This window comes from Homarus americanus, unplaced genomic scaffold, assembly GCF_018991925.1.
Source record: "Homarus americanus isolate GMGI-L3 unplaced genomic scaffold, GMGI_Hamer_2.0 scaffold23617, whole genome shotgun sequence".
NCBI classification, from domain to species: domain Eukaryota; kingdom Metazoa; phylum Arthropoda; class Malacostraca; order Decapoda; family Nephropidae; genus Homarus; species Homarus americanus.
The window spans coordinates 3,289,292-3,346,606 of NW_024720711.1; the positions used below are offsets into that span (position 1 = coordinate 3,289,292).

General features: G+C 39.1%; 1 protein-coding gene across 2 annotated transcripts; it reads left to right on the forward strand.

The window, feature by feature from the left end:
* Positions 1-654: 654 nt before the first annotated feature.
* Positions 655-27,909, forward strand: LOC121860740 (sodium/potassium-transporting ATPase subunit beta-like). Of its 2 annotated transcripts, none has more exons than XM_042358073.1 (7): positions 655-812; positions 20,958-21,104; positions 21,619-21,738; positions 21,847-22,028; positions 24,679-24,798; positions 25,525-25,687; positions 26,834-27,909. In XM_042358073.1, exons 1-7 carry the CDS (start codon positions 698-700, stop codon positions 26,935-26,937), a joined length of 951 nt encoding a protein of 316 aa, XP_042214007.1. In that variant the 5' UTR covers positions 655-697; the 3' UTR covers positions 26,938-27,909. The 2 variants fall into 2 exon arrangements, with proteins under 2 accessions (XP_042214007.1, XP_042214006.1); XM_042358072.1 differs by lacking the exon at positions 655-812 and adding an exon at positions 1,083-1,223.
* The last annotated feature ends 29,406 nt before the right edge of the window (positions 27,910-57,315 follow it).

Genomic DNA, 57,315 nt, shown 5'->3' on the forward strand with positions numbered 1-57,315 from the left:
ATAATGGCCACCGTTGCAGAGTTCATGTAAACTGCAGCGACTTCATTATTCATGAATCATCCTCATCGAGAACGAGAATTGACATAAAAAACTGCCGTGTCAACTGCATAAGCCTCGCCTGCAAAGACGTTCACCTACGATAATTATGCTATGCAGCTATAGCTGAGGGGCACACGACTAGACTTTCATTGACTACCTAGTCAGATTTTAATACGATTTATCCTTTAATTTCGTAAATACAAAATAAGATAATTTTTATGCTGAATAAATCTTCTTATAATCCAAAATAAATTTATTTGATATCTTAAATGAAATAAATGAGAGAGTATGTAAAAATTTATACTAAATAGATGTATAGATAACTCATTTATATTGACTCACTTTCTTATCATTGTGTCGGTCGTTGATATAATACAAAGAGACTTTTCAAAGTTTATTAAATTCGACAGTAAATACAAATTATCGATCATATAATTTAAAATTTACTACCTTTTGATATATTAATTAAATCAATTACATATGCGGATATTTTATATTTGAACGGTGAAAGAAAAACAAAACGAAAGTAAAATGAAATCCGGCCGATAATTATAGTGTGTTGAGCGGGTGCTGGCGTGTGAGCCTGGCGGAGGGCGAGCGAGGCGACCCGGTATTGATCGCCACTGTCGCCGCCACAGTCGAGCAGCAGCCAGCCACGATGGGGGACAACAACGGTCTCTACAAAAACATTGCGGATCGCGATAACAGTTTTAAGAAGTTCTTATGGAATTCCGATACCAAACAATTCCTGGGCCGTACCGGAGCATCATGGTGTAAGTATCAAACCAGAGTTATGGGTTAAGGTATACCTGGAAATCGATATCATGGGGAAAATTTGTATGAGGGAAGACTTCCATTGATGGCAGGTAGACCTTAGTGTGTGGTGGCCAGGTGCGAACTAAGGTGTGTGATGGATACTGCGGATATATGCACCTGTGGTGGCCGGGTCAGGCATGCGCTGTGGTAGGGTCAGAGTAATGTTGGGGGGTGCCGCATTGACCGGGGGTGTGGCCCTAACAGTCTCGCACACAGTCGCCCCCAGACCATCACCCACCACACAGTCAAAATGGTAGACGAAGACAAGGAAAGGCTCAGGCTCTACACGGGCCAAGACAAGACTTTAAAGAAGTTTTTGTGGAATTCTGAAACTAGACAGTTTCTTGGTCGTACAGGAGGGTCATGGTGTGAGTATTAAAGGGTTTTTCATGCTGGTCATTGCACTCTACGTTGTTATATTCTCCAGAAATGTTATGTTTATATCGTTAGCTATCAAACGACTATCTTGTCGTTAACTTCTCAGGTGGGTATACTGGTGTAAAATCGTGTCGCAGCATCCGTAACACAGGTGACCAGTTATTTTTTGTTTGAGATATTCGTGTTTCCCCAGTTCAAGGATATTTAGCTTGTCTCATTAGATCGGGTCAAGTCGTTTCTGAGTTTCTGCCACAGAAATACATTGACTACGGTTTGAGATTTAATCGAACTAATAAAACATTTTAACCTGGGATTATGAATCTCCACCTGGCAATTACATAATTTTTCAACCAATCATGTGAAGTAGTGGTGTTGGCCAGTTGGGGCATTTTTCTGACCAATATGTAATCAGTCTGATAAACTTGAGGAGTACAGTAAGTGACTCGATGTACAGGTATATATATATACAGTACATACTGCGATTCTATTTACTTTGATCTGAAGAATTGATAAGTACTGTACTTTTGGAAGTTAATACAGTATGTATTGTTGGCCTAAAGTTAACATGAACCGTAGACAAAAGTAAATACGTATGTCGAGCAAAATTTGGTATGTGCAGTACTTTGGGCTAAAAGTTAATTACGGTCAATAGCTACTCGGGAATGGGGGCACGGGTTAACCAATAACTTAAGAAATTTGTTATATAGATTATAACTGCAGGTATCCCTCATACGGATGGGTTAGGTTCCTTGAAAACAATTCGTTAAGTGAATAGTCATGTCTAATAATATAACTTATTTGAAAAAATTGGTTCAGTTCCCAATGACAAGAAAATCCCAATATTGTACAGTACCAACAATTACTGTACAAAATCGGTTCACAGAAAACAAAATTCTTACCAAACTACTGTACTGTACTATAATTTAGCACTGTACCTAACACATTAGAAAATTAATAAAATAGAAATTGTACTATACCTAAAGGCACCATATTTGTGAGAAAAGCTTTTGTTTAGTGAGAAAGTTTGAATAGAATATTCGTTTGAGCTTTGTAGAATTAACTGTATAGCGAGGGATACTTGTACTGTACTACAGTATTTTCTTACCTCAAGACCATTCCCAAGAATTATAAGAATTTAGCTAAATATCTTTCTCGTAAAAAATGGTCATGCCAACGATTATGAATAAACTCATTTAGAAATACATCATTACTTCAGGACAAAATCGAACAGATTTGCAACAGCCAATCAGCTGTAACTCTTGAGGAGGGGGCGGGGCATCTTTTCTCAGCTGAGAAAAAAAGCACTATAGTGAACAGTACTGTACCCATGTTAAATGGAAATAAGGATTATATCTTTAATAACCTTTTGAATGGAGCATTCCAACTACTGTAGTGTCTTGGTTGACAATCTGTTTTTCTTTTTTAGATTATCTAATTTATTTAGCATTTTCACCACTTATCAGCTTACTAACCATTCAGGCAGTTGGTCTATCCAGTATTATTATAAGAGGAAACGAGAGTCCTGGGAACCTGTGGTGTCTGGTAAGGGCTCACTGGATAACACCCTTATCACATGTATCCAGACTCAGGCTTGAACCCTTGATATATTGGTATGAGATATGCCCATTACTGCTGTACCACCAACAGTTAGTAAACCTTTTATGTTGTGCATGGGAGAGAACCTTTGACTCCCCAGCCTCCACCATCCAGCTCCTACTCTAAAAAAATTGTCAATCCCAACTCTTCTCCCAATAGTCAGGATTTGAACTTGAGTTCTGTACTCAGGGTTGGCATCAAAGTCTTGACCACTGGTCAGGAATACTGTATTAAAAGTGGGTGTCATGTGCCTGACAAGGGTGTTAGTTTGGCATCTAAGGTAATGTTAAGTACAGTACTGTAACGCATGAGATTGGAATAAGGGCCGTGTGTTCTTCAGTGACTTAAACCTACTGCATACAGGTACAGAGAGATTGTCTTAATTATGGATTGAGTTTCATATTTAGCTTCACAAGGGTAGTTCACATGTCTTTTAACTAAATGTTATTGAAATAAGTGTTATACAGTAATGAATATTATCATAAACAATAAAATTTCTCTTTGGTTTTGAACTTCGTCAGCTTTAAATGTTGAAAGAGTAGCCTGTAGACCATCGTCTTAGTTTTTGTGTGTCTTGTTGTTGTAGGATTAATTAAAGTACTGTACAGTGAAAATTACCCTGCAGTGGTCATCAAGTGCAGATTAGGAGCTCCCAATGTAATGCTGGACTGGGGGTTGCCATTTATCCACTTGAACAAAGGTGCTCATTATTGGTCAGGATAAACAGGATGTCCTTCATGACTGTTCTTGTTACCTCCTGTTTCTTTAGGTTTAAGGTTGTCTTTCAGGATGTAAGAAAGGGAGTTTGTATCAAATGTTTCTGTACTAAGCTTTCTGCAAGTGGCTCTGACTTGGGGTTTGTTCTTTGTGATGGTGGGCTATGGTTTATCTAAACCCTGAACTAGGGGTCATCTCCCCTCGCCTTGACTTGGGGAAGACAATGTATGAAACAGTTTCCCACCACTGTTTTGGAATTTGAACGCTTCCTCAGTTGTGCATCACATGTGACCTGTAGACGTGAATAGTTTTTAGTGGAACATTACAGTACTGTACTGTACTTAAGACTACAGTATTTTCAGTTATAAAAATTTTTAAAATAAATTTTTCATAATCTCTTTAGTGTTTAATTGGAAATGGAGTATGTTAGATCAATACACAGTATACAGGTACTGTACAGTGCTGGTTGATTCTATTTGTTAAGTGATGTTAATTTTTGTTATTGGTTTACAAGGTTTATAGTAATTTAAGTACAGTACAGTACAGTACTGTATTGTGTGTTTCGGGAGAGATTTGTACAGTATTGTAGTTCGATAATAATATTTAACTCTGGCATTTAAGGATTTTGGACTTTCAGAATTCCTGTTAAACTGTGGTTTGATTTTGTATGAATAAACTTGATTTCATTGCATTTGTACTTAGGCATATATATACAGTACAGTAGTTTTATACCTTCCTGTTAAGGTTTAAAAATCCTCGAGCTGTTATACATATTATTGGAGTGCCCCGTTGGAGGCTGAATATGCCGTAAGTACATTTGGGAGCTTCCAGACTGAATGTACTATACTGTATTGAGTAGTAATGCGGAGATAAGCGAGATAAGATATATTGTTATTACATAATCTGGTCTTGGGTTATGTATTGCTACTGGGGGCTACAAAAATTTCTGCACCAGGATTAACTTAAGAGATTTGTTGTGGATAATGTAAATTCAGACTGTTTTACAAGACATTGGGTGAAGGGGTTAGGAGATGGTTTTCTCTTTTAAAATTTCCTTGGCATCAGTGTCCTGGTTTCAAAAGGATCAGTGTGTCAGAAGTTATAACAAGTAGTTACTTTGCAATACTGTATTAGGAGGTAACATATCTTGCTTTATACTGAAAAGTTACGTATCTCATTCCCTTCCTTCCATTCCACATGTTCTAAATCTCCCTCATTATTTTAACCTCTCCTACCTTACCCACACATATTCATCATTCTCTTTGTTTCCTCTACACACTATTTCTCACTCATGCCATTTACATAACTCTTACTCGTGTCCATCTTTCCCCTCACACTCCTTACTTCAGTCTCTACACTCCCATCACTCACCACTCCCATCATTTAATCCATAATCAAACACATCATCCACAAAACCACAAATGAGATAAAAAAAGGAGACCAGCAGTCTACCCCACCTAGTTGCCGGCTTGGGTCACCATATCGATAAATTGACCCGTGGCTCCCTTCCCCACCCACCCTCCCACAGGCACAAACCAGTCTGGTTTGACACGCAACCAGCCCAGTTCGCATACAGATTTTCCTCCAATAATTTTATAAAAACATGAGTTATACAGCGGTAGTATAATTTACCTTAGCACTGTATCCTATTTGTAGTTTCTGAGATTTCCGTAATGCTCTTCTCAATAGAGTATCGTCATTGAATGTTACTTTGTATTACTATATCTGAGAAAACAAATCGTGTAGGCTATGATAGTTTACACTATTGCTTTCACATATCCTTTAGTATAATACAATTGAATAAAGTTTAGCATGACAACGCTAACAGACTGACTTGTTGGAGAGTAGAAAGTTGCCTCATGACCAAAGAACTGAGCCATAGTTGAAAGAATTCCTATGATTCATATTCGTAACTAAAAGTGCAAAAATAGACCAGGGATTTACTTTAGTTGAAGCACATAAAATAGTCTTGAATTTGTACTCGACTTATGTTAAGTTCACTTGGTGTTTTTTAAGTGGCGAAATGAACATAGATTTTTTGAAATATACTGTACTGTATGTTATTTATTTGCTTAAGTAAACTCAGCCTGTTAGGTGCATTCTTGCATTGTCCTTTACAAGGAATATTCATCGTATGAATCTTTGGTAATCGGAGCCCTGCTCTAGAAGTCAAGACTTTCAGAATTGCTCAAGGATCTTAGTAATGTCTTGCATCATGGTTGACTGCTGTTCAAGGATATACCTAGGTACAAGTCATAAAGACGGAAATTACTGCCTGTGTGGTTTTAGGTGAGTTTGGCTGACGCTGGTACAGTACAGTATTACCGTCGACTGCTAGGCTCTAAAATTTTTAGTTTCAGTACTTTATTTGAAACTATTTTGTTGATTGTATGTTTTAGGTTCCATTGTCTTAAGTATTATGCATGTGACGTATTTTAATGAAAATGTGCAGGTTTTGTCAAGTGAATCTAATATGGTACACGTGAGACGATGTTATGCCTGTGATAAGTAACAGTAATAGAGGACAGTATATCTGACATAAATGGTCTGTTTTTAATTGTCGTATTGTAGTGCAGTTGGCGGTAATTCAGTACGTTATGGTGTATTTGCGAGTACAGTGTGTAGTGCGGTTGTGTGCTAGTCTTGTGAAGGCCACGTAGGTCTTTGGCTTTGCATTTTATGCTCCGTTGGTTAGACATTTTTATATAAAGTAAACGTATGTGTAACTTGTATAGTCAACATTTTTCTTGATTTCAGAATATAGATATTTCTGGTTTCAGATGTTCATACAGTAGTTAGGCAGCTGTTGTTAAGGGCGGTAGTGATGGATGGGCCGGAGAGAGAGGACTCACTTTCACTAGCGCAAGACCTACCACTAAAGAAGGTCACTGGCCTGGACAACTTTTTCGTTGCCTCCCCGGCTCCTACTCTCTTGGCCCGGCTTAATAGTGTTTCTAGGATGAACAAGATCGTGAGTCCAAACAAAAGAGTGGATTACTCCTTTTCCGTAAGACTGATATTTTCAGTCGTCACCAGCTGGGTGAATTAATTTTTAGTTTCCACTTGGATAAACAGGAGCTGCATCTCTCACGCGCGAATAATCTTGTTATGACTCGAGAGCTGGAGTGTGTGGGTCGCCATTTTTACTTCCTGTCCTTTTATATACAATAATGATGTAAGAACTTATGAATAAATAGATACAGTAAAATATAAAGATCAGTGCCAAATATCTATAGCAGGGATCGCTTCCTAATGTACATTTTATTTACTTAACAAATTTAATAGAATAGCCCCCCCCCCCCATCGACTAGATAGGCGTGCAGCATCGTTTGACATTTGGCTTAAAGCTGACGGTCGGCTTCCAGAAATATGAGAATTATACTGATTTCTCATTGGGTACTAATTAATGAACATATCTCATTTAGGCACAGTAGTCTAAGTGTAATACTGATGTTATTTTTAGACCTTATTTTGTTATATCTTAAACAGCCAGTTAAATAAAGTCGGCTATGAAGGCTCAATAAATACCTTTGAAGTATAAGCAGTTGAAAGCTATTAGTTGTGTAGGGACAGTCGCTAATCTCCAGTGCTAGGGGGATGGGTGGCAGAACATATCTGGAAAAGTCGGGCAAAAAACAGAGAAATTGATCAAACCCGGTAGAAGTGGTCGCCGGGCCGGCAGGTCTCCGGGCGTGGCGTTGTTATTGGTAGTCATGGAGAATTGTCGCGGGACAGCCGGCTTGTTCCCTTCTACTCTCCTCCGCACCACTAACCGCCTCACACCGACCTTCCTTCCCATTGTCTCCTGCTACGGCTGGCCGGTACTGGTGTGGCGGGATTTTAATGTGTTTTTCGTCGATCACCTGTGTTTGATACCCTTCAGCAGAGTAGGAGAGGGGTGGGTGAGCTATCCTTGGTCGAATTGACTTGCCCTTTACCAATGCTTGTGTACCTGCACAGTCTGTACATTGTTACCTGTGATGCCCATGTGCAGTGTATACATGCACTGTCCATTTGTACAGTCAGGTGCCTAAGAGAGCTCAGGTTCTCAACTGGCTCGGCCATGTTAATATTGTTATCCACCCTGTATCTGTTTTTTCTGGCTAAATAAATGTTTCAATTCAGTATCTGCACTGTCTATATACATGTTGCATCAATATGACCTGCTTAGGGTATGCTATTATTTGTGGTGTACTCTCGAGATGGCACTGAAAGGCAATGGGGAGGATAGTGCCTACGAACATTTTACGGGAATAAGAATATAATTTTGGGATGGTGAACTTATGTAGTCGAGAATAAAAGTGGAATAAGTACTATAGCCAGGCAGGTGAATAAAGTCACTTTATTACTGGAGTTGTTAAAGAGACAAAAACTGAGGGTTATGATGCGTGTAGTCAGTCTTTTGGTTATGACGAGTTGTATGAGGTGATGTTGGCCATTTTATACAGCTAGGTAATGTTATTCTAGGGTGTACCTTACTACCGTGACCAGACTCCTGGGTAGCATTAAATGATTGGGTTAGGGGAAGGTTGATGTTGATGTATTGTGTGGTTAACGATTGACCCTGGATGATGTTTTATAAAAAAATGAGGGTGGTGGTTAAAGAGAGTGCCAGCTGTCGTGTGGAGGGTGATGGTGGATGGTTAAGAGTTGATCTTCAGGGTAGCTGCTATGAAAGTCCTGTATAGGATCAGAAGTCATATTTGCGTCAACCTCGACTTTATGGTCCACGTGATTTCTAACTTGTCTCGTCTTGTATAGAAAATGACTACATATGATTAACGCTCACAACTAAAGAAAATCGTGCCTAGAGTCTCAACGGCAAAATATACGAGACTGAGAGAGAGGTCCCTAGCCTCGCTCTAGGGGTCCCAGAGGTCGAGCGAGTGCCGCATCGTGTTACGTTGCTGTGCTGCCAAGCTTGACTAGTGAAGATGTAGTGGTGGTTACTAGGGTGGATGGTGAGGCCTGTTGTACGAGGTGAATTGATAGTGGGGACAGTCTTGAAATTTTCTTATTGGACAAGATCCCACCAGACAGTTTTCCACGTGATTATTAACCCGTTGGATGAAGTCGTATCCGGACGGGTTTTCACAGGACAAAATCCCAGTGGTATAAAGTTGTTTTAGTTAGACTGGAATTTTGTCTGGGGGTAGTGACACAGGAAGCACCGCCACTCGCTGAAATACTAAATCCATAAATAGCCCCGGGTCCTCAGTTTATTCCAGACGTTCCCCCCTCCCTTAACACTCCCTCGCCTCTCTAGCGAAGGGGTGGGCTGGCGTGTACACCTGTCTCCATATCTCCCCTCCCGTTTCCCTATTGTTAGCCAGACTACAGTTAGCTTGTCCTCCCTCTGGTGTAGGGATGCGCAGGTGGACTGGCGTGTACTCCCCTCCCACCTTACAGAGCTCTTCGTTGTTCATTGTTTTGACGTGTATACTGTGTGTGTGTAGACGGCGAGGATGTACACTGTTCGCACTCCGCTACTGTACTAGGTGGCGCGTGTTGTGTTAGTGAGATAGGTTAAGTCCCGCTTCTTGAGTTGCAGTGGTGTTATGTATCGGGTAAAGGTGGATGGATGTAGAGGTACACTTGCAGAGAACGGAAATTAAAACAAATGCGAGTATTACACATTTATTGTCACACTTCACATCACAACTGTACGGTGAAGCCAGACAAAGAACGAGCTTGATCCCTCGTACCTCCCTCACGAAGTCAATATTTGGTAACACTGACTCACCCCTCGCACAGATGGCTGTCAATATTGACTTTCCCCCAATTAGTAAAATGGTGGTTATAAGGAGATAAGCCATTAGCTGTTTTAAGCCACATAGAAAAAGCCCATCCCTTACTAACAAGAACATCCTTTGGTTAGATACGGAAAATTGGGCCGCTGGTTGACTGAACGTTGCCAAGTCTACTGTACATGCTGGTGTTTCAGTACCAAAGAGAATCTACATTCTCAAGATTCATAAATATAAGTTTTTCCCCATTGGCGGGATTTAGGAAAATGCAGTTGAACATGATAGTCTCAGAGCAACTTCGACGCCATGTTTGTCCCTTTATTAACTTTCTTGTACAGGTTCTCATATCTATTGAGTTTGGTCGGACGTTTCTGCATTATTCTTTGATGTCTGAGGATCGATGATCAGTAATTCGTAGATTTTCCTGACGAGTAGAACGACATCTGATGTAGGGTGTTAGAGAACTGCATCCATTTAGTGATGTTGGCCCTCGCACATAACATACAAGTATAGTGTGTGAGGGGAGGTCGGGGGGGTTTACTTGCATAATTATATCCGCTTACAGGAAGGGATGGAGGAGGGGAGGTTTGTGGGACACGGGGAGAGATTGAAAGTGATGGGGAGGGTTAAAGGGGGGAGGGAGGAAGACATCTTCCTTGTTTTAGCTGCAGGTTGTTCGGGCCACACAGGATATGGTGTTTTAGTCTGCCTTAGTCATCCCGGTGCCCGCCATTCCTGACTTGACTGATTGTTTTTTCATATGCGAGATGTTTCTTCAAGTTCAGCTTCTCTCAGCCAGTGACCTGTTCTTCGTCACTTGTGTCGCCTTGATGCGAAAGTATTATGTGAGGATCCTATATTAAGAAGGAAGTGCTGTGTTGATGGGTACCTTACTGTAATTGGTGGAAGTAATTTGTTGTAACATTGTGGGGGGGATGTGTTGTGCTCATGCCCTGGTGAACCGCTAAATTACTTGGCGTCACTGGACCGGTGTGTGGATATACTGTATATAATGGTTTTATAGACTTTCGTCCTCTTGAGAAGATGGATTGTGGGATGTTTTTCGTGAGAAATTGTTTTGATTTTGTATTACCGGGATTTTTTTTTCTTTGGGAGGGTGGGGGTGATTTTCATGACTATCTTCAGAGGGGTAACTAGTGCGATGTTAATAACGAATTGGGTTTACAGTGGATTCCCGGTGGTCCTCAGGCGACAATCGTCGGAGACGTTTATAGTTGCCAGCTAGGCATTATTTATTCCACCACGGTGGGAATTAGCCCAGCGTCGCCTTGTGACTGAGCTTTCGATTTAGTTGGAATAGTTTCTTTAAGCTTGGATATTTCTTATTAAGATGTATCAATAAATCGAACTGGTTTACTAAAGCTGATGCCCCACAAAATATCTTGTAGTTTCACAATTACATAGTTTACTGTAGGGAGAAATAGGGTGAGGTTAGATTGGGTTAGTAGCCTGCAGGATTAGGTTAGGATAGTTTAGGTGAAGTATGGTTTGATTAGACGAGGCAAAAGATTGGGTTTGAGTTAGAATAGATTGGGAACAACCAATTCCAGTGTATCTTGGAACATTGGTTATCAGGGCGGCACATTGCTATCTAGTACCTCTCTTACTCTTATCAGTAGTTGTGAAAGGACTTGAAGACCGCGGCTCATCCACCCTCTGTTATCACTTCACCTCTGGCTGAGACGCTGTCCCTTATCATCACTGTGTGATCTTTGGGGGGAAAGAAACTTGTGTTTAGGAGAGAATGTGAGAGTGATAAGAGAGGGAGAGAATGTGTGAGTGAGAGAGAGATGGGGAGAGGGGGTTGGGGTTTACTGTAATTACATCTCCAGGCTATAACATGGCTCTGGGGTTATATAATGTTAAATTCCTGGTCGTGGTTTGTGTTATAATCACACGCATTACTTGGCGTGTTTGTCTGTAACTTTCAAAACTGACTAGACCTCCGTGTTGGGTTTGTTAATGTTGTATCAGTATTAACTACAATATACACCAGTATAGTTAACTCAAGATCAGTGTGGTGTTTCCTTGTTAACATGCGAATGGTGAGGTACCTCTGAACAGTTATAGGCAGCGTACTGATGGTGGTAGGGATTATTGTAGTTATGTGGGAGTAAAATAATGCATTGTAACCGGCTTCCAGAAGACCGTTCCAGGTACACTCAATCTTGTTTCTCTTAGACAAATAAGCAAACTTGGTGTCTGGAAAGACGAAACTGAAATATATACGGTGCCATTTTCTGTCTTTCAGAGTAATTTAAACCCTTGGCTGTGGAGTGCCTGGTCCGGTTACTATCATTCATGGCTCGTCTAATGAAAGCCTAATTAATGTCGTCATCGCGTTGTTTAACTATTGTTGGTTGTTTGTACGGTATTATGTTGAGTCACTCACTAGCCGGTGTGTGTGTGGCGCCTGACCTAACATCTTTTCCTACTCCCCACCCTCCCCACACCTCGGTCTTGCCTCACACATCCCTCTCTATCTTTCTCTCCACTATCCGTTCCCGGGCCACGTAGTTCGGGATGGAGATAGTGAACTACCGTCCCTCCCCTCCGCCTCATTTTAAACACTGGCCACGCACCTCACTGGGCTACCTGGCCGGTGTTGTCCTCCCAGATCTGACCGCTGATATTCTTCACAACTACTCTCCCTTATTCTACCAGTGTGGGGATGGATCATGAGTCATGTTGTTCACCTGCACCGTCCACGTTGTCTGTCACCCTCCTGTCGCCTGTCACATGATTACTTCTGCACCGCTTACAGATCGTGAACGTTTTCAGGGGTATGTTGTCAACATCGATAAGAAAACTTGGTGATGGTCTCGGACATAGTGGATTCACTACACGGCAAAATATGATGCACTCTCCATATTTTTAGATAGCCACGTTTTGTGATTTTGTTTGTGTTGACAAGATTTTTGTCGACACTTAAGTTTGCTACACGCCCAGCTGGTATATTTAGAACGCCCCCAGTGACGTACATATGACGCCACACCCATGGTGTAGCTGCTGGTCTGCTTAATCAGGGGGTTGCTTTACATTCTTCTCTAGATGTCTTGCGTCAGGAAACTGCTAATTGGTTCGGGTTGAGTGCACAGGACCAGAGAAATTAGTGATGTTAATGTAGGGGGTGTGAGGGTTGTCCCTAGACCCAGTAATGATGGCAAGGAATTTTTATTACGATTTAGGAAGATCATTGCCGACTGTCCTCTCCTTCGTTCTCATGACCTCTTATTTTGTCTCCTTCGTCTTTCTTCTTCACCTTCTTATTCTATTTGTTCTTCACCTTGATCATCTTACTTTTTTGCTCTATATTCATTGACTATCTTTTCTCCTGTTCATATTATGGTTACGGTGTACTTACCGGTGGTGTTGGTTCGAAAATAAACAACCTCTTGATATTATTGGTTACCTTGTTTGTTTATCCTCACAGAAGGTTTGGGTGAGAGAGTGTGTGTTTAAGGCTTAGTCCCTGGCTGAGTGTGTTTGTTGGTGTCAGTGAGAATGTACGTGAGGCTGAAATAGATGAGCTAGTGGGAATGTTCATACGTAGTAGTGTATGCCAAGCGTGTCAGTGTTGCCAAATGACTACTGTCACAAGAGGCTCAGAGACCCTCCACTCCATTATTAATAACAGTAGCCCGTCCTCTCATGTTCGCACGAGTACAAGAGTAGCGGCCATGTCCTCTCTGATGCAGGTATCGTAACCACCCGTGTGTGTGTTTGAGCGAGACAAGGTAGGTGTGTGGTCATGGTTGGTGGCGTCATTGTAGACATGTCTGTCTGGCATCTTAATAACCTTTACAGATTTTGGCCTTGGTTAGTGGAGCATACAAAGGTTGACCCACTCTTCCTTCACTCATATTGGCCTTTATATTGATTTCTACCTACTGTACTCGGTTAGGTTTAGTGTCTTTTAAAAGAGGCTCCTTGAAGGGGTGGGTTGTTGTCTTCCAGGTGGGGAAATATTAGGGTGGCGCGAGACACTTGCTCTTTACTTAATGTCAACTACTTACTGGCAATTGGTGGTGACCCTCGCTGGAGTACAATTGGCATTTTGGAGACCATTTGAGGAGGGAGAGAGACTTGTTAAGTTTTGGAACCTTTAACGCGTGTTTTATATTTATGACGAAACGATTAATCTTAAGTTTCTCTTCTGGCTAACATGCAGGCTGGCTAGTTCAGTGAGGTCTTCACTTAGGTGGCTCCAACCTGGACTGATTTAACCATTGGGCTTGAGGCTCGGTCCTAATCGGGTCTAACTTGAGCTAATCTCAACCGTTAAACCTACTAGGTTCCAACTTGACCTGTTATAAATATTAGGATTGGGTTGAGTCGTGTGTACGGCCGATGGTAGTGAATGAAGACTGATTGTGGGTGGAGAGCTGGTAGTGAGTGTATCATGGTTGAGTGAGACTGGACGGGGTGAGGTTAAAACAGGTGGTGAATGGCGGCTAGCACTACTGGTGGCTTACGGCTTTATCAGACAAGCTCTTTGCTTATCACTTCATTAAGGGGTCGGTAGAAGCCCCCCCCCCACATGGTGATCAACACGCCACGAGGTGATGCTCACAGTAAACACCGTAAGTGTCTTAACCATGGTAGTTGAGTCGGTGTTCAGGTGACCCCGTTTTAACCTCTGATTTGTAGCGCCATTGAGAGGTTGTGACTGCAAGTGTCATTAGTTAGGATGAATATTTTGCTGTGAGAACTTTGGAAAATATGGACGTTGAAGTCATGGGATTTAGGTTTGGTTATGCATAGCCTCACCCCCACACACACACTGCCATAAACAGTACATGTTATAGCTGTTAGGAGGTGGTACAAATAAATTAATGTAAAATAGGATAATGGATAAGGAGAGAGGGAGAAGAGGGGTAGAGAAAGGAAGCACTATGGGACACACAGATGTACAGTATAGTTAGTAGAGAGAGTGAGTAGTGTGAAGGAGGCGGTGTGTTGCGTGGGTGTGTGGGGTCCAGTGCGGTTACTTTTTTGTTCCTTGTGACACACCCCAGCTCTCTCTCTCTCTCTCTCCATTCCCTTTAATGTTCTTGATTACTGAAGCAGTTTATGTATCTGGCAGCTCCCACCCCCCTATTATCTCTCTCCATCCAAATTTAGTTTTATTGTTAGAGCAGTGTTCCTTGGAGCAGCAGGAAGACAAGTTTAATGGGAATATAAGCAATATCCTGTGTGTGTACTGTTGCTCTGCATCGGTGTATGTCCTTCCATTACTCGAGTTTTGTCGTGTTTCATTGGCGAACAGTTATTTAAAGCAGCGTAAGTGTAGTGGTGTAATGGGTTAGGCAAGTCGCCTTAAAATAGTCTCTGCCAAACTATAAAAAAACTTAGGGAAGTCGACGCTGCTCCAAGACATTTAAAGCGTATACATCATGCCGGTGTACGATAAGTATCTTAACGGCTGCAGTTTTTAGACAGTTTACACTTCCGATGTGACACCTATGGCGGTATCTCCTTTAGGGAGTGTTATTTATCCTTCAGTTTTCCATATTTTGTTGAATTGTTTGGGTTTCGTCCCGAGGTCACGGATAAAATCGTTTTCGGGATTTGCAGCAAACATGGCCACCTGCTCGACGGTGATTGGTGGACAGCTTCTGTACCTTTTAAAATTTACCATGACATCACATGTGGCCACAACTGTGGTTGGCTGGAGCCTCATGACGTCACACTTTAAGGCTGCACTGGTTGGATCAAGTGGTAGACGTCACTACTGCTGGTTTGGAGTTAGCTCATGTTATTGTGCAATCCATTTATAGGAACTGGAAAATTTCGCCTTAAGGTGTTATTTAGTATTTAGTATGTTCAGATATTTTAAGAAAAGAACTGTCACGTTTTTTGTAAGTTTAAAACATTCTCTAATGTAGTAAAAAAAAGTTGATGTATTTGAAAGTAAACTTCCTTAAATCCCAGAAGGCAATAGTACGAACACAGTGGTGATGCCATGTATCGAGTCTGATAATATTATTCGAAGATTACTGCCTTCCGTTGTTTATAGAATATAAAAATGTATTCTTGGTTTTGTCTTTTGATGCCTTTAATACCATTCATCAGTGTCACTAGTTAATATTAGTGATGGGTGATGTCTGATTAGCCTGTACCCCAGCAGATGTCTGAGAAAGTTGTTAGGTACTTTGATTTTTTTTCGTAAATATTCTAATCTGATCATATTGTGAACGAAGGTTTTCTATACTGTGAGTGATAATTTTGTAACCGTTCTTTGTTGAAGAAGTTACAAGGAGTACAAACCGGAATGATCTGGATAGTGTCACAACTACAATTATGGGCTAGGGGGGGGGTTACAACTTGAGCGAGGAAAGCATTTAGTACATGGTATATATACGGTATAAGACTACAATACAATATGCAAGGTTGTACTGTAAATTTTTTTTTGTTTGGTAATGTGTTGTACCGACTCGACTCTCTCCTTGCCTCCTAGCCATTACCACAACCGCATTTGTGTACACAGACCTTAGCTTGTGTGAGACCTCTGTTACTTCATGTGAAACCTCGCTCGTTTGTCCCCTCCTCCCCTATCTCGTGAAGGAGTGTTACGAGTGTAGCAGAATGAGCTCGTAGTGATGTGGGCCTGTCAGCACGAGAGAGAACAGTGCAGTGGTGTGGTAGAGCACATGAGAGTGAGACTAATAATGGTGTGGCGGAGCATGAGAGAGAAGTTGTGGCGGGACAGAATGAGAGAGTGGGAGCATAAGCATTGGTAGAGGCAGGCAAGCATTGTGTGCACTTTCCTAGAACTGATGAGTCAGGATTCTACAGTGGTGGACCGTGGTGGTGTGAGCCGGTTACTGTGAAGGTGGTGCCGGTGAGGTGGGGGGTGGGAGGGGGAAGGAGTGTGGGATGTGGTGTGGAGGGGTGGGAGGGTGTGGTGTGGAGGGGTGTAGAGGGGGTTGGTGGATGGTACGGTGTGGAAGGAGGTTGGGGGGGTGGGGGACTGGAGGCAGGGTGTGGTGGTGAGGTCAAGGCGGAGAAGGGGGAGGGAGGGTGGGCGAGTGAGGGATCAATGTTGCGACAACTCAGCTGACTGGCGAGTGTGTTGTGTGGCTACAGCTGATCCATGTCTTCACTGTATATTGTATTGTAAGTCATGTGCTTAACATTTCCAGTATGAGGCTTCAGATTTCTGTATCATTATCGAAGGGAGACTTTAATGTGCATATCTGTTGGCTTTATACGTACAGTCATGAAAAAAAAAGTCCTGAGTCGTCCTGCGTGAGACTCCTGAACAGGTTCATGTAAGGGACGAAGGACTGACACACATTTTTTCCATGACTACATTTGGTGTAAACATTATTATTTTGATATTTCTTTGTGTACGTACCCTCGTCCGTTTGCGTTAATCATCCCTCTATATCACCAAATCCATTTTTCTTGTCTTCTGGGTACAAGTTAAGGGACCACTGAAGCTCAAGATGCAGTATTTTTCCAGCATGAAACGAGATGAGTGTCCTTTGATAGTAGTTGGCAATACTGTAGTTTGTTTTGGGTGTAACTGAACTGGTGCCTGTCTGGCCACTGATATTATTACCTTTAAACTAGCACACCTTTTTTATGACACTAAATAATACCCGAGAAAGTTTCAGCACAGTCCCCCCATTTTTTTATAGTTACGGACGATCTTGTAGATAATCATAATACGAACTACAATTTAATACACCATTACTAATTTATCTAAGTTTACTATAATTTGGTTATTTGATAATTAACGACATTGTAAATCCATTAGCAAATTTTATACATGAATTATTTTTCATCAAAGTTTACCGTACCGTATATGATGTTACAGTATAGTAATTACATTTTAAGGCTCAATATGACTTAGAAACCTTCCATATCAAGATAGGTTGAAGAAACTAAATTTGCATTCCCTAGAAAGACGAAGAGTGCGGGGAGATATGAAAGAAGTATTTCAGTGGGTGAAATGAATCAATAAAGGAGATATAGATAAAGTTCTTATAATATCCGAGCAGGATAGGACTCCTAGCAACGGATTTAAGTTGGATAAGTTTATGTTTAGGAGGGAGATAAGAAGGAACTGGTTCACAAATAGGGTGGTGGACGAGTGGAACAAGCAACTTTGTAGTAAGTGCTGGAATGCAGGAAAGCTTTAAAAGGAGGCTAGATAAATTCATGAACGATAGAGTGGTAGTAACTCTCGACAGGAGCTGTCATGCACAGGCCAACCGGCCTATTGCAGGCTCCTTATGGTCTTATGACTAGCGTACCGAGACACACACACACACACACACACACAGTAGTAACAATACAATAGTAAAGTATTGATTATAAATTTTCGGTAACATCGTTTCCTAACTTGGATAAGATTTTTCGAGTTAAATATTTCTTGTTAATCGTAAAACCACCCCACTTTTTTTTTACGGGAATTAGCCCACCCGGAAACAGGTTGAACGACCCACAACGGGACCTAGGGGGCGAAAAAAAATAGAAAAGAAAATGGTTATATTAATATACACCACGAAGCTGCCGGAAAACCAGCTTTTTTAAGCGAGACAGATTGTATGAGTATGGAAACAGAACAAGGCAGAGCATTCCTCAGTTTGTGTGAGCAAAAAAGGATGCACTATAACGGGTTATTCTAGTGTGTCCGACATCCACAGAGAAACGGTGGGCACCGCGGGCAAGACGTGTGTTACGAGTCCACTGCCTTGCCGGCGGTACACAGGATGCCAAATCCAGCGAACATTGCCCGTTAATGTACCTGTAGAAGAGAGTAAGTGAAGCAACATTTGGTGAAGAGAAAGGGAAGAATGATTATCAACTAAAGGAGATGAGTTAATACGACGAAAGTGACCAATTAGTAGGTACAGGTAATATGTTCTGGAGTATACGGAGGAACTCTCTACCTAGGTGACAGAAGTTGAATCGGAAGACATAGATGCCCATCTTGGTAAGAACGAGATGGTAAATTTTGTTGCGAGAGAAGGCGGGTTCAAGTTGGACGGGAGCCAACCTCAACGTAGCGTCACCGGCGACCCGCAGCACACTGACGCTACCCTATTTCACGCCACAACCTACATTATATTTCTTCCTTTGCTGCAGAAATATTACAGCTATAGCCTTTTTTTGTCTTTGTAACCCACCACCTCCTACAGTCTTGTTTCAACCATTGTGGGAACTGTATAGTATTTCAGGACAGTGCTTCTGCCGTATCAACAAAGCTCTTAAAGTCGTCAGTGGCAGATGTGACACACACACACACACACAGACACACACACGTGTGCGTACGTACGTTCGTTCGTTTTAAAAACAAAATGTTACCAACTTTTACATAGTTATTGAATCCAAAAAGAAGTCTTCCTTGAGTGTATAGCAAGTCTTTCTTTCTCTGTCAATTTTTTTCTGTCTCTGGGGTGTCTGTCTGTCTGTTTCTCTTTAATATAATTGCCACACACTTTTTGTAGTCACATGAAATCCTCTCTTTAGATAGACACCATCCCTTCTGTGTCACTCAGGTCCTAATGCAGAAAGAGCAGTCCTATGAGGTTTGGAAAGATCTGGTGATTGGACGGTGAAATAACAGTTAATTTTGGGTGAGCATTCTCAGAAAAACTGAGTTGGAGTGCAATCTGGGTGTGTGTAAGGTGAGGAATTAAAAAGCCGTGAGGTAGCAGCAGTGTAGGTTGACAAGGGCAGTCCATAAGTGTTAATCCTGGTAATTGTACGAGTGAGGCTGTCCTTTCATGGTACTGTAATAGCTAACTGTGGGGACATGACATACCTGTAGACTCAACTATTGGCCTGTGTCTTAATAAAATAAGAATAAGTTAACTTCCCCTGACCTATATATAGTAAGTTAATAACTTACTGGAGTTCCACCACAAATGCTGGACAAGTAACAATTTTGTTCTCTTATCCCTCAAGACAGAACAATTAATGAGGATGTTAACATTGTTCATTAAAGAATTGATGATACACTTCATTCACTAATATAAGTAAGATAAGTAGGGAATTAATTGTAACTCGTACCGTTACAATAGTTAAGTCAATTATAAAAGCTTACCCCTGTTACAAATACTGTATATCATCTGTGAAGATCTTATGGTACAAGCTAATCACAGACTGTGGACCTCATTTGATGGAAAAGCTTGATCATTTAAGTCACACGCACCCAAGAAAAAAAAATCTGGCATTGGTGTGATGGTAGTACTGCCAAGAGCTATTTAAAGTACAGGTGAGGTGGTTGGTAGTAAAGGAGTACTGTACTATCTGGTCTGTCCAGAGATGAACTTGGTTACTATGACCATGACACACCTTGATACACTCCACATGCTTTATCTGTCATGTTAGGGGGCACTGTGAGTCATCTCCCTAGCTTTCCTGCTTTTTGGAATGGCAATATTTTGTGCCATACAGTACTTTGTTTATTATAAAAATAGTAATCAAATGCTTTATATATGTAGAGACAATCCTATGTTCTTCATCAAATAAACCCTTTTTGTGTGTTTATTATTAAGGGTTCAAGGGGAAATACCATAGTCTTCTTAGCAAAAATAAAATTGACAGTATTGCAATCATAATGTCAACTTTATTTAGCACTGATCATATCTGGAAAAGTTAAATGTGTGCAAATTAAAAAGGTGAAGTCTATTACCCCCATGCTTCAATCCCCATGATATCTAGGCTGTAGTCCAGGTTGGGTTCCTTTCCATACATTCTGCAGTATATTCTGCATGGTACAGTACATCTCCATGCCATACCCCCATGCAAAGCCTACTTCATAACTATCCTCCCATGCAAAGTTCTTACAAAGCCGTCTCCATTACTCTTCCCTGCAAAGATCTCCACCGTATTACTTACCATACTGCTCATTGTACAGCCTAGATACAGTACTGTGCCCTGAATTCTCTTGTCTTGTTACATTAGTTTTTACGTTCTGTATTGTACACCTTCAGTGCTGTGGTAGATAGGCTTCAGGAATAGGTCGTGGTGGTATATATTCTTGTGTAAAGCTAAGTAAATGTGATATGGTATTGGAAGATTGGAAACCCTGGTCAGAGCTAAGAGAGCAGTTAGATACTGAGAGTAGATTTTATGTAGAACTAGGCTCGGGTAATTTGGGCACATAGAGAATCGAAGAGGCCAACCGAGTCTAGTTGTACGAGTTTGAATGTGGAGGCGATTGAGAGCCAGGGGTAGGCCAGTAATGACATGGGGAAAGAAGTTGTAAGAAATTACCCCTGGGAAAAGAAACTGAGGAGAGGCTGCAACAGATCATGAAGAAATGACATCAGGTGGAAAGTGGATAAATTGGTGATCAAGTTTTACTGTAGTAACTTTGTTGTGTACAGGTACTATATTAAGAATAAATTACTCGGGATTGATTTGGATTTGGTATACTGTAGGTAGGTATTGATCTCAGAAAATGAAACTGGGCCTCTGTAGTGTTATCCTATACATTCTGTAACTTCTCTGATATACAGTATAGTACAGTGTATATATCTATCAGTGCAGTACCTCTTATCTCTGTAAGGCATATGTATTTGTAGCCTTTTGATTTTGTGCAAGTTATACTTTTGACTTAATGATGTTGCATTATTAATGTAAGCTTTATTCTGTGTCTTAAAATTTTTTTTTCTCTTACAGTTAAGATTGGAGTGTTCTACATTATCTTCTATGCATGCCTGGCTGGCTTCTTTGCCATCATGATGGCTGTCTTCTACCAAACACTAGACACCAACCATCTCCCCAAGTACACCCCTGGTGATGGTGGATCCCTCCTTCGGAACCCAGGTGAGAATTTATTTCAGGACCTTTTGTGTTCACGACTCCCCTTCAACTTTTATTACTCGAGGCCTGTCGGCTCCCTTCATGTGGAGAGGAGCTACACCAACAAGGCAATTTTTTACAAGTCCTCTATGAAAAGATGCCAACAACCAAAGTTGTTTTATGCAATTATATACATGACTGACAGCATCAAATGGGATATGATTCTTCACCTCTTGGCTCTTGATATGTAGATTCTTGGCTGTGCCAGGAAACCTGAATGATGACTTTGATTTGATCAAATGAAGACCCAAACATAATAAGAGCATTATAGTGATAAGTCATATAGTGGAGAGTGCAAAAGTGTGCTCATTCATACTTTCTGCTCATTAATTTTTAAAAATTTCTCACTGTTGTTAGTTGTAGTGTTGCTTGGGTCTAGCATATTAGTATTCATAATTCTAGTTATCACATACTTAACTTTACAAATATTTAATATTTTTATCCTTAAGTAAATTGTTGATTGTTTTTTGTTTTTCAGCCATGGGTTTCAGACCTCTGCCACGGCAAAAGAATGTAGAATCGACATTAATTTGGTACAAAAATGGTGACAATGATGACATCAAGCATTGGGTTGAATCCCTTAATGATTTCATCAAACGTAAGTTGCATAATGTTCATTATTGTAGAAAAGTTTAATAATGGTCATTTGTCTGGCTATAGATTTTCCACATTAAGCCTTGCAGTGATATGTTTGACTGTTCCTCAGCTTACGAGGGCAACAGTGACCAGATCTCAGGCCAGCATGTGACAGACTGCACCAGTGGTAAAGTGCCAGAAGAAGGAACTGTGTGCCCCTTCCAGGATAAATGGCTGACTGACAAGTGCAAGAAGTCTGAGAGTTGGGGCTACAATCGCGAGTCTCCTTGCATCCTCCTCAAGCTTAATAAGGTGACCTGAAAAATCTTTTCTCTACAAATTCCGGCACATTTATTTACAGGGAGAAAAAATAATAAACAATTAATTGATAATTACCTGAATATCAGAAAATTGATTGTAGGAATTATTTCTAAATAATTACTAAGATGTAAGAGATATTGCTGAAAGAATATTTCTTAAGAAGTTAAGAAATATAGGTTCATAGGGTCAATTCTAATACAGTAATGGAATAGTTTGCCAGAAGAAGTTGCAGCTGGCAATTCTTTGCAACAAAATTATTTTAATTGTAGTTTACTGATGTCCTTTGATGGTTTCTAAAACTTGCATTAAAATGTTCCCTTCTGATCAGTTTCTTCTGTATAGACAATGAAATGTCTATTGTGTAATGTGGTACAATTCCAGACCCTACTTTTACTTTCTTTTATCCTCTTCACTACTGATTGGCTCGTTATCCACTTGGGCGGTCGGTCATGTCTCTGGTACGCACTGTTGCTAGATACTGGGCATGTACTGACTCCTGAATATATCGGAACCTGCTTCGGTGTTGGTCAAGTCTGGTCTTGAATGAGCTCACAATTTTCACTCCTCAAAAATTTGCCCTCACAATTTTCTGGACTTGTGGCTTCTTCAGCCTTGAGCTGTGACCTTCGCCCAGCAGCTCCAGGTATGTACATTCAACCGAGTAGCCCCCCCCCCCTCCCCGAGATGTTTATACGCTTCGGTTAGGTCGCCCCTCTCACGTCTGTAGTATAAGCTAGGTAGTTGCAGGTGCTCCAATCTCTAGGTAACTGAGGTTCTGTAGACCAGGCACCTATCTGGTGTCCTTCCTTTGGATATTTTCAATCAATTGACAGTCTCTACCATACCTCGGGGACCAGACGGGATGACAACACTCCAGATGGGGAAGCACTTCACTCTTGAAGATCGTGACGAGTGACGGGCCATCCATATATCTAAACGACCTTCTTTTAAGACCTACTAGTTTTGTTGCCCGATTCACCTTCTCATAATGGCCCGAGAACTTCAGTTCACTGTCAACATACACACCCAGATTCTTTTTAAATTCGGTCTCGAATAATGCAGTCTCTTCGTCCATTTGGGACATGTGATACACCTCCTTACTATTGGTGCAGCCCGGGTGCATCCTTTTGCACTTTGATACAGTGCATCTTAGCAGCCATTTCCTCAACCATTCTTGAAGATTGGAGAGATCTTTTTGCAGCTCTTCACAGTCTGTGGTTCTTAATTTCCTTAAATAACTTGGCATCATCCTCAAACATTTGTGTAGAGGAGTGTATAGCTTCTGGCATGTCATTAATAAAACAGACGAACAACAAAAGGGTCTAATACGCTGCCCTGTGGTACTTCGTAGTCACACGTACACGTGATGATTTTGTTCCATTCATCACCACACACTGTTTGCCATCATGCAGAAAGTCTCTGATCCATGCTAGGAGACTTCCTCGAATCCCGTACCCTTCCATTTTAATTCTCAGCCTTTCATGGGGTACACTGTCGAAAGCCTTTGCAAAATCTAGGTATATATGTCGATATTTCTGCGTTGTTCTAGAATTTGAGTCCAAACATCTAGTACCTTGAGTAATTGTTTTCAACAGGATCTTCCTGGCATAAAACCATGTTGGCATTCCATCATGTCATCTCTTATGATGCTCTCTAATACTTTGCACACAATGCTGGTCAGGCTCACTGGTCAAAAGTTATTCGTGGAGTGTCGATCGCCCTTCTTGAATATAGGACTCGCATAAGCCATCTTCCAGTCATTGGGGACCTTTTGCTCCTCCAGGCATTTGCAGGACAGGATCTTCAGGGGCTCTGCAAGCTCGTTACACAGTTCTCTTAACACTCTGGGGTGTACCATATCTGGGCCAGGACTCTTGTGAATCTTTAACTTTAACAGTTTATTTCGTATAACCTCGTCCGAGAACACAATGTGGGTCAGCTCCGTGTCAAACCGTCTGTCCTCAAATGCAAGATGACTGTTTGCATCCTTTCTTGTGAACACCGATGAAAAAAATTGTTCTACACCTTTGTTTTATCCCGGTCAGAATCTGCATAACTACCATCTTCAAGCCTCAGGTCCGATATGCTTACTCGCGTTTTTAATTTCGACTTTGCGTAGCGGTAAAAAGCCTTTGGGTTTGACTTGACGTCGCTAGCAATCTGCCTCTGGAACTCTTTTTCAGCTCTTCTACACTCTGACTTTGCTTGGTTCCTGGATCTGGCATACATCCTCCAGTAGTTCCTTTGTACCGTAACTCCAGAGGTCACTCCCTGCAATTGACACTTGTCAGTGGTCTGGTACTGAATGTTAATTCAATGATAATTCTGTTCTGTCATCAGTGAACTGAATTCTTGGATGATTATTATTTGACTGCCCTTACCTAAATTGGTGTGAATTTGTTTCACAGTAATGTTGATTTTTTTTTCTTCCATGTTTACATTTTACCAAACTTTCATCTAAACCAATTATTTTGAGTTTAAGGCAAGCCCCAGATTTTCAGACCCAAATTGGCATTTTATGTGAGTACAGCATATGTGATAAAGGTGTGTAAATGTCATTTATTTGCAAAATTGCCCAGAATTATGTGTGTGGCGCCCTTCAAATGTAAACGGTGGATCTTTTATTTGAAATATATTACAGATGATTAAGTGGGTGCCAGATGTGTACGAGACCATGGAGGAACTGCCAGAGGGGATGCCCAAGTCACTGAAGGATCACATTCGAGAGAAAATGGATAGTAACCAGGGTAAAATCCCAAAGGTACAGCTTCAATATCACAGCTCAGTTCATATCAAGTGTCTTACAGTTAGAATGTTTGGGTGACAATAATTTTTCACTTTTCAGAATCAAGATACATTATTGTACAGTACAGGTACTTTGTTTTCAGTAAAAGAACCAATATAAAATTATCAACAGACTTGTTATATCTGCTTTAGTTTATAATAGTAAGTAAAATAATATATAAAACCAGCTTTCACTAAAATTAATGAACTGTGTAAATTATTTTATATTCTGCAAGAAAATAGTATTTCATTATCTTCAAAATTTTTTTTAATCCAGCAGTGTTTATGAATATATTCACCATTTTGAGGGCATTGTAAAGTGAGTTGAAGAGAACTTAATTTTTACATTTTAATGTAGGCTGCTTAAATTCAAGAAATAGACTCATTACTGGCTTTCTTTAATCTCTCACACTGTAGTAAATGATGTAGTGCCTTTTAATTACAAGACTCCACATATTGTACAAGCATTGTGTGTGTGAAGCAACTGGGTTAATTCATTTGGATTCTGGGGCTTTATTATGTAAGGATAGTACCATTACTGAACATATCTACAGTATTGCAACAGTTAGGGGGACTGTATGACAACAACTTAAGTCAGGAGTCGAGTATGGCAACAGGCGTGTGTACTGCAGTACTCTTTATATTTATTTGCTGAATGTGTTTAAAAGTCAATCTCATTAATTCATTCTTTCAATTGTAACAGATGATCTGGGTGTCATGTCAGGGAGAGAACCCAGCTGACCAGGAATACATTGGCCCCATCCGCTACTCCCCATGGCAAGGGTTCCCAGCATACTTTTTCCCATACTTGCACACTCCTGGTTATCTTCCTCCTATTGTAGCAGTTCAGTTTGACCAGCCTATGTGTAAGTCACCTCAGTTTTTTACTGTTAACATCAACCGTTTAAAATATGCACTAGTTTGCCAGGTCGAGTTTTAATTTTTTGTAAAATAGCTAAAAGACTGTTCAGTTATACTCTGATATATTTCATTACTGTGTATAATTTAACTGGAAAAATTAGTAAGTTTGAGTGGTATGCTTATGCATGTTACCTCCAGATACATAACTTGTTCCCAGTAAATGTACCTTTTGTCAAGTTTAGTTTCTGAACCAGCAGATTATACACTTGACATGGCTACCGTTCTTTTATCATCATATTATAGCACTCGCTCTTTACCCTTTTAATTGTCATAGCTTCATTTTGCATTATGTCTTAAAGAGCCACCCAATAGATTTTCAGAATCGGTTCCTGTCCACACTTGAACTCAAATGTTATTTGTAACCCTTAATACTGTAGTATGAAACCCCTAGCCCAGATTTGTAAGGGATTATGAACATTCCCAGTACCATGCTTATGATTTGCTCACTTATGCAATTCTTTGCTTTACCCCCACACTTAAGCCAGGGTGCTAGATCACCCTTACATCACCATCTTTTCACATTTAACCACAAAAAATAAACCAAGTACAGTAATACAACTACACCCATAATGTATCTCTCTTCAGATCTAGAGCCATGATGAGAGCCATCATTGGACTCAATTTTTTCACCCTTAAGTTTGTGTGTTCAGCTATTTTGAAAATGTGAACTTAGCTATGTATCACTCCCAGTTTTTCTTTCTTCCTTCCTTTCTCCAACACCGCTATGACTTAAGAATTTGCCCTTGTCATGTTTGGTAAAAATTCATGAACCCAACACATTAAAATATCTTGCTTCCAGTTTATCTTACTTATCTTATAGCTGCTGTGTTATGTAACTTCACTGATTTACAGCGGTTTCTTGTCTCCCATCACATAACACTCTTCCACATGCATAAAATCTACTAGATATAAGTGTCATAAGTCCTGTATGCCTTTCTCTCGTGTATTCATTTTATTCTGCAGTCGATTTTCTCGTCGTCAATATAAGAGCGATTCCCATATCTTGATTTTTTGTATTTTATAACCAAAATTTATACTGTTAACATTGACTGCCTTTCCTTTATCTAAAATACGTAATTTGAACTTTACAGCTAATGTTCTCATTAACATTGAATGCCGTGCTTGGGCCAAGAACATCAAGCATGATCGCCAGAATCGTCTTGGTCTAGTGCACTTCGAGCTGCTGAAGGACTAGTAGAACCTCACCTCACACCACACCTGGGTGGGCTGGACATCAAATACCCATTCAAGGAATATTGAGGTTTTTTCTTAACACCTTTCATATGTATTATTTAAATTATTATGTATGTGTTGTCAGGAAAGTTGTTGTAACTGTAAAATTTGATTGTTGTAAATTATCTGAAATTATTGTAAAATGGTCGAGACTGTCGTTGAGCCTACACTTGGTAACGAGGTAAATGATACAGGTGTTGTATTATAATTTCCTTATCTTGTGGTTATACAACAAAGAACATCTATTTTAAGGAATTGTTGATGGTTATTATTGTGTAAATGTGATTAATCCTGCGGAATGTTGCAGTGCATAGCAGACATAACTAGTAGTCCTGTTGCAGTTCCTTTGTTTAGATTTAATGTAAATAGTCTTATATGCAGAAGATATAGTTATATTTCGTGCAATCGACTCTACCAACACCTGCTACCCAACGTGATAGATAGTGATGCTAGTGTGTTTTATTATATATATATATATATATATATATATATATATATATATATATATATATATATATATATATATATATATATATATATATATATATATATATATATATATATATGCAAATTGCAATTTCCAGCTTGCCCTGTTATTGGTTGTGGCTATGTAATAGATAACCCCAGATGCCCAAGTGAGAATAAGATGATCATGCTTGTGTTGTGTGACAGTTATTTTAACTTGATTTTTAATTTCCAATGAAAGTGTAAGTCCCAGCTCTGAATGAATGTATGTTGTATAAATTACCCATGTTTAACCAAATTCACATAAAAATTTTTGCCCAAACGCCCAAGTTTCAACGCGTGGCAGCTCTGACTTATCAGTGTTGGGTGGCAGGCTAACCTTCTTAATATAAATTGGGTCCATCTTGGTAAATGGTGGATATTCCACAATTGTTCTGTTGTTGAGCAATAAAGATCGTAACATCTCCAATTTGGCAGTTTTGATAACCCTTGTCCTCCGCTGGTGTTGTGAGATGGGAGTCACAAGTTAGCATCAGTTTTCTTAGTACTAGTAGTAGGGAATGAAGGTTATTGACATTCCAATTATGCATGTGAGTGAATTGGTGGCTTTTAAAATTGGTTATTATTTGACTTCCCCCAAAATTGGTGATAGAAATTTCCAGAAAATTAATGAGATCGCTAGCCCCAAAGCTGAAATGAATGGATTTGTGCCTAGAACCATTTTTATGACTGGGTAATTGTAAGTACTTTATCATGAAGAAGAAAGAAGTCCATAAACATCAAATTTTTTTAGGGATGAAGATCATTGTTTGGAAAATGTACAGGAGTTAAGTTTGAAATAGATTTTTTTTTTCAAATTTTTCTTAGTTCATTAGTCAGATATAATTTCCCCATGTAAGTATTTTACCATGATAATTTATGGTGGCAAGAACCAATAGCAAATATAAATGTCCTCTTTTGTATCCACCCTGGCATATAAAACAGATGTGTCCGTTTATGGTGTTCCCCGTCACTTCACACTGGGTATTATCACCTAACAGTAACAGGTATTTCCCCATAAACCACTCAATACTGTACCATGTTTTCCATCAGTTAACACACCGCTGCTTCCTGTATATCCATCCACTTCACTTCTAGTACATCCTTCACCTCATCCTTCACATCTACCTCTAAATTATTTTTTTTATAACTTCCATTTTCTCTGTCCATACTACAGTACCTCAACAAACCCTGATCAGCTGTCTGTCCAATACTTCCTTCAATTCCACTTGTCTTCATTACTGTAAGAACCAGGGAGAAAACAAACATCTCGACTAAGTTGGGTTTCTTTAATTGCTAATGTTTTGGAAAATTATTTTCCATCATCAGAGCCTAGAAAAAAAAAATAAATAAATAAAATACAGGTGACATACAATAAAAACGTAACAATATACCAAAATTTACCTTCTGCAAAAAAGAAAAGTGCCATTATAATTTAAAACCAATAAAAATGAGACCTACGTACAACACTAAATTCAGAAAAAAAAACGACTAAAATATATGGGGTACAGTATTACCTTAATTTAGATGATCCTTAGTGTGAAAAACACAATTCGCAGGAAGCCATATCACAAATGGATGGCTTTACTTTATACTGATACCAGGCTTCAATAATGAGGAGGTCCATCTCACAGTTGCTCCTGCCAAGAACTGGGAAATCAAGATGGGGGTGGGGGGGCAGTCCTCACACCGAGACGTCTGAGCTGGAACTGAGAACCGCGTCTGTTGGGACCGATACAGTGTTGCCAAACCACACCCCAACATTCATATACTGTGTTAAATTATGCATTATATATACACTCGAATGTTCCTGTTGTCGAGGGAATGGATGAAATATAAAACTAGGACGAATTTCTTTGGATTTTCCGCACAGTAAACACGGTTGAGGCATGGCTGCTGTGTACCAACTTGGCGCCACCGAAGTTGACATTCGGTAAACAAACCGACGACGTTCTCACCGATACCAACGCCATCTGCCTCGGGGGCCCTTAGAGCACGCACACCCAAAAGCTCAAGCTTTCCTATCTTTCGTATATAGTCTTTGCTTTGGACCCTCTTAACGTAAGTGTTGAACTATTGTTGAGGTTCTACAAATTTCCTCAATGTGAAATTTTGAAGCTATGCAAGGAATTTGACACCTTTTTAGGGTGGAGAAAGAGGTCATGTAGACTGTACTGACCCACAGCCAATTATAATTATTTGTACTTTACATAATATTTTTTTTATTATAGAATATGCTACAGGTACTAGTTTTTTTAATCCTTTAGTTGTGTTTATGAAGTTTTGAATGCAAATTGTACATATATTTTCTATTTTAAGATTAGTTGTAATTTTAGTGTGAAATATACAGTAATAGTTTTGTTAAGTTTATGGAAAAATTGGTACTGTACTGTAAAAAGTGTAAATAAAGGCCTCGAGTTGCTTTTTCCTTGACAGATGTCCTATCTCGGTGAACTTTCTTGGAACTTCACCAACATCTCTTGGTACTCTAGGGCCACCTGGGTTGCCAGCTTGTTGGCCTTAAAATAAAATTCATACAGTCCATGGGTGGTGTAACTGAGGCATGGGTTGTCTTGGTCACAGTACTACTGTACTGTACCTATATTTTATTAACACCCATACTCATTCATATTCCGCTCATTCGTCCATGAAACACCATATGTTTGTGAGTCATACGTGCGGTAGTTTGCTCTAATACTCGTATCGGAGAAAACAAAATAAGATGCCGTCATTGTTTGTTAATCCTAAGATATGATTTACCTGAACCAATATGTTTACCATTAAAACATACTGTATATACCAACATATAACTGAGGCATTCATGATTTGAGTACATGTTGAAAGCTTTGTCTCGCTATTGTGTAAAGTGATCAGATCTTGTGCCCCAGAGAATCGGGCCTACTTGTTTTGCATCTGTAACCATATACTGTACCGTCTTTTCTTTGTATGGTAAGTAAAGTTATGTAACCTGTGAATATCAGAGAACCACATGAATACATTGAAGATTCTGTTATGTTGAAATTAACCAAAGTCCATTAATCTCGGAGAGTAATGTTCACCCCAGTAGTTCTTGACAGGAAGAGTCATTAAAAAACAATATCCACTTTGTGTATTTTGTGATTATTTAATGTGCACCCGTGAGAGATCAGATATTGATTAGATTATACACATCAAACTTAAGCAATGCTATGATGTATATCTGAGATGGGTAAGCTGTCTTTAAAATCCAACCTATGTACCCTGTCTGATAGACGAATACACTCACGAATGCGGGGCTAGAGATGCACTCTTACCCGTGTTCCTCTGTGTAACAAGCACTGTGTGTCGACCTTGGGGAGGTAGCCAGGCTGTAGACAGGATGTTAGAAATCAAGTTGAAGCTATGAGGGAGTCCTGCTAAGATCAGGGAGTGTGTTACATCAGGTGGACTTGTGTGTGAACCCCAAGACTGTGTTTGGCCGATATAAGTATTGTTTCAGTAATGGGCATCGTATTAAGACCAGTAACTAGCACAGATTTGACCTGTGTTTGTTATGGGTGTTAAGTAGTGAATCAACTGTGTTAATGGCTGGGGTTTTGTGTTGTGCACGCCTAATTGTTGGTGCTAGGTAGTAAGTTACCAGTGTGATCTACAGCCAAAGTGCTATCAATAGTAGTACAATTGTGAATGTTACTTGAAGGTGCTTGGAGTGACCACTATATGCTTGGGTCACTGTAATAGAGTATTATCATTGAGCTGTTATTTTCCTAGAGTACTGAAGTATTACAAGTGTTAATTAAAGGTGCTTATTTTTCTAATGACAAAGTAAGACCGAATGGTGATTATTTTTGTACAAGTGTTAAAGTAGTGTTTATTAAGCATAGATTGAACCCAAGTGGGAGTTCCTTTAATTTGTAATTGCTGATTCAGTGTGTTGAAGGTAAAAAACTAAATACTGTATAAGCTGTGGAGTATAGTGAAGTTATGGGCTATGTTACTTTCTTACATGATAAGTTTAGCCAGTTATTGATTGTGTTGAAAGATTCAACTAAGTGTTAAGTAACTGACAGAACCCAAGTGGATGGTTCTTTCATTTTGGGTATTCCATTTGAAAGTATCCATATACCAAATTTCATATTAATAAATAATCTTGTAAGTATATTGCTGTTATCACTCAGCATTACCAAACAGTAACAGAATCCTCAGGCCATACCACTAAAGTATTTAAGAGGTTAATGTGATATTATATTCTGACAAATCTGGGTGGTGGCAGTCATTACCGTTCAGGAAGTCCTGGAAATAATGTTTAATATTGTACAGTAAAATTGGGTTTCCTAGATATGCCCATCAGAATATAAGAAAATAAACCTAGAAAGGTAAGAAAATTTGAGAACAATAAAATCATCCCCCCCCCCCCTCTCTACAGGGTGGTGTGACTGAAGCTTGAGTGGTGTGATTGAAGCTTGGGTGGTGTGACTGAGGCATAAGTTCTGTGACTGAAGCATAGCCAGTGAAGTGAACTATTTGATTGATAGATATATACCCAAGACCAAACTCATTGGCTCTAGGAATACAAGGAGAACGTTACACATGAACAATGCGGTGGTTGACAAAATTTAGAAAACCCCCCAGAAATTGAAGGGGTGGGTTAAGGACAAATAACGAGCAGGACAGGAGGATGTAAGTCAGGTCCAGGAACCAATCTAAGAGTGCAGAAAGACTGAAAAAGATTTCAAGAGGCAGATTGCAAACAAAGCAAAGTCAAATCTAAAGGCCTATGGTTATGCAACATCGAAATTGAAAACACAGGTGGACGTGTTGGATCTGAGGCTTAAAGATAATAGCTACGCAGACTTGGATTAGAATAGGGCAGAGTCTTTAAACAAAATTTTTTCCTCGGTGTTCACAAGAGGATGAGGACAGTCTTCCTGTTTTCGAGGAAAGACAGTTTGACATGGCACTGACCCACATTGTTCTTAGAAGAGGGTATAAGAAATAGACTGTCAAATACTAAAGGTTCATAAGAGCCCTGGCCCTGACAGGTGCATCCCAGAGTGGTAAGAGACTTGTGCATCGAGCTTTCTGATCCTCATAAGATTGCCCTGCTGGGTTTTTTTTTTTAATATATGGATGGATTTATATGAAATTTTAACACATTATTTTTAGGATCATCCATCAGTGTTTCCATTAAAAGTTCTACAAATTCGGGTGATAAGTCTTTTTATTAATATTTTTGTTTTATTTTTAATCTTATGTGGTAATCGAAATACTGTGCAGCAAATAGCTTTTGATGAAAATTATTTGTGCCTTTATTGATATAAGAGCATGAACTGGTGACATTTTCATACTAGAACCAATAATTATACCCGTTCAATGACAAAAAGCTAAAATAACCTATACAAATCCTCCAAAAATTTTGAAATAACCCTCTAATTAGGTATAGTAAGGGGCACATGCTTTCTAGTTTGACATACCTGTCCTTGGTGAATCTAATACTGTATTGCTTGAAAATTACCCTAGAACTTTTGGAGCTATTTCCATCTTTATGTGCCCGCTACTGACAGTAATTGACTCCTCTGTTCTGTCCCAAGGAATATTAAAAGGAACTTAGTAATCTTAGGAAAGTAATTCAGTCCCTATTAGTTGGATGCTTGTCCCAGAGATGGCGCTCAATCGCTGGTGTGTCTGCAGTCTGTTTACATATTCTGAGCTTTAAATGTTGGCTCAGGTGAACTAGGGGCAGGAGGGGGACAACACGGCCCCTAACGCTGCATACCATTGTGTTGCTTGTGGGAAAAACAAAGGAAATAATAGAACTAAAGTTTCATTTCTTACTAAAACACAAGAAAAGGTAAGTTTATATAGTTCATGTGGTTGGTTTATAAGCAGTGATGGTTAAATTACGGTTTATTTTATAGTTTTATCACTTACTGTAGCTTACTAGCCATTCGGGCGGCTGGTACTCTTATTTGTTACTTTGTTATTATTGTTCAGTAGCACGTATTGAGTAATTCACCCTTTTTTATATAATTGTTTGAGTGTAGTGTTATCTTCTCTTTTCAAATGTGCAATTTAAACAGTCGGAACCTACAGATCATAGAAGGAAAGTAAGAGTGTGGTTTGTTTATAGTTTTACGTGTGATATAGTGGTTCATTCAGGAGTGGGCAAAGTGGGCAGCTGCCCATGGGCCTCCACAGGCCTAAATCCGGCACTGTGTGTGTCGCTGTGTGGTCGTAACTTTTTCTTATTAATTTTTGACAAATTTGTATTGCATATTTGGAAAGAGGAGATAAAACTACCCCAGTAAAAATTGTATAAACGGGGGTTACTCAGTCGGTCTTAAATTGCAATTTAACCAGTCAATTGAAAGCACATATCCACACATTTATGGTAAATTTAGGTTTTAGTTAAGGCAAAGACTATTATAAGAAAGACAGGAAAGCAAGGGAAAAACCGCGTAAGCCACATAGTATATAGTTGGCCGTGGGATCAACAGATGGCGTTAGTGTGCAAGCCGAGCGTCACCATCACCCTGTGGTGTATACACCTGCACAAAAACACCCTCAGCATGTGTGTGTGTGTGTGTATACATTAAGAACGTCAAGGCAAACACGTCAAGGTAATAAATATTACCTTAACGTCTTTGCCTTGACGTGCTTAATGTGTAGACACGCACACGCACACACACACACACACATATATATATATATATATATATATATATATATACTGACACACACACCTACAATATCACACAGTAAATTCCATATCATCAATGATATTATAGCAACGATAAAACGTGAAACACAACTCACCCGCTGGTCACCAAGGAGGCGTGACACACTACCCTCACGGGCCCCGGGTTTAGTTGGCCTCTTTGCCAACAGATGGCGGTGATCGGCGCTCAGTGGTGACGTTCTTTTTATCGGTAAAGGTAGACGCTTTCCCGTCTTTCTTATAATAGTCTTTGAGTTAAAAGCTGTCACTAACTGCCAATACTTTTTATAAGTATTTGCTGTTCATAAGATTTTTCATAGCAGATGACTGGTGAGTCAACGTTGACACTTGATGTTACTGGAGCTCCACATGTCATCGATTATTGAGGTAAGAAAGTTTGTTCTATGGTGAAATGTAGTCTGTTCACTTGAACTTTGCAACTTGAATTTAGGAAATTTTCTTTCAAAATTTTGGAAACTGTTGGAATAGTGTAATTGTTTGTAGTAAAATTGGGAAATGTTTTTTTAATGGAAAGTATTTGTGTTGAAATTTGGGATTTTTAGAAAATTATCTTAAAAATTTGATGTGATTATTATTGTTTTTTTTGCACAGACATTGAATAATGCTTTACAACAACAAGATTTGTAGAGATTGTATTCTGACAGTGTGAAGTATAAAACAAGCTGGGTAACTTACAGTATTTATTCTTTCGCGTCCTGTTAGCCTGCATCATGCATAGAGTTGTTTCTGCACATAACAATAGGCTTCTTAAGAACTTTAGTTTTTCGTGAAAATTGTACATTTGCAGAATCACTCGTGGAAAAATATCACATCTGACCATCAGTATGTACTGTATGTTATTCGCCTGTCGCTGTTCGCCTTTTGGAGTAGGGAATAGCCTTTTCGTTTTTCTTCAGAGACAAGGGGGTAATTGTTGGAACCCTCGACGAGTGCCTAAGGAACTCATGTCCACTGTGAAGCGATTTAGAATTTAAATCACAAAATTCATACGTCCACAATCGATTCTCCTTTTCTCTCTCACAAGACTAACATTATGTGTATTAAAGTAAGCAATATACGAAAGATCCTGCCCCCCAAAAATAAAAATCCGAAAAATAGGTCGTGGGTGCGGCACCCCTGGGTATGTCCCTCCGCCATGATAACGTTACCAGGTGGCTCTTAGTGGTCATAGCACTATCTTTAACTTACCGTAAACTGTGTAGTTATGCAGGGAAGTAAAGAAATTATAACATATCTTTTTATCAAATAAAATACAAATACATATTCAAAATACGTCACCAAAACAAAGATTTATTTATGCCCTGAATAATAATAATAATAATAATAATAATAATAATAATAATAATAATAATAATAATAATAATATTAATAATAATATTAATAATAACCCAATTCTTTACAAAATACTACCCAAATGACCTGGCTTCGCTTGGGTTGAGTATATATACTGTATAACCATGACTCATAATTTATCGTATCTATTGTCTGGTGGGCAGTGGTACCACATCTCACAAAACAATGTATACCTGCATTGTCTATATACATGTTAAACCAATTGTTAATTTATATGAAAACATATCTAATTAAAATCTATCTACCTATCTATCTTGAAATTGCTATTTAATGTTGTTAAGTTTGGCCTGCTGTAAGACATGGTTGGGCGGGGATGTGGCTCCAACAACTGAATTCCATTTTAATAATTGTTGAATGGTAAAAAAAGTATTTTCTCCGCCTTTGTCTCTTCCAAACCTGCACCACCACTCGTGACCTTTATCACTACTTCGTCATGAGTATGAGAGACGCCAAACAATCGTGGTGACAGCATATACCTCTGCAGTACCCTATAAACGGCCCTCGTCACTCGCTCCTATACCTTTGTGGGTTCTGGCAAACATCTTTGACTCTCGTTCTCTATACTGTACTCCCGAAGTGTTCCATAGACTATTTGATTTGGTAAAGGTCACTTAAATTGTTATCTGTTAATGGTGAGGAAGAGTTATTTTGGGAGTCTGTATTTTTCACTCTCTCTATTCTTGTTTTTCTTTTACCCTGTTTGTTTGTTTATCTCTTTCTGGTTGTTTGTCCAGCTCTCTTTATTTCTCCTTCCCTCTATATCTTTCTTCTTTCCCGTCCCCCCTCCTTTTCTAAATCTTTTTCTCCTCACTTCCTCCTTCCCTTCCTTTCTCATCCATTAACTTTCTCTCGTATTATAACCAGTATATGTGCAATGAAAAAAATAATACGAAATAAAACCACCATTACTCTTTCTCTGTCCCTTTCCCTTCCTTCCTTCCTGTCTCTCTCTCTCTCTCTCTCTCTCTCTCTCTCTCTCTCTCAGGACACAGGTAAACACAACACCGGGGTAATATATTAAACTGAGAAATGCAAACCTAACTTTAGTCTCCCTCATCTGTTACAATTACACCTCCAGTTTTACGTGGCACCAGCAGCGACACCTGGGCTCTCTCTCTCTCTCTCTCTCTCTCTCTAATTGATCATGTTTACCTGGGAATCCACTCGACTCCAATCCGCTGTGAAATCAAGAACGCTGTTGGATTAGTTTCTCTCACCATTAGGTTAATTCATTGCCGTCAAGATATTCTCCACTGTGTCTATATTTGTCTGTCTGTGTCTCTCTGTCGGTCTGTCTGTTGTCCACCTCCCTATTCGTATTTATATTGTAGATATATATGCAGAGTTACACATGTACACATATCTCGATAAAGTTAAGGTGCTCCATTGTTTCCCCTTTCCTGTGTGGTTTTATCGAGATTTATCTTGTCCACGTTTCAATTGTGGATCTACATGAAATGTACACATATGTACTGCAATAAATAATGGTTGCCCCTCGAAATCGAGGATGGTCGGCCGAAAGGCCACCTAGGCGTAAAGTTGCTTAAGGTGTAAAAGCTGTCGCCAACACAACAACCACACCCTGAGCTAACGAGCTGCCTGACCCAGTGTCAAGGAATAGTAAGTCCGGACAACTCGCCAACTGCACTGGCTAACCATTACCCCACTCGCAAGCGAGCAGACCCGGGTTCGATCCCCGGGCAGGGTGAAACTATAAATATGAGCAAGTTTCTTTACGCCATTTGCCTCTGTCTACCCAACAGTAATTGGGAACCTGGATGTTCATCGATTTGAGGATAGTGTTCTGGGGTAATGGATAGCCAGTGCAGTTGGCGAGTTGTCCGGACTTCTCGGACTATTCCTTGACACTGGGTCAGGCAGCTCGTTAACTTAGGGTGTGGTTGTTGTGTTGGCGACAGCTTCTACACCTTAAACAAATTCTCGCTATGTGGCCCTTGGGCCGACCATCTCGTTACACGAGGGGCGACCATTATTATGTATGTATGTGTGTGTGTGTGTGTGTGTTTCTTTCGTGTGCATGTGTGTGTATTATCTCCGAGTATTGATACGTCAGTAAAGATATCATCACTAAACCTTTTGTACAAAATTGGGTTAAACACTTTCCCCATAACGCGTCTGATAAAAGAGATAATGAGTAGAAATTTTTAATAATATTTATAACAGATGAGCTCAAGGTTGGCTAATTTACGTTCTTAGTTGAATTTAATACTACAATGAATGTGAGATAAGAGTGTAAACAAATGAAGCTCAGTCCAAAGTCTTGATATTTTCGAATTGATTTTCTTACATATTCACTAAAGCATAAGTGAAATTAGCTAGAATAAGCATAAATTAAATTGAATAAATACAAATGTCAATCCAAGTTTTCAAATTTATTGCAAAAACGAATGCAAATCGAAATGTAAACAAACATGGCCGATTCGAAAAATATATGCGCGCCAAATTCAAATACACTTTCCCCTCCTACGCGTTCATTATCACACCACAAGGCTACTGTAAAACTCTGGAAACTGTTTAACATAATTACCACTTCACTCCTATAAAAGTCATTTGTTTATATTTAAAATTTTAAAAGGAGAACTGAGGTCATAAGCCAACATTTACTTTAGCTCGTGAAATATGTAGCTTTTGATATTTATTCAACACGAGCTGTTTGATTACTTAGGACAAAGTGGTGAGGCGTCAGGGGGTAAATTATTGTATTTTTGTATAAAATGATTTGCATTGGGATTGAGGAAGGGGTATGAGAGAGAGAGAGAGAGAGAGAGAGAGAGAGAGAGAGAGAGAGAGAGGTTTCCCTGTAATTACCTGTTTTAAAACTCTCTCTTAAATTATTACTTTCCTACACCTAGAGAACAAAAGACTTAATCTTTAGTAATAATTAAACAATTATCCTATAATGAAAAACAATCAATAACTAATAACAAGTCGATAATGAGTGATAACACAGGTGATGAATACAAATAAAAAGAAAATAAAGGATACTAGATACGTGATAACTGAGATAAACATTAATAAGTAAGGAAATAATAGAAATAATTAATCAGTCACTTATGGTGTCATTACCTGTTTCTGGTTTATGACAACACTAACCTCTTTCTTTTGCTTTATCTTCCTCCATAGTGAAATATTCATCTCTATTAATGGCATTTGATCTTATTTATTTTTATCTATTTTATTTATCTTTATTTCTTAATCCTAAAATAACCCATTGCAGCCTTTCCTTCTCTTTCACACTCCTCTCTTGCCTCTCTCTCCCCTTCCTGTCTCTCATTCATTATCAATCTCCTCCCTACACTTATCTTTTTCTCTCATTATTATTCTCATTCTCTCTTCCCCCTTCTTAATCAATTTTTCTTTCTCTCCCCATGTACTTGTTCGTTTCACCTCCCTCCCTTAGATTAGGGTCAGAAAGTGATGAGGCGTCCCTAAAATGAAGCTGTGGTTGTCCTTAAATGCTGTAATTGCCTCCCTTAAATTTAAGATGAGTAGTACCTTCGAAGTCAAGCTGTAATGCCCCGTAATATAGTCAAGCTGAGCACTGTTCCTTATACATCAAAATTAAGCTGTTTATGGCCCTTAAAAGTCAAACTCTGTATATTGCCTCTTTAAGCCAAGCTCACTATTACGCTTAAAGGTCAAATTCTGTATACGTCCCTTTAAGTCAAGCTCACTATTACGCTTAAAGGTCAAATTCTGTATACTGTCCCTTTAAGCCAAGCTTACTATTACGCTTAAAGGTCAAATTCTGTATACTGTCCCTTCAAAGTTTAATCAATTGCCCCTAAAGTCAACTGTGGATATGCCCGAGTCTCCAACTTGCCCCTTGCAGCACTCAGCGGAGTTTAATCATTGCCCTCCTGCCCTCCCTCTCCTCACACCTGTTTCCCCTCTCTTATTTGCATAACTCCTACAGTCATTATCGTTTCTGTTTATATTCACTTCGTTCTTCGTTTCTCTCTCTCTCTCTCTCCATTTCTTTTCTCTAGTATATTTACATACAATTTCATTCTTTAATTCCTCCCTATTCCTGCGCATCTGTTTATTTTTCTTTCGCTTCCTGTTTACATAAATCTCTTCTCTTCTGCCATTAGCAACAATGTTTGTGTTCACTTCCTTACATTTCGTTCATTGTTCATCTGGCTGTCGAGTCTTCAAGTACTCACTACATTCATTACCATTTGTTTTCGTTCATTGAATTTATCATTGTACCTTTTAACAACGCATTCTATTTTGTTTAGTTTCTATGGGTTAATATTTCTCGCTAATTGGTAATCAGAGAACGTATTGTTTCTGTTATTGATAAAATTAATAGACAAACCAATGGTATGTAAACCTAACCTAACCTAGCTTGACCATGATATATCTAGTCTGATTTTAAATGTATACTTAGTGTCAAATTTTAACCTTCATGTACAGTTAAGTGAAGGAATTTAAAACACGATATTTTGTGAATTCAGCTAAGATATGTGAGTTCAGTTTGACTTTTATTGTGGTAATGATGCGTCGTTAATAGTGTTGGTGAATGAAAGGCAAAGACGTGACTATCCAAGACTGACGGCATGTTTTGGGGCGGAACGTTGCTGAACATCTACCAGGGCACCATTAGACTGTTCACAACCTTCCGCGGCATTACTATCTTGCTCATTATATTGTGTCTTTTCGTGAGAATGGTGAATCCTTAATATTTTCCATATACGAAAAAGACAAATTGTACAAACACGAACTGGCTATCCAGCAACCGTAGGCTGTCCTGTTTACTGAGTGAGAAAACCAACTCGTTCATACCCGCTATAGTAAACAGGTACCGCAATCTTGAATTATAATTTCATTCTTTTGATATAGGTAGAACGGTGCATCATTAAGAGTCATAACGAATAAAAGAAAAAAGTGATATCGTTGGGTAGTGTGCGGTGAGCATCGTTTTACATCCGCCTCAGGGCTTAGATGTGATTATGTCATCAAGCTGGGAGGTGTTGGCTGGGTACGCTTACCTTCCCCTAATTCTTCTCACACGTGGGATAAATTTTTATTTGACGTCTTCTCTCAGGCTGTGTTCTAGTTTCTGGCGTCATTTTCCCTGCCTTGGTGACGTTGATTTTCTTGTAGATTTTTCTTTCATCAATGTGCTGGCAGTTTTATGGCGAAAATTCTAATGATTTCATGGCTTTTATATTCATATTTTTTAAGGCATTAGCTTACCACATTTTTATTGCGTAAATTATCAGGTTTTTATGATGTTAATGCTAACACTTTGATGCCTCGTCAGCGATTCTCTTATATTTTGTTGTTAATATTAAAGTTCACATTTATCACGTTGTAATTTTTCACAATATCTTACCAGCCTATGATACACTATTTTTATTGCTCAGTTCTCAGAACGAAGCTTCACAAAAATGTCTCTGTTTTTGCTTTATTTCGGCCCATTTTTTGCTTCATTACAGGTCGTTTCTTGGTTCATTACAGGCCATCTTTTACTTTATTACAGGCCATTTTTTCTTCATTACTGATCATTTTCTTTGTTACGGGCCGTATTTTGCTTCGTTACAGGCCGTATTTTGCTTCGTTACAGGCCATTCGTCTATAGTTTTTCTTATTCTTTTATCACTGTTCTTTCGTCTATAGTTCTCGTGTCTCCGTTATCACTATCTTGTATCTTATCTTTTTCTGGTGATTATTATATTTGAAATTCTCTGATCTTGTTGTTCTTTATATTTTTTGTTTTTTATATTAAATTTATCTTCGTTGATTCCTTTGCATTATTTATTCTCTTCGTCGATTGTCATTTGTTTAATTGATTTAATTTTTCTTCGATCGTCATTTGTTTTAATTTTCTTTGTATGTAAATTTTGCGTATTTTTCTTCTTATTTATCTTATTATCCTCACGCGTCAACTATTGTCCTTAAAATAAACATCATATAGGGTATTTTTATTTCCTCACCTATTTTTTCCCCTATTTCCTGGATCGTGTGTCTCGCTGGAAGTAATAACGTATCACATTTACCCAATTTACACCGCTCGTCACCCTCCCTCTGGCACGATAACCTTAGATATTTCTTATATCCCTTCCCAAGAGTCTTCCTCGGGGTGGTCGATGGCAGCTTTCAGTATCAACCTTAAGTCGAGTCATTCGTTTATGTCCGCTCGGTAATTTTTATCATTTTACCTTCAGTCTTCTCTTCCTCTTTTCTTTTGAGGGATAAAAAAAATATATATATATGATTTTTTTTTCTATATCAATCCAACTTCTGTGTTTTTTATAGTTTGATATTTGTAACTGTTTTATTTATCTAATTATTTCGTCTTGCGTTCGTTCGGGAATCTTTGTTATTTATATTTTTTCTTTGTCTTGGGGGTAAATTCTTGTTTTTTCCTGTTTCTTTCGGGGTTTTTTCTGAATATATCGTTTGTGTTTTTTGCTTATTTTGTATTTTTAATCCATTTTATTCGTTTATTTTCGTCTTGAATTCTTGGTCATTTTCGCTGCCATTCTCACTGCTGTCAAGGTATAAATCTTTCTATTTCTCTTCTGATTCCTTCGTTTATTTTCATATTATATCGTTACATTTCCTGTAATTGCCTTTATTTCTATCTGGTACTTCGATTTATTCACAATTTGTTGTTCTAATGATATTCATATTTATCCATGTTTATTCATTCTTATTTTTTAGTTATTTTTAATTTCCTCTCTCATAATTTTTTATCAATCGTATTCCCAAATCATTTATTCACGATCGATTCGACACCCAAGTCACCTTTTCGTCCATATACGATTCGACACCCGAGTAATTAATCCTCTAATCCGCTTCATTATGGCGAATATCAAGAAATATTTCAGCAGATATACGCACTTTAAGGGATATACTTTAATCCTAGCAAATATACTAAAGGGTAATATATAATACTTAGGAATATATACAAGTAGGTCCTGGTATATTCTTCCTCGTGACAACTAGACTCCCTCCCACAGATTCCAGATACACATAAATATCGGTAATCGGGAGAAGGGGGAGCGGGTTACTATCTGAAGGAAACTTTATATTTTTATTTTTTTGTACTCGTGGCCACCAACAGTTATGTATAGCAGGATAGGAAGACAACAACCGTCAGCCTCTCTCTCTCTCTCTCTCTCCACCCCCTAAACCGGACTAACTAAACCGGACTTCTTAACCGGCAACTCCTAAACCGGATTTCCTAAAAGAAAAACAACAAAATATTCTGTATATAAAAATAACTGAAATTCCTCAAAGACGCAACCAATATATTCCTCCTACCCATCAGGAAATACTCGGCCTTATGTAGAGGACCAGGAGGTGAGGCGGTAGAGAGAGAGAGAGAGAGAGAGAGAGAGAGAGAGACTACACTTAAACAACATATTGAGGTGACCACACACACACACACACACACACACACACACATATATCAACACAATTGAGTGACAAAAATCCTGGGTTAAGTGACACAGTTAACACTAATGGCCACCCGCTGAATATTTTAATAAGTAATTACTTCACTGACACTAATCAAATTACCGGGCTAATTGACCCTTGTGATTATGTCAGGCGTAATTATGTTGGTCATGTTAATTTTTGTATCCAGAGTTAATTAAGGGCGGACTGAGGGCCATACAGTTGTGTGTGCTTGTGTGTGTGTGTGTGTGTGTGTGTGGGTTACCTTTAAAATGCGTACAAATGTCGAGGAATATTTGTAATTCTATCACACACACACACACGTTATATAAGATACATAATATAGTCACGTTATATAACAGATTGTTTTTCTATGACGAAGGTGACAAAGATTTTATCAGGAATACATTTAGCGTCGACCAGTTTAGTGTGTGTGTAGTCCATCTCAAAGGCTGGTTAAGTCTATTAATAAATAACTTGATACTGTGATGTGAGGCCAAGAGAGATGATAACAGGAGGTAGTGAAGCGAGGCACGGCGAGGTAAAGAGATGCTTGAGGCCATTAGGAGGTATCACAGGTGGTGGTAGGTGTAGTGTGACACAGGTGGTGGTAGTGGTGTAGTTGTGACACAGGTGGTGGTAGTGGTGTAGTGTAACACAGACTCAGAAGAGTTTAAAGAATTATACGCGACACAGGAATAAAGTTTGGTAAAGAAGGGCAATTGAGGCAGGTGCGGAGACTATCAAGGCTGTAAGAGGCAGTTTGGCCTGATGAGTGACAGGTCTGCTGCAGGAAGTAGTTCTGGACGGATGTGGACATGGGTGTGAGGGGAAGGGGGCGCTTGATGTGACTTATATGAACTTTAGGAAGACCTTGGGTGAAGTACCACACAGGCATCTGCTTGTGATATTACTGGGGAAACACACCGGCGACTTCATCTTTCTTGCCTGACAGGAAGCAGAGTAATTGAATTCAGGTGTGAGTCGGCTGTAGTATTATGGGGCGTCCCTTAGGGAAATGTGTTACACCCAACACTCTTCGTTATCTACAGTAATGACTTCCTGGTGTGTGTGTGTGTGTGTGTGTGTGTGTGTGTAATAATACTAATAATACTATTGAAGTTTAATAAATATTGTTGACAGAGTTAAATGTACGAAAGTATATAAGATTTATGATTTGATTTAGAGGAGAATAGATGTTAATATGCGTGTGTGTGTGTGTGTGTGTGTGTGTGTTTGTGTGGTGGGGTAACGAGAAACAGAGAATTATATAAAAAGTGAGAGAGAGGGAGAGAAAGAGAGAGAGAGAGAGAGATAGAGAGAGAGAGAGAGAGAGAGAGAGAGAGAGAGATTCTGTTTTTTCTCTTTCCTCAGCTTGTGTGATGCTGTAGATTGTGTCTACGGCAAATTGAATCCTCTCAGCTTTCATCACTGCCGCTTGACTTTTTACCCTTGACCTTTGATCCTTGACCTTTAAACTTTGACCATTAACCCTTGACCCGTGACTTTAATCCTTCATCCTTGACCTTTAACCCTTAGCTATTATCCCTTGACCCTTGACTTTAACCCTTGACGTTTAACCCTTGATGCTAACTTTAACCCTTGACCTTTAACCCTTGACCCTTGACCTTTAGCCCTTGACACTTGACCTTTAACCCTTGACCATTAAGCATTGGACTTTGACTTTTAACCCTTGACCCAGGGCGGTGAGAGGATCAGGTTTTGACCTGTCTGAGAGAGAGAGGAGAAAGCGATAGAAAAGGAGGGAAAATAATAAAGAGAATAAAGAAGGAAAGGCAGAGAAGGTGAGAGGTAGAAGTGAGAGGTAGAGAGGGTGAGAAAGAAGTGACGAATCCTCATTGCTGATAAACGGGGAGATAAGGAAAGGGGTGAGAGAGATATGAGGAGAGGGAAGTTGGAGGAAGGGGGATAGGTGAGAGAAAATGAGAGAGGAAGAGGGGAGAGGAGATAGAAAGGGGAGAAGAGAGGATTGATATTGTTTACATTGCCATATATAAAATGAACAAGCAAGAGTAGCGTCCATTCTCTCTCTCTCTCTCTCTCTCTCTCTCTCTCTCTCTCTCTCTCTCTCTCTCTCTCTCTATCACATCATTAGTCCTCATGTTATAACCTACACTATTCACTGTCTTCACCTGATATACCTTTTGTTAGTGTTAATTAGAACTACCTGAGAGCTTTCGTTACCTGTGGTTAGAGTGAGGCCAAACAATAGCTTTATATCTCTCGTAAAAATGAACTTGTCCATAATAATGGTTAGCTATTGTTAGTGGGTAGTTGTTATTGTTACAGGTAGTGGCTATTGTTAAAAACGACTATTATGTGTAGCTTGGTGGTATTGTTAAAGGCAGTTATTGTTACAGCTTTTGTTAGGTGTGTTTGCTGGGTTTTGTTAAGTAAAGCTATTGTTAGAAATTGTTTGGTGGATATTGTTAAAGGCAGCTTCGAGCTATTGTTGAAAGAAGTTTGTATCCTATGATGGTGTCTTTTGTTAATTTTGTTTTATATAGTGCACACACACACACACACACACACACACTACTACTACTACTACTACTACTACTGTTAACACCAAATTTTATGGTAAAAGTCATAAATCACCTTGGACTCCTGCATTTTTCTCAAGTTCACAACACTCACCAACCACAAATCATATTCTAACAAGACATTGAAATTTATTGGCTAGAATACACAGTCATTATCATCCACTCTGCTACTATCACACACACAACCTGCACCAATCATAACTCACTTTGCCTCAGCGGGTAGGTTATCACTGGCTAAATGATAAGTCCTCACATGCAACCTAAGTGTGTCATCTATATATTTTAACCCAGGACGAGGTGTTATGGGGTATAATTAGGACTCGTTGTATACCTCTGTCAGGCTGCCAAGATTTGTATGAGTTATGTGTTAGTGGTTGATGATGTAGTGTTGCCTGAGTTGGCGCCTGTGTGTGTGTGTGTGTGTGTGTGTGTGTGTGTGTGTGTGTGTGTGTGTGTGTCTCCACAATTATATTAAAACCACAAAGTCCTCTATATTTCCAACCTAAATTTATTCATTAACTAAAACAATAATCCAGTAGATATTTATTCACCGTTAATTAATTATTTCTATATTAACAAGTATATCAACATAGGAACAATAACCACGTCATATATTACTTCACAGTGAGGAAGTTTGTTTCAACAGAGTAAGTGAAATGTGGGTTCTGGTCCCCGTAGAGTTGTGTCCGCCCTCCCTACGAACCTCAACAAATGGGACGATGTTGACGTTTTTGTGAACGTTGCTTCAACTTACTGACGTTTCTATCGTGCATGACTTATTATTATTATTATTATTATTATTATTATTATTATTATTATTATTATTATTATTATTATTATTATTATTATTATTATTATTATTATTATTAGTAGTAGTAGTAGTAGTAGTAGAAGTGGTAGCTGAATGATTGTTACGTGATATTGCTTTGTTACTTTTACATTTATTAATATCATTATTTTCTTTTTTGATTGTCACTTTAATAATGACTCTCTCTCTCTCTCTCTCTCTCTCTCTCTCTCTCTCTTGTCCGCTTAAAGGGAAGAGGTTCACTTACTCCTCTGTTCCTTGACGGGGAAATAATTTTTACTGTCTTTCTATCTCTATTTCTGCCTCCCCCTCTCTCTCTGTCTCCCTCTCTCATCTCTATTTCTGCCTCTCTCTCTCTGTCTCCCCCTCTCTCTCTGTCTCTCTCTCTCTATCTCTCTATTTCTGCTCTCCTCTCTCCTCTTTCTATTTCCTCTCTGTCTATCTTTTCTTTGCTTTTGCCTCTGTTCATAGAGGCTGACTTATTTACAACCGTGAGTACTGCAGCGTGTGTGTGTGTGTGTGTGTGTGTGTGTGTGTGTGTGTGTGTGTGTGTGTGTGTGTGTGTGTGTGTGTGTGTATCAGCCAGTATATATATAAAATACATGATGAATGATAATGAGCCAATTATCACAGGGGTCGAATCATTGCGAGGTTTAACTAGCCAGATAGAATCTCAGTTTACCCCCTTTGTGACATTGATCTGTGACCTTGACCTGTGACCTTAATATGTGACCTTGACCTGTGACCTTAATCTGTGACCTTAATCTGTGACCTTGATCTGTGACCCTGACCTGTGACCCTGACCTTTCCATACATATTCATACATAGTCAAATAAAGGTAAGATATAATAAAGACTAATAAAATAAATACTATATGGCAACTCAGACGTATATGAGAACATTTAAAGCAAAGAAATTAAAACCTATCAAAAAAACTTGTTTACATAAACCAAACTGGAGAGAGCAAAATAAAAGGTTGTTTACATGTATACTAATTTCTCTTCATGAGTAAAGCGAAGGAGGGGGAGGGAGAAAGGGGGAAGGAGAGAAGATAAGGGGAGGGAAAAGGGAAGGAGATAGGGACAGGAGAGGAAGGATGGGGTACAAGGAGGAGAGAATATGAGGGGAGGAGAGAGGGAGGATAGGGTGGAAAGAAGAGAGGAGATAAGAGGAGGAGGAGAGAAAAGAGGCGGGATATGGGCGGCAGAAGAGAGAGAGAGAGAGAGAGAGAGAGAGAGAGAGAGAGAGAGAGAGAGTAGACTCTCATATCTTGTTAGTTTTAGCACCATAAAAAACTTTAAGAAAACACCCCCCTCCCTCTCCCCCTCATCCCCCTCTCTCTCCCCTCTCACCCCCCTCCCTTTCCCTCCTCACTCCCCTCTCTCTCCCCTCTCACCCCCCTCCCTTTCCCTCCTCACTCCCCTCCCTCCCAAAAGATAAAAATAAAAGAGTATTTATTTACGGGAAGAAAGGCAACTCCACAAGAGGCGGCCACTCTGTATGTAAACACCAAACAAACACGTCCTCAAAGTAATGGTGGCTTGACAAAGGAGGTTAGCTGGGCTTAAAAGATGGTGAAACGTACACACAACACACATACATACATACACACATACATACACATCTATGACCACAGGATCCGATTGTTGGTTAGCCTTTGGTCATTGTGGTGTAGGTGGGTGGGTAGTTGGGGTGGTGGTAAGGGTGTGATGTAGGTGAAGTGGGTGGTGTTGGTTGTGGGTGATAGTGGTGGTGGTGGTGGTGATGGTGGTGGTTTGTGTGTATGTGTTAGTGGTACGGGTGGTAGAAGTGATGGTAGTGGTGGTGGTAGAGAGTAATGTAAACATGTTGGGCTTAGTGTTCTGTCTGTCTGGTAGTAATATGTCTCTCTTTTTGATTGTTTAGAAGACAATGAAAGTTTGTTGAGGCTACGGTCAACAGTCTCAACATTGTATATTATAAATGCTGCTGGAAAGAACCTGTTTACTTTGCTGTGGAATCCTCTTATTTACCGTCCACCATAAGTCTTTATTTTTGGTCTACATAACCGCAGAATCCGGATTATGTGTTATGGATGTAAACACGAACGCCATCACCCCTAAGAGAAGGTACATTACTGCCTCAAGATGGAGAATGTTTGGAAAAGACCTCATCACCACAAACACGACCGCCAAATCATTTATATTTCAGACGACACGACCCATACAAACGTAACTTAATGGAAACACAACTAGTTAAGGATCGTTAGGTTAGATTAGATTAGATTAGATAAAGTTAGTGTAGGTTAGGTTAGTTGAATGAAGAAATCTTGATTTAAATGTCATGTTCTTGGTATTTCTTTAACTTTAATAACCTTCCATTATTGGTCAAATTAGTCACAATATATTAAGTGTATATACTGTATGTGTTTACTCTTGTAATGAGTGGAGGTAAATATGAGGTTGTGTGTTGATACATGTTACTGCTGATGAGGCGCACACTTTTGATTATAATCTTCTGGGAATTTAGAGCGAAAAAAAAGCCTGAGGACTCGGTAATTAATCCAGCCGAGGAGCTTGGAATATTACTTAGAAGAAAAAATATATATAAACTGGGGTAGTTTAAAAACTTTCTATAAATAAAACTTTAGTATAAAATGGTTACCGATCACAGCAGTTTTCCACTAAACAAGAAAGTCACGAGATACTTAATGACTTTTATTGCCAGTACCAGAGTACTCATATGCCGACTCAACTGCACTAGTGACAGTGTCTTTTGGTTCAAAGATGTTATTCCTGAGGTCTTACAGGCATCTGTAATTTATAAATACCAATAACACTGCTGTAACGAACTGTAGCCTACAGTTGTTGTCATGTTGGATTTGATCGAACTCATGGTTTAGTGATGTTACACAGTTTAGTCTTTACATTATGTTATTTAATTTCATGTTTACTCATGTCTTGCAGTGAGTTCATGGAAACTGTATATACTGTATGTGTGTGTGTGTGTGTGTGTGTGTGTGTGTGTGTGTGTAGAGAGAGAGAAAAAATATATGATATTTCACGTTAAAGAGAAGCTGTTGGATTAAGCGTTATTATACCCACAAAGAATATGTATAAAAAAGTGTTTGAATTATGTTCTCAGAATTTATATAAAAAATTTAAAGATTATTTTCAAAACCGCTTAAAATATTTTACCTGTGAGCAGGAGGGCCAGCGGCGGCCCTTATGAAGTGTGACCACGAAATACTGTTCAGCAGAGAGAAAAATTTATACTGTATATATATATATATATATATATATATATATATATATATATATATATATATATATATATATATATATATATATATATATATATATATATATATATATATATATATATATATATATATATATAATAAAGGTAATTGGAAAATTGCGAAAATTTCATTTTTTCTTTTTGAAAACTATAAGTTATCTGTATACTATGTAAGGACGATCAAGTAGATAATTATAATGTAATTTATAAATTAATAGCACCATTATTAACGTAGCCTTACGTAATGTAATTTAGGTACAGTTCCGCCATGTAATAATAGTAAACGACGTCATAAATGAAACAAGAAAACATTAAATGAAGTAACTTCCATTATGAGAGTAAAAGTTATCATCCGTGTTTACTGTCACTGTGTATGAGGCGTGTACTAAATATAGACATGGCACACACACACACACACACACACACACACACACACACACAATACATACATACATACATACTGACACGTCTTATTTTGTCAATATCGAGTCTACTTAGCCAGCATCTCAGCGTCTTGTGTTTCCCATGATAAAGAGTCTACCCTCATAGTTATCATATCATAGCTTCATAATTATATATTTTTTCATAATATAAACACTTGTAGTATATATTTAATGATCCATTCTGGTTGGCCTCAATAAATTATGACAATAATAATAATCTCGGTAACTTGTTCTTGAGACTCGTCTTGTATCGTCACTCTCCCAGTCGTGCGTGATCGTAAAGTTTTTCTTTATTGTTGAATTTTACCGTAATCATGGGCCATAAGAGGAAATTTAGTGGTGCTGTTCGTGGTGGTAAGAGTGATAAACATACTGAGAGAAGTTTTGAAGGAAAAGTCAAGATATTGGACTTATTAGGGAGAGGTGTATCTAATGAAGTGGCTCGTCCATCTAACGCCGTGAAAGTGAGGTACGCAAAGCTTTTTTTTATTTATCTTTTATAAAATCTCTGTTTATAATATTTATGTACATTCATTGATCATTTAAGCTGTTTCTATAATTTACAGGGTACATGGTTTGTGGGAGTTAACGCAGGACTTTGTGTAGGGTTACTTTAGTATAGAAAATGGGTTTGATTTATATGTATTTACAAGGGGGACCCAAATATACGCGAAATACATTCTTACACGAGGCTCCCGGAAGCATATTCCCAAAGTCTATTGCTATACGGCACCTAGCGAGAAAGGCTGGATGGGTTGGCAGGCGCAAGAGCAAGTCCCACGCGTAAGAGTGGATCAGGGAGTCAACAGAGTATAAGAAGTCCTTGGCAAACTACCTCACTCACTACCCAAACTACCATCTGGGTCGTTAAACATATCAACTTGAGTATGTCTCGAGGTTCACCCACCACTCTTACCAATCGGTCCACAAGCAGTACACGTCTATCCCCTGCTCTTACCTCTGTACTGTTAACCCCTCAGTGAACTCCTGGGGGAATGATCGTATCAACCTCAGCTGTGACGAGTGTTCTGGAGTGATAGTCAGACATCCGTGAAACATTCCCTGTTACTGTGATGTGTTTGGTGGTTACTCAAGTATAGAAAAAAGGAAACTATTTACCTTTCATCACTAACCTAAAGAGACAAGAGGGACTGTATGTGACGCCTCTGTTCCACTTACCAACGTTAGTGTTATCTATTTTTGATGAGGGTCTTGTAATCGGATTGTGGGGTGTATAGTGGGATTGTGGGGTGTATAGTGGGATTGTGGGGTGTATAGTGGGATTGTGGGGTGTGTAGTGGGATTGTAAGGGTGTGTAGCCGTGTCTGGGAGGACGTGTGACTTCAGTACAACACCGGTTACCTGCGTGTGAGTAGACCCGTTGTTTGTTGGTAGAGCCGACGCTGTGGAGGAGAGTGTTGGTTGGTTTTAATTAATATTTATTCAAGAAAGTGTGTCACGGAGGAAGATGGGGCGATGGTAGGCCGGTGAGGGATGGTGTGGGGACTTGATGGGGGGGGAGGGGGGGAGGGCGAGTGTTGTGAGGAAGGTTGGCAAGGGTGGGAGTGCGAGGGTGGAAGGACGGAAGGGATGGTAGAGAGGGAGGGACGGTGGAAGGTGAGGGGGAGGTGGGGGGTATGTCTTAAGACCTGAGTTACACAAGAAGGTAAATAATTCATTTGTTAAGAGTAAAGATAATAAGTATTGGTGGACAGTCCCGGGTGTTGTGATGACAGGTCTTAGTTTAAATAAGACTTTAGGTGTAAATGTGGATTAAGGGGAGATTACACGCCACAGATTATTGCACCTGATGATTAAACTCCCTAACGTTACCTTGGGTTAGGTAAAGGTTATGTAAGGTTAAGTTAGGGTTATGTAAGGTAACAGTTGGAGGGCGGTGGTCGAGTGGATACAAGGCTCGCCGCCAGTTCCAGAGGTCGGTAGTTTGATTCCCAGGCGCTCCTAGTTCACACAGCTGTAAATGGGCACCTAAGTTTATAGTTTGAGGACGTGAAGGCGGTCGAGTGCAGTTACCGACCATGCTGCTTCCTTGTGTAGTGAAGACTTAGGTTGCTGTGTGCTGTATCCACACTGTCTCTAACGGGCAGTCGCGGCTATGGGAGCCACATTCACTTTTGTCAGGTTTATAGTTAGAGTATATTAGTTATTTAATAATTGGGTAAAATAAGCCATGGGTGTCTAATGTTGTCGTGATTCGTAAAATATTTACCTGTATATATATCGAAAATAATTATGGTTTAAAGAAAGGATGGAGAAAGGAGGAGATAAGAGAGGGCAGGAGATAGAGAGAGGAGAGATAAGGGAGATAATGGGAGGGGGAGATAGAGAGATGAGGGGAGATAAGAGATAGAGGGAGATAAAGAGAGAGAGAGAGGGAGATGAGGAGAATGAGAGATGGGGGAGATGGGGAGATGGGGGAGATAAAGAGAGATGGGGGAGATGTGAGAGAGATGGGCCGGGAGATAAAGAGAGAGAGTCTGCGACAAGTGACAGATGAACCATCGGGATCCTAACTTTTATTGGTCGCCTGAAGTTGAAGCTGAACAGGCATGGTAGTCTCATTCCTCATACTTCAACGATATATTTCAATTACAGCACAAAATATACAGTATTACCCTACTACCTGCACCATATATTTACCTCATTATAAATCACCACCACAATATTTTTCAACACTACCCTCTCATCCATTCATCCAATACAATAATAAAATACAACTCTACAGCCTTACAATGTATTTCCAATGTATACCTTCTGCTAATTATAATTCTCACATCCATGGCAGACTATTTAGCATTTAACATTGTCTCTCATCACCTGTTATTAGTGCTAATGAGTCAATCGTGTCCATTAAATCCTGACTTAAATGTGTCACCGGAGTAATTAGTGAATATTTAGGTGGTTGTCGTTATTGCATTGGCTCTCGCTATGGTGATACTGGTCTGAGTGTGCCTGTACATACATACATACATACATACATACATACATACATACATACATACATACATACATACATACATACATACATACATACATACATACATACATACATAAGCTTGGGCCGTCATGCATTCGATAGCCTTCATGTCCTCAGGGCTACAGTTAGGTAGACTGGGTTGGTAATGCCTTGGGATAGAACCAGCGAACTTTAGGACAGAAGTGAGTACTGTATCCACTCGGCCGCCGCCTCCATCAGAGCATTAAATAAACCCTTACGATTGAAGATGTATGTAATATTTTGCACATACACACACACACACACACACACACACACACACACACACACACACGACAAAAACACAGTGTTATTATTTCCCGTTTGGACATTAAGAAAAATAAAGATAGTGCGGTCTAGCTCTCCAAATGTAAACAAACAAACAAACAAACAAACAAACACACGGACTCAGAATAAAATGAAAATTAGACGCATTTAAATATCAAAGAGACAGGAACCGACCCGTATACTGCCGCTCTCTGTCTGTCTGTCTGTCTGTCTGTGTGTCTCTCTCTCTCTCTCTCTTTCCTTCTTACGTCTCACTTAAACTTCCTTCCCACTCACTTTCCCTCCTTATAGCACACTAAATCCTCGCTTCCCTCTCTCCCTCTCCCCTCCCCTCAGCCTCTCTTCCCTCCATACTTCCCTCCTTCTCCCTCCCCTCCCCATGCCCTCCTGCCCCCTATCAATACTGTAGTGGCGACGTATCAAATATTCAAAAATCCTTTAATGGACGACGCTGTTCCTAAAAAGCGCAAGAAAAACTCAAACCATTCCATATTTACAAGAATTTCTCCTCGCAGCTTCCTGGATTCACTCATTTCTGAACCCGAATCTGAATCCATTACCCGCACCCGAACCCGCATTCGAGCTCAAACCAGGACCTCTAACCGAACTTTGTACCAGTACTCTGTTGCCTATACACATAATGTATATATGTATAGATGGATTTTTATAGTGGCCAGCGTCTATGTCGATTTGTATTATGTAGACAACAAATTTTACTCAACTTAGAAGGCTACAGAAGATGCCAAATGTTTATACAGTATTTATATAACCCAGCGATGGACTTGGCGAACTATATATTATATCGCAGCTACAGATACTAAACCGTATATATTTACCAGGTAATAAGTTATATATATATATATATATATATATATATATATATATATATATATATATATATATATATATATATATATATATATATATATATATATATATATATATATATATATATATATATATATACAGAAATAAATAAGGTGCGCTTGGGAACTTGGTGTTTTCTTCTTTTCCTTTGGTTATCCAGCATATATATATATATATATATATATATATATATATATATATATATATATATATATATATATATATATATATATATATATATATATATATATATATATACAATATATTTATGTGTGTATGTATAGTCTATATGTATAAATATAGAAGTGGACAGGTATCATGAGTGCTCTCAGGAAGGGTGTGAGGGAAGGCCGTGAGAGGCATACAGCAGGTTCTAGCTGGGTGTGTCTGGGAATACTCGAGTGGTCTGCTTACCGCTCCCGACACCACCTCCCCCTCTTCCTCCTCCTCCTCCACTGATTGTGTTTTCAAGAATTTTTTCCGAGTGTTGGGTTTGATTTGTTTTTCTCCTGTTTTTTGTTTATTTCGTGTGTATTTGGATCTTTTTTATTTCGTGTGTTTATATTTTGACCTTTTTTCATTTCCTATCTTTTGTTGGTGCATATTTTCATAATTTTCATGTCCACTTTTTCGTGTGTGTGTGTGTGTGTGTGTGTGTGTGTGTGTGTGTGTGTGTGTGTGTGTGTGTGTGTTTTGACCTTTTTTCGACATATTTTTCGCCTATATTTTGACCTTTCTTATTTCCTGCTTTTTTTAATGCTGGTGTTTGGGATTTATTTATTTTTTCGTGTCTGGTTGATCGTTTTAGTAATGATTTTTGTTTTCGTAGTTTTTAAAGTTTTTCTGTGAAGATTTTAGTTTTTTCTGTGGTGTTTTTAAGGCTATTTTTTGCCTGTTTCCAACGAGCTTCTGTTTTTTCAGCGTTTTGGGACTTTTTATGAAAGAATTAGCTTTTTTGTGCCTTTTTTAAACCTTGATTGTATAGATTTTCGCTTTTTTGGGCTTTTTTTGCGCTAGTTAATCAGTTTTTCGTTTTTTTCGCGTTTTTAACCCTTTTCCCGCGGATTTTGTTACATTTTAATTCGCGTAATGTTGCATTTATCTTCATTTTCAATTTATTATTTTCACGTTGAGTTCAGGTCTTTCTTCATTATCGTTTTTTTCTTAATCATCTGTTTTTTTAATCTCATTCTGCCTTCTTTATTTTTAGTATTTATGCTTGTTTTCCTTCCCTTTCTTTTATATATTACTTTATCACATTTCTCTCTGTTATTCCTTCTATATCCTTCCTTTATTATACTTTACTCTTTGTATTACTTTAAATTTTTTCTTTATTGTAATTTCTCTCTTTCATATTCTTTATATCTTTACTCTTTCGTGTTTATTTTTTCTTTCTCGCATTTTTTCTTTTATTTATAGTTTCTCCAAATATTTCGTCCATGTTAAGTCGTCTTGATGGGTAACAGCAGCTGGCTTGTGGCTCCTGTCAGCTGTCCCTCTGTCTTGGTGGGTAACAGCAGCTGGCTTGTGGCTCCTGTCAGCTGGCCCTCTGTCTTGGTGGGTAACAGCAGCTGGCTTGTGGCTCCTGTCAGCTGTCCCTCTGTCTTAATGGCTGTGGCTCCTAGCTGTCCCTCTGTCTTGTGGGTAACAGCAGCTGGCTTGTGGCTCTGTCAGCTGTCCCTCTGTGTCTTGGTGGCACAGCAGCTGGCTTGTGCTCCTGTCAGCTGTCCCTCTCTGTGGTGGGTAACAGCAGCTGGCTTGTGCTCCTGTCAGCTGTCCCTCTGTCTTGGTGGGTAACAGCAGCTGGCTTGTGGCTCCTGTCAGCTGTCCCTCTGTCTTGGTGGGTAACAGCAGCTGGCTTGTGGCTCCTGTCAGCTGTCCCTCTGTCTTGGTGGGTAACAGCAGCTGGCTTGTGTCTCCGGTCAGGTGTTCCTCCAATCAGGTTAATTACTCCTATTTTCCTGAATGTTTTTCTGTTTCCTGTTTTATGGATGTTTTACCCTTTTACTTTCATTTCCTTTTCATGGATATTTTTCTTCTTTTTACTTTTTTATTTTCCCTTTTTTACGGATATTTTTCTTGTACTTGTTTTACTTTTATATGGATATATTTTCCCCTTTATTTATCTCTCCTCATTGTGGATATTTTTTTTATTTCTATTTTATTTCCCATTTATGGATTTTTTTCCATATATTCTTTTCCTTTCTACAGTATTCATATTTTATCCTGGACGCGTCAAGGAATATCCGAGTGTTCTCAACTTTCCTTTCTCTCTCCTCCCCCTCCCTCCTTCTTCCCTCCCTCTCTCCCCACCCCCTCCTCCCTCAAGCCCCTCTCACACTCTTCTCCTGATTACTTTCCCGTCTTATTTTCCCGAGAGTTTTTGCCCCGTCTTGTGGAAGTTTCATCTCTTTTTCCTGAAATATGTATTGTATATACCTACTTTTCTTCACACACACGTATCCTAAATTATTTCCACACAGATAATCCTTTCGTAATCCATAATATCAGACGCTTATGTCATCACGAATTAAGGAGTATTACGAATAAAGGAATATTACGAATTAGGGAATATTTTATTAATATTACGTAATGGGATATAAGCGTTAACGATGTTTCTGTGGAGGAATTTTTGTTTATTTTTTTTGCCAATATCTCTAAATCTATTTACCTATCTGCAATGCTGCTATACAAGTGTGAATCCCTTATTCTTTATATATAAATTTAATATTTTTTATCTATTTCTAACTTTTCTTGGTGTATTTTTATCATTTTCTTAATTTTCCTCACATTTTCGTATATATTGTAATATTTTCGTCAGTGTGTATGATTGTGGGCGTGTCTGGGCGCTTGCATTGTGGGCGTGTCTGGGCGCTTATAACTTACTTCTCCTCCCGCCCACCTCTCCTCTCCCCTGATTTCATTTCCTACTTTTTCCTGCACATTTTCATAGTTTTTATGCTTTTTCCTCCCTGAAAATTTTTGTCTCTTTACTTTATCATACATTTCGTGTTATATTTTTGTGTTCTTTTCGTTCTTAATGTTTCTGAGTGCACCTGAGTGAATAGG

What these genes read in the sequence shown, in the direction of transcription:
- LOC121860740 (XM_042358072.1), top strand. Translation starts at nt 1,106, where the DNA reads ATGGTAGACGAAGACAAGGAAAGGCTCAGGCTCTACACGGGCCAAGAC. An exon ending in TCCTCCTCAAGCTTAATAAG is followed by an intron (nt 22,029 to 24,678) that starts GTGACCTGAAAA and finishes AATATATTACAG; the next exon opens with ATGATTAAGTGGGTGCCAGA. An exon ending in TCAGTTTGACCAGCCTATGT is followed by an intron (nt 25,688 to 26,833) that starts GTAAGTCACCTC and finishes TGAACTTTACAG; the next exon opens with CTAATGTTCTCATTAACATT.